This window comes from Hetaerina americana, unplaced genomic scaffold (genome assembly GCF_022747635.1).
Source record: "Hetaerina americana unplaced genomic scaffold, ioHetAmer1.1.p SCAF_1, whole genome shotgun sequence".
Lineage (NCBI taxonomy): Eukaryota > Metazoa > Arthropoda > Insecta > Odonata > Calopterygidae > Hetaerina > Hetaerina americana.
In genome coordinates, this window is record NW_027286069.1 from 63403807 (window position 1) to 63475895 (window position 72089).

Sequence of the window (72089 nt, forward strand, 5' to 3'; positions counted from 1 at the left end):
GCATTTTGTGTGACAGCAAATTATAAATATGCTGATAGCCAATTCACCTATTATAATTAGTATTTTCCACAGATAAAGAAATGTATATAGCACTTCATCGTACTAAGGCATCATCAGGTACCGAAATACCGTGCAACGCATTGCGTCATGCATTTCTAATTAAGAGAAAAATTACTTGTTACAAAAGAATTGACAAAAAGCTTCGAATACCTGCGTATTCAAAGCTTTCACAAATGTACGCTTCAAACAACATGTGATTTATATCGGGTCGTCAAAACTTTCTGAGGAGGAAATTCTAGTTTTATAAATGCATATCCTGATGGACGGGGGTTCTAATTTTGATAGCTTGAATAGGACGATTGACAACTCGTACAAAAGAACGATGTCGGCTTCTAGAATTGGGAGTCCCCATGTGGTTCACTGGAAATCAGCCATTACCAAAATCTAGTCATGGGAGTACCCGGGAAATAAAAAGGTAATCCATCCTTCTTCGTAGGATGAGAGGTTAGCTATCATAGGAGGACTGATGCTGTGGGCTGCATTGAAACCTATTCAGTTTTGAAGCCATGACACAATAAACCTCATCCCTATCTCGCGTGGACTTTCAATCCTCCCGGTGTCACTGTCAACCACTTGATTTTGCGATTTTTTTCCTTTCAGGTATGACTGCGAGGAGTTCATTGATCATTTTGTACAGAAATGAATGAAAGGTACTAATTAATCAATTTAACATGGCCTGTCATCTATTACTTTGAAAATTATTCAAAATTTGTTTTATATTCATGAGAAAGTCTATATTTATTTACTATAATATTTGCTCTCTCGTAGTTATTTTTGTTCCTTTAATTCTTCTATATTTTTCTTTAGCTTGCGTATAAGCTGCTCAAAGAGCGCAATGACTTAAACTGTAACCGCGTCATTTGTCTGAAATGGGGTTTGATTTAATCCATTTTGAATGTAACTTATGAAGTGCAACACTGCTTTTTTTAACGATAGGAAAGCCATTTGGTGCCTTTTTTTTAATCGCGATACAGCAGGGGTTTATGTAAACAATTTCACTCACTTGTTTGTTCTTTTACCATATTTTAACTTTGAGGTGATATATTACATCACATTACACAATAAATAAATTACTCTTCCCTTTGCATGGCTGCTTTTTTATATACTTAGCATATTTCATCCAGATGACTTGATTAAACGCTGTACATATTGGCATGCATTATCAACAACTAACTTCATACTTAAGACTGGCCTTGAGTAATATTGGCCGATATTTTTTTGCGATGCCACAGTTCAATATAATGTTATTCCTTAATGGCAGACTAGTGATCAAACATTTGGCAGCTTCTTTGGATGATTTTCGTACTTACGACCAAAAATGGCATTCCTTTCATAAACATTTACTACAAAAATATCAATAATCAATCCCTCTTTACGTTAAAATGTGAGTCCCGTTTTGAAATGATTCGCATATGCTGTGTTTTTGAATTATGTTTTTGTTATTCCGTTCAAGAAATCAGTCACGGCCAATTCTGATTTTTTTATTTCCTACAAACATCAACTAATCATATTAATACCAGAGTTTTTTTAAGGTAACATTATATAATATTCAATGCAAAATATGAGTAATACGTGGAAGATTGTATTCAAACCACGCGGCTGTAATACCACCTCAATATTATCTTTCAAACAAGGTCGGAACTACGACGAATTTCCAATGCAAAACAACGCCCTCTTCGAGCGGGGTTCCCAAAGAAAACACAGTTAAGGTCTTAAACACGAGAGTGAATATATTTCATGGTTACAGCCGAATTTTGATCACAAAAATCTCTAGTGAGGTAAGACCTGGTTCTCAGCATACACGATAGATGGCAGAAGTGTACAACAGCACGAATGATTTTTCTAGACTTTTGTTATTGTTTGTACTGCTGGTCAGTTAAGCGATCTTCTTGTTTGAGCTATTGCCTGATGTTTTACTTACGGTTATCCTCCATTTCCGGTACTACGTTAAGCAAATAGATATTTGGACTACTTTTTTCGAATTAAATGTTCAGCATATTACTATAATGTATGCAGTTAAATTTCTTAGTTCTCAATAAATAGGTCTCATAAATATATGGTTCTTCAAGATCACTAGCGAAAAAATCATATAAAAACTATTACCATACATGGGTAGTAGTTTCAAAGACGTGAATACGTGGTTTTTGAAAGAACCGCTTCCATACAATACGGGCCTCTCGCGGACAAAAGATATACTGCTTGGAAAAATAAGTGGTACAGATAAGAGATGGCGGAAGTTTCAACAGCCATTCTTTTCAATAGCCATCAGCTCATCTAAAAGATGTATAAATGACACCGTAGTTAAATTGACTAGAATTATTTATTGATTCTGTTACAAAATATGCAATTTGTTGTAGATAAAAACATTTGTAACACATATAGTCACGGGGTAGAATTAATGAATCAATGTCCACAAAGCAGCCTAAAAAAATCCTTCCTTTTCCTTACTAAGTGAAAAAGAACTGAATAAATGGAGGGAAAACAAAAAAATCATGAGAAACTTCTCAACGCTCAGAATGTCTGCTCGCATAGAACAAGGCTGTATTCTTTGCTGGGTAGCCTAATTGGTCTACTTCGAGATCTATCTGAAAATATACAAATAACGATCAATGTGAAGTGCCCGCGTGCTTACGGTATGTTTCATACTTCATAAAAATATCTAATAATCCTGCATTAAATATTTCCTTAAAATAAAACAGACCGACTTGTTAGCTGAATCCTTGCTTTTGCAGATGTGCAAAGTTCCAACCATAAAGCTCCCACTGGAAACTTAATTATAAAACTTCAAAAATGTTACGTGAATTGTAACAAAAGCAAAGATTTCCCATTTATTATTTGAATTTTATTCCTCCGTCTGGTAATGCATGAAAACTTAAAACGAGAATGTGTATGTAGGTAATTTCGGCTACGAAAATAATTGTGGCAAATATATTTTTACAATGCTCAATGAATCTGAAATCTAAAAGAAAATACTCGAAATAAAATGAAATTCGTAGAACAGGTTAGATAAGGGGATGTGAAGGTCATTATTCTTGATTATCAAGGTTTTTTTCTGGTATAAGCCAATCAGATTTAGGATTCGATAATAATTTATCATTTATTTACCCTTAGTCCGAAAACAACACCTTTTTGCCCCTACATCAGACTATCAACCGTGACAACAATGGAGACGATTACAAACACCCAACCTATAGATGAAGGAAAACCCACCCAGGTGGGAATCGAACCCGCGACAGGCGAATATGAAATATTTGTTAAAACTGATTCTTAATTCCATTCCTGAGCCACATAATACTTTTCTCAACAGTGAATTAAGGTAAAGAAATTGGTTATTCTTTCGATTCGGCAATTCCACCAAACATGTAATTCTCGTAGTCCATGATTATAACATTCAGGTAGTCTAAATATCTATCTTCCTAGTCTGTTAGTAAAAGTAGAGTTTCAAAACTTAGAACAAAAATTATTGTTGTTAATGCATGCATGCGTGTATATATTTATTGAAGAAAATTAACGCAAAAATTAGAGAAAAATTCAAAATGTTTCTGAAAATACGTTTCAAGAAGGTATAATTCCCAAAAATTTTATTAAAATTTTTGTACTCCGATTGGTCTTTGATTTACCTGAATAGAGCAGCAGTAGTTTTGGGGGAGACGACCGACGGCATAGGTCATTTGCCCTCCTGAATCGAATTTTGAAGAAATGACACGAAATATATTGATAAACGAAAAACCATAATATAAGACGGAGAATTTTTTTGTCACTTAAATAACATATTCTGACCTATAGTCGCTTTCATGGATGCATTTGTCAATGAAATAAAATACAATTCGAATTTTTATCATTTCAGTCCAATTTAAAAATATACGTATGCATTGTAAATAGAAAAAGCTTCGTAATGTTTATACATATACATATATATTATGTTTATACAAATATATATATAAATATATTTACATACATATATATATATATATAATGTATATGAATTTAGCACTCATGGACAAAGGCAAAAACACAGTAACACATAAAATAGAAAAGAAACCAACTAGATTTTAAATTGTCGGTGGTCCAAGCCACTTTTTTCAAGGAAGAGAAGGAAAGAACTTGACTTTGTGTGATTCTGTGTTTTTGTCTTACATATTATTACCATATATAATATATTATACATTACATAATATATTATATACTTTACAGGACTACAGGACAATAAGTTTGATATCCCGCGCCGCTTAAGTTGTTCTCAGGATAAACAACAAAAGGATAGAGAGTAGGGCAAATGATTACTTAGGGGATGATCAATTTGGGTATAGGAAGGGGAGAGGTAGGCGTGATGCTATTACAGTAATGAGATTATTCATCGAGAGGAATATAGAATACAATCAGGACGTATTGGCCTGTTTCGTAGATTTCGAAAAAGCGTTTGATACAGTAAATTGGGAAAAACTAATGAGTATATTGCAGAAAATAGGAATAGATTGGAGGGAAAGGAGGCTAATCCGCAACCTGTACATGTCTCAGACTGCTCAGGGGCGGGTGGGAAACGGGGAGTCCGGATGGGCAGTGTTAGGAAGGGGTGTAAGGCAAGGTTGCCCATTATCACCGCTGCTGTTCAACATGTATGCAGAGGAAATGATCGAAGAGGCATGGGAAGAACTGGAAGTAGGAATGAAAGCGTGCGGGGAATTCGTAAAATCAGTTAGGTTCGCTGATGACCAAGCTTTGGTTTGTCAGTCAGCCAAGGGGTTGAAAGCATTGCTGAGTGAATTGGAAACTCAGTGCGACAGGTATGGGATGAGAATCAATATTAATAAAACAAAGGTTACGCGATTTTCTAGAAAGAAAAAGGCTAAGCTTAACATTAGAATAGGAGGGCAAAAACTAGAGCATGTAGAACAGTTAACGTATCTCGGAGGTGTTTTGGACCAACACGGTCAAAGTAGCAGAGACGTAAGGAGAAAAGTTGTGCTGGGCAAAGAGCCCTTCACAAAGAGGAAGGAGTTGATGACAGGGACGTTGAGTGAGGATATTAAGAAAAGATTCGCAAAAACTTTGATATGGAGCGTAGCTATGCACGGCGCGGAAACGTGGTCATTGAAGCAGGAGGATAGACGTAGATTGGAGGCTTTTGAAATGTGGGTGTGGAGAAGAATGGAGAAGGTGAAACAGACCGAGAAGAAAACAAATGAGGAAGTACTTGGTATGGCGGGAGAAGAGAGGGGTTTGTTGGGAGAAATCCTATAGAGGCAGGAAAAATTTATGAAGGGCGTATTGATCGGTAGTGGGATGTTGAAGACTGTAATAGAGGGGAGAATGTTAGGCAAACGAGGAAGGATCAGGAACAGAATGGGGATGTTGGACGGGATGAAGGGATGAAGGAAGTACTCAGAGATGAAGAGGGACCTGATGTAAAGTAGGATGCGGGATTTTGTTTTTTGTTAGGAGTAATAAAATATTTATTTGGTAGTTGCGTCCATCCAAAAACCTACCTTAACTGTTAGATTACCAAAATAAAATAAATAATTACGTTATTTTTTTACATTTTGGTTTTAGAATAGCAGGACAACTATTATACAGATATAACTATCATATATATATATATATATATATATATATATATATATATATATATATATTTATATTTATATATATATAATAGTTTATATTAATAGTTTATACATAAACTATTATATATTTTATTATTTATTTTTATGTATTGCATAGTCCTCCTCCTTCCCATTCTACCACCAAAACCGTTCCATGAACCTGATTACTGGTTCAATGAAACTTATACTTTTTTCATGGTATTCCGCTACAAGCAATTTAAAAAACATCTAGTGGTATATTTCTTTGGATCTGGTTGCAAAAAATATTGAAACTAAGCGCATTTGCGGAGACTGAAGGAGACGTCATGGTCAAGAAGCAAACGCTGTTATCCATGTCCATTGAATCGAAAAGGTGATTGCCCTCTCAAAAGATAACTCCTTGGCTCTGAACTCATCGTAGGATACTCTTCCAAAATGTTCATGAAGACCGAAAGACATATATTAGATATTTTTAAATATAAAATACTTCAAATATATTTCATAATGGATACCAACAGCTTCCATTCTGTTTGAGGAATACTCTCCCGATTCTAAGTTTCTCCTTGAAGTAAACATAGATACAATTTTGTTCAAAGACTCGAATCTTCTGGTTAATGCTCATATAATAGTTGATTAAAAATATTAAAGTAAGTATATGTAGATTGACATACTATACGTTCTATCAATAATGATTTGATACATTATGGTCTAAAGGATTTAAATATATACTCTTCAATAAATTTACATAAAATGCTCACCAATTTCCTTTTAACATAGCTCCACGAAATCTTTCTTGAAGTTTACGTTTATGCTCGCCTTAAAGGAAAAAGTGTTACGAAAAGTCGTAAGTATTCAAAAATATCATTGAATGCAGAGTATTATTTCAATTCCACTTAATGATGAAAAAGTCGAGGGAACAAAAGTCGGAAAGGTGTAATATAGTAAAAAGGAAACTACTACTGGAGTGCAAACGAAAAGCAAATTTAATTAAAGGAATTGATTTGCAGACTAAGGGCAAACGGATAATTTGAGGGTGAAGGGCTGTGGATAACAAAACTATTGTATGCTGAGGCTTTTCGTGAGAGAAAGTGAAATATGTGTTTAACGATCTACTTAAGAGAAATATGTGGACCGCTAAATGTAAAATAACATTTAAAATGTATTAGGTTAATACGAGCACCACAGATATTCCATTAAACGAAGTACCCTTCAAATATCATCATCTCGGTCATCAGCTCGCGAAAACTTCGAACAGGGAAATATTTCAGAACCCCTGAGTGTTATAATGGTTTAAACGAAGATTTCATGACGAAATTACGTAATTTAATGTTTCCATTCCCCTTAAGAAAACATTTTAATTTCTAATATATTCTCATATTAGATCTTAAATTCATTGTCATACGGTAAAAAATTTAGAGAGGTCATAGACAAGTATTGTACCAAAAACCCCAATCCTATTCTGATTGATCTTAAATAGTCACGGCAAATCTTTCTTCGAGCGAAAACTGGGTTTTTTCCAACTAGCAATGAATCACGCAGAGAAATAAATGTTTACTTTTACAACAGGAAACTAGGAACAAATTAAACATAATTAGTAGTTGAAGAGCTAGTTTCTCTTAAAGAACGCTTAGAAACGACGTAAAAAATTTGACGTTTTCAAAACGGAAGTGGAGCTCAATGCTTCATCTTCCGGTACACAAGGAAGAATTTCCAAATTTTCCCATTAATTTGTATGACATTGTTTTTGAGATAGCGAACGAGTGGCAGCGGGAGGAAATTGGCGCGTGAGAGAAGCATTTCCTTTGTCTAAGAGAACACCAAGTAGTTAAGGTAAGGAGAAGATTTCAGGGCCACTAATTCTAATAGTTTTCACCTCGAAACGTCCGCCGAGAATAAATTGTGGCATTCAATCATTATTTAATTCACAAAATTAAGTATTACACTTAACAGATTAAATGAATGAATTGGCTGGCAAAATTGCCATCTTTGTAAAAAAATATGGAATTCTTTCTTTCTACCTTCCGTTATATTTTTATTGACATTGGGAGATATAAATCACATAAGCTTGAAAAAATTTGATGTTACTGTGGACCTATCAACTGAACCTACCAATGCGGAAAGTTCAGCGAATGCTGGCTAGTGTCTAATGCTGACTGAGATCTGGATTAATGAAATTTCACAACCTGCGGCGGAAGAAAATTTTGCGTGACAACCATCAAATTGAAATCTCTATCAGAGAAGAGTTAAATGGGGTCATTTCCATCAACCTAGTAGCCAAAAATTCTCATCTACTATATTTTGGAACAAAATGACCTAAAAGAAAAAAAATTGTGACTCACTGAACCTGATTCAGGAAAGCTCGATTGGTGTTAAAGTCGTATGCGGTTTACAATAGTATGCTCAAATTTGATGAGAAAAAATTATTATCCTAGCTGAAGAAATACTTTTTACTAGCGTAAAATATTAAACAGAAATATAATAACCAGATGAAAAAGTTTTATGATCTCAATATTAAGAAAAGTAATTCACTGAATTAACTGCGACAAACTAATTGCTCGTATATCCCAGACATGGTTTTGATTTCGTTTTTCAAACTCTAACACCTCCCTGGAAAATATACCAATGAAGTGTACCAACCCATGCTAAGCCAATATGAGCCAATTATGACTCGATTCCAAAATTTTAGATAGTTTAAACCTGCTGCTGCAGTATCCATCTACGTTAATACAGAAGAAAAAGATTATTATCCTTACAGCTTGCGCATCCGCATATTCCTTCAAAGAACTCGTATTTTTCAGCGTAAGTACTTAAATGTTTCGTGCGTACGAGGGTAGTTATAAAAGCTCTCGGAAACACCACCAGGTATCAGCGCTAGAGCAACGAGTTTCCCACGAGGTATTAGGTATTTTCTTATTGAGTAAACACGCGTCAGTGCTCTGGGAAGAGATGTGCGGTCCGGACGCCCCTCTGTTGTTCCCGTCTAGTGATTTGTGAAGATGGAAAATATTGAGATTTGAGCAGTGATTAAATACGTCGCAAAGAAAGGCATGATAGCACAAGAAATTGATGCCGACTTTCAGAACACTCTGGTAGAGTTGAATATACTTATAATAATATATCTTCTATGCAGTTAAAATGTAGTAATGCGCATGAGTTTTTTATGATTCTTCATTAGACGAAAACACGTCTTCTTCACTTTAACTATCCTTAACTTAAATCTCTACGTCCCCTTCGGTACACGGTGAAAAAATACGTATTACCGTGAAGCAACGGTTTCTTATTTTTGCTTGACTCAGTGGGACTGCTGAGAGCAGAGGTCAACAGACTTACATTTTTAGGAAAGTGGGAAAGCACAACATACAACTATATGTAATAGGTTTCGTATTCCATTTTTGGGAAAAAACAAATCGGACTCATCATGAATATTCCTATCATTTCCACAACACCCTTAATTTGGCTCATGTCAGGCCCATCACATAGTGGTGTTCCTGACTCGCTCGTATGGAAAATCCGCCAGCAGACTTTTACAAGAACAGTTACATGTGTTGAGCAATACAATTAATTTTTCACCCTTGACTCACAGTTTTATCTAAGAGACTAATATCAGATTTGACCCTTATCACGATATTTAATTAATTTAATGATTTCCTTACAAAACTGAAACCCTAACTGCTTTATTTGGTAAATTGCAGCATTATTCTATGATTAACGTCACGGTTTCCATACTTCATTCCCGTCAATTTCCGGAATATGACATGCCACACATTGAATTTCCTTCTATTTTTCCTCAATTTCAATGGGCTATTGGCTCACAATGGACGCTTTACCCTATCAATTAATCCGTTCTTCAAATAAAGACTATCCCATCGCCGACATAATACTATCAACATTCACTCAACATCAAAAGGTATTTGGTTGTTGTCTCCCTTACTTACGCGCATGTTCATAAGATATGGGTTGACATGACACCGTGAAATTTTTCATTTTCCATTATAAATTTCACGCATATTTTCAGAAGCAGCTGATACTTAAATATTATTGGATGGGTGTTGCTTTTCCTATTATTTGACATTGAAATTCACGCCTCCAAATAAAGGAATGATATTTGCTAAAAAAAACATATGTATCTACTTTTGGACTCCAGCAAAGGAAAAGAAGCTGTTAAATGAGTTCCAAAAATACCCATGACGAAGGTATACCTAGAAAACGCCAGATACGAGGCCGTTTATAAAGACATTACAAATATGTTTACGCGCATATATTAAATAAATTTAGAATATAAAACCAGCTAATTTAATCAATTAACCGATATAATGCAAATACTGATTACAGGTTTTTCATGACGTCCGTACAATGGAATCCGTGAAAATTTAAAGTTGAATGAACAGGAGGTGAAAAGCTAAGAAGTCATGATCTCGCGCAACAGTTTAACTTTTTCTCGTGCCTTATTTTTTGAACGTAGTACTTTGAGTTTCAACCAAAAATTTTATTTATGATTTTAATAAACCGAAATGCAGCCATTTCTGAATTGAAGACTGAATCCGTTTCTGATCTTACCCTCACAACACCAACCACTTATGAAGATAAAAAAGTCCCGAAATTATTAAAATCTCAAGAAAATTATACCAAGTGATACTAAAAGGAATTTCCAAGAAAAATATCATCGCTTTCCCCAGAATTTCTTAAATGCGCTGTGGTATCATGGATTTCAAGTCAAAGTCAGGAATCTTCCACAGTTACGATTCGCCAGCGGAAACAAGAAATTGTCCCATTATGTGCCGCTTGCCTACGACCGTTTTTGTCTACCCTTTCTCCAAAAGTGATCTCAAGCGATTTTTTTGGAGAATCCAGTACCGTTCTCCAGATATTTGACTTCCATTGAGCGAAATACTTGGGTGATTTCAACGATTGTCCCACACCCCTATAAGCAGCCATGAACAACGTCCATCCTCCACCCCGAGTCGTCCTCTCCTGTCCTACGTCATACGTAGACTCGCTCAATATTCTTCCCTGCCGTCACGTTACGACGATATAAGCCGGTGGGAGAGCCTATAGTACGAGCTCCTCACCCCACACTTCAACACACCTTTCCCCGGTTCGAGAGCCTCAGCCGAGAAATCTCCACCTCTGCCGCAGCAACCTCGTCATACCCCCTCTGCCCTTCCCCTTCCTACACTCCTTTCCAACCCACTCCGCTCCTTACCTTAATGGTTGCGCGGCGGTGAAAGGGAAAGGTTCGGCCATCGTTCTCTTTCCTGCCGCAGACGTACCTCAGTCACCTCACGAGAGTCGTTCCATTAACACGGGAGTGAGCGGGGGCCTTCACCTGACTTCGCATCTCTCTCCCCCCCTCCTCCCGAGCGAGTGCCAACACCGACTTGAAGACACGAGAGTAGAAACCTAGTCCAAGGCTCGCCGAATGAAGAGACCAATCTTCTGCATCACCTGTGATATCGCGCTATAATTTCGAGGAAATAAGCAAACTTGGTGACCAAGCAAGAGTTGGAAGACTAAGGTAAACGCGTTAAATAGTCGACTGGTGCAAGGAATAAACGATCGTCACGTAGTACACAGCGAGGGATATTTCAGTTATGTTCATTTAAGTTGGTGAATATATAGAAGTGCACGACGGTTGTTTGCAACTGACTTGCGTATATTTTGTGCATTCAGCTCTCATCGAGAACGAATCTGGAGGATATGGCTCGGAAACTTCTCAAGTTTCTCATCCTCTTTGACAACACGAACTTGCTTTACTTTCCTGGACAATTCTTAAGCGGGAGGGTCCTCGTGGAGCTTGAGGAGGATACACCTGCATTAGGTGAGTGAATCGCCACCAAAGGTTAGCCGCGTATCATTGTTAGTAATGACATAATACTTTCTGAAGGTTGTTATTATCATTGACCTTTCACTGACTTGGGTGATCTCAAGCCGTAGGTGGAACATATTCACCCTGAATTTCACGTCATGCCAACTTGGAATAATAATGTCTGTTTGCCCGGAACGCTGAACCAATAACACGCAACGAGTCCAAAAAATATGGTACAGTGCATCCCAATTTCTTAATAAGGTCACATATTTGAAGCACATTTAACAATTACCTGAATTTGGATAAACTTATTTTTTCAATCAAGCCTACACATAATAAATAGGAGTTAGTATTGGTGAAATCGCTCACCAAATTTAAATAATGGGATATTTTGTAACGCATTGTACGCGGCTTGGTTATGGATTGTGCTCACGAAAATAATCGTTCTTCATCTCAGCCTTTCCGCCTGAATTACTACAACCTTGACTACTATTGACTATATATATATATATATATATATATATATATATATATATATATATATATATATATACATACATATACACACATGTATGCATGTAATTAAAAAATTACAGACTTCATTAGAGAGTTTAAAACATATGATCATTAATAAAAAAGGATTGTAAACGGAGAAAATTTTTAGAGAGGACAACATTAAAGAGTTAGTCGGTGCGAACGTGGAATTCGTATAAACGTTCTATTGACGGTATAAATTTATAGGTTTGTATTCCCAAAAATGAAGAAGCAAATGCAGATTCTAGCGATTGGACTTCATTTCAGAAAGGGTTATTCAAGGTTTCAATGTTAGCTTTATAAATGCGGACTATGATTATGGCTGTGCGGCGAGACAAATGAGGTGATAAAAAAATTGTGCTCGATGTCAGTGGACCATGAAATGAGGATTTCCATACCATGAAACTCAAATAACGGTGACCATCGTTGCATCTTGTATGCTATGTTAGACTAATAATTACTTTTTTTCAATTCCGCGAAACTCGGGTGAATAGAAATCACGGGTCTAGCTCTTGTAATACATTAACTTTCTAATATGAAGGGCAGTATTCAGTAATGTCAATCCCCAATTAAGTAAAACTCTAAAAAGCCATGACAGAAAGAACTTAGGGGCATACTTTACTGTCAATAAGTTCACTGCCCATATAGCTAGAGTTACGAATGAGATTAGCCCCTCAACTTTCAGCATTAGATTTCGGTTTTAGGAGAGCCAATGAATAAGGATATATCGCTCCTGATAAATCATCTCTGACATGTTATATTGCGTAAATCATCATAGGTCAGACACCTTAACCACGCCCGCGATGCAAATCCACGACCTTTAAATTGCCAGGCTTTTACTATCCTGTGTCCCGTGGTTAATAATCTTCAGCATGAGAAGAGTGGTAATCCTAGTCAGAGTAAACCGATTGAAATTTTTTCCCTAACTCAGGTTAAATAAAATCATCAAAGTCCCCTGGTAGCAGAAATATGGCAATTAATATGCTAATTGCCGCGTTCAAACAGCCGTGTTAATGAATAGCCTACCCGGCTTTGACACGTTTAAGAGACTTCAGTGTCATGTGGCTCGAATAGAGAACAGTGACCGGAAAAAAGTTCTGTAATTTCATAGTAAAGGGATATTTATTTATATGCACCCGTTTTCTATGATAAATACACTGTATTACTATTATACTGAAGCATACTTTTTATATCCGGATATTTTTTGTATATCCGAATGATCATCAACAGATTTATCGTATATTTTTATAATCAGATTTTTAAAGAAATATGGTGCAATTAGCTACAATTCCATTAATATTACAGCATGCCAAACAGAAAAGAAAGAAAATCTCGAAAGCAGTCTCCGTTCACCATAACTTGGAAGCTATCACTTACTAATCATTCAACTTAATACCCTATCATGCCCTATTTGTTTTTCTTTACATAAAATCTATGAATTCAAAACGACATAAACGTACGGGTATTGTTTGCATTGGTATGCATAAAGTTTAATAGTTCAGTCTCCAGAAAGGCGTAAGTTGGCATACGTGGGGATGAAGAACAAAGTGGGTCATGCAACTTTTAACGAGCATGAAGTGAAACTGTTCCGATGTATATAATGTCATCTTTACCCCTTAGTCTCACACTCAAAAGGTCAGATATAATTTGAATAAATGTTGTGTAAGCACTACAGGTAAGTACGTCTCATTACAAATTTTCCTTGCCCCGTGTCTTTTAAAGCTCAGAAGAAAGTCATCCGTATTGATAATGTAAAAAATTCACCATGCAAAGGAATACCAAAATCTCGGCAACTGATTTCTCTTTCCAGATGCACCATTATTATCATATTTCATTCGCTGACACCCTTGCATTCTTCTTCCAAGAGGCATGGAGAGGTCAGCACGGAGAAAATTCCGAGATATTTGCTCCTAGGGAAAAATGAAACCTCCAGAGAGGTTCTCTAAAACTACAAAAAATAAGTGCTCTAGCGATTTGGAGTTATTAATCCTGAAAGCACATGTTCTCAGGATTACTTGTGAGCTTTACGGTAGGTTCAGAGTCCCGAAAATGATGAATGATGGTAAAATGCATTCATCGTCGCAAAAGCCGTCCATTGGAGAAGACACTATCCTGGAATTTCTCTCGCTGAACAGATTTTTAACGGGAGACAGGAATAGTATTCACACCATCATCCCTATGTTCCATTTCCCTGTTCTCGGTTAATTAGATCAAGGACGAAGAGTACGATGATACTGTTTCGTTTGATGCATCTTTCTCCCTTCTCCAAGGGATGGAGACGATCTACTAGTCGGGAGGCTAAGAGAGATGAAGAGACGCCCAAATACGGGTTCGCGACGCTCCCGCAGTAAACACCAGAGAGAGAAAGAGAGAGAGAGAGCGAGCAAGCGCAGAGCTCTCCTTCTCCGGTGGCTTGCGAAAGCTTTCCAAGACTAACTGGCTACACCTCCACAATTCCGCCGTCCGAACGGTGTGACATCACTGGAAATAAAGTAAATCCCAGGTGCCCACCAGGTGGCAAAAGAAATACTGTAGATGACACAGAAAAAAATATCAGCTTGAAGGTTTTATAAAGTAGTGTAACAAATAATTTGTAAGATGGAAATATTCGACAGCAGCACATGTGAAATTCTTATTTCCTGTATATATTTCTAACACGCATGAAGAGCTACTAACTATTTTGTCGTGTATTCCAAAATGTTGAACACCTAAAGCATGTATAGGAACAACTAATCTACTGGAATTGGCAGTTAGAATTCTCTAAGAATTGGATAACTCCTCAAATTCTTTTTCGTTTTGGCAATTTAAGTTCGGTTAGTGATTTTGTTGTAGAAAAATATATACTACGAGGCACAAATAAATTACAGCATTATGATAATTGAAAAGTTTCCAACCTATATTGTGAATAAATGTAACTCAAAAACTGAAATGAAAATAACAAGCCAATTCATATTAAAATATTTCTCGTGAGAAATAAAAGTGAGCACTTTCTGTTTTTGTTGTTATATTTCAAACTGGCGTTTAAAAAGTTTGAATTTGTGTAATGAATGATGGGAAAATACCATACATATAAACGAAAAAAACTTTTACGTAATTACGATGGACATCAACAATAACAAATCAGATTGAATGAAAAGGTATACGGTTAAAAATATATGACTGCAGTAGTGGGTTCTGGTTAATTCGTGATGGTCGCTTTCTTGAAACCCAGGATTTTTCATGTCCTCTCTCTATTATTCTACATGAGTTCTACGAAAACCAAAGCCTCTAATTAACCCCGTGTCTTACAATATTCCAGGGGTAAATATCATCAACAGCGAATGAAAATAAGTCACCTTTGCCACTCCTAATCAATTGGGAATACTGACATTAGTCTGATAAAATGACTCTTGTAACTTAACTCGTAAAATAATTGGAATTGCATAGTCGAATGTATTTTATCATAAAACAGTATTATTTTCATCGGAATTATTTCGTTACATTTTAACAGTTTCTTCTATATCTGGTTAAGAAATTTTAAAACGTTATAATTAACACCTTAGCTTATATTTGGTTGATATGCACCCTATCCTCAACTGGTATTTTTACTCTAGGACCGTCTTTTTTTCTCTTGTTAATTTTTTATCATTGTATGTCTTCTGAAAATGCTATTGGATCAATTTTCTCTACTATTTTTCCCACCAACAGAACAACTTATTCCTTCAGAGATAACCTCTTAAATCCCACCGTAAAGATTTGGCAAATCGGCTGCCTAATTAGTTCCAAAGTTATTTCGGTGAAGTCCTTTCACATGGGTGAAACACAGCTATCCACCACGCGCGACATTAGAATGCATCACCCTCAAGGGCAAAATCTGGCGAGATGACGCTCACCCAACCTACGGAACTTCTAACAAGGGAGCTGTGTGGCGCAATGATATCCACGCAATGCATAGCAAGCGTACTCTGTTCGGCGGAAGTTGGCTCAGATAATTTCCGTGTGACTGTCGGTTTGCAAAAATAAAATAAATATGGAAAACTAGTTTCAAAGAAATCGAGGATGGGTTCTAACATGCACTCACATAATGAATTGAGAACCAAAAGATTCTTCTTCTTGATCCACTATACACATGCGTGATTCAATGATCTGGGGATCGGATTGGTGCGATGACTTGAGTCCTGGCTCCCGGAACGAGGCCCCAGGTTCGAGTACAGTCCAGCAGCGGTAGAATAGTTCAGATGCATCCCGATTCCTACTTAGGTGCTACGAGGAAATAACTTCAAGTGGAGTACACCACCTGTCGGCTGGGACTGGAAGTTGTGGACAGCTTATCACTTTTCTAAAGACTGCTATTGCCGACGCCGAATTTCTATCAACCCTTCCGCTATGTCCTCAAAATCCAAATGACATCAAATTACTCTATCTCCCTTCTGCCGAAAATGACTTCAGCTGTCGGTCGCCTCCCATAATATCTACAGCTACCATCAATGGTCTTCAAGAGTTCACGCACTTGTGTTAGAAATGAATGCATCACCAGGACAAAAATAAAAAACGACCGTTTGCCCCACTCACAATCAGTATGTAATTAGACAAGTGTATTTGTATGTATATATATATATATATATATATATATATATATGTGTGTGTGTGTGTGTGTGTGTGTGTGCGTGTGTGTGTGTGTGTGTGTGTGTGTAGCAGGAAAGCCACATGCACCCACGAAATTCCTGGTCAACGTTTGCAATTCCCATGGCCGCCAACTGGGTCGCAATGACCAAGAGGAGTACGAGTATATCTAGTTGAAAGCTCATATTCGGAATAGTGGAACATGTTTTGTCGAAAAAAAGTTCTCAGCGCTTGGAATACAGTGCGCCTCTCGTTTGTGGAACCGCTAGCACTAATTTCTGTTCCCAATTTTCTACCGAAAAAAACGTGCATTCTCTTCGAGAGTTTTATTTTCACATACACGCAGCCATTCGCGGCGTATTTTTTTCTCAAAGCGTTTCCGACCCGCATGAGTACCTCCCACCCTCATCGTTTCCCTCATTCCCTCTAGCTCGAACTTCAAAGACTCCACCTTGTTCTGCCGAACCAACTTTCACTTCCTCGCCCCTTGTCGCCGCAGCCGCTGACACTGATGGTTAATACGCATCCCCGTGACCTCATCATCTTTCAAATGGGGGATAAAAAATATAAGTAAATGACAGAAATGCGACTGGATTGCTTCCAACTCATTTGCGCGTCGGTCAGAGATGGTATGAACAGTTTTCAAAATGCATCACCAATACTACTACTAATGCGCTATAAGAAGAAAGAACATCACATTTCATACTTCCATTCCCCACATTCATTTACATCCGAGTTGGCATTAATGCCATCTGAGTACAAGGTAATGGTACAAGGCATTCTGCAATCACGTAATGTTCAATACTACTATACAAATTTATTCGTATGATCACGAGCCAATTATTTTTGAGACTTGTGAGCGTAACACTGTTAGATAAGTCTATTTGGGAGAAGTTTCTTTGGTTAAGTTAATAATTATAACATTATTTTTACCTATCCCGAACAAATTTAAAATTACGACAGAAGATTGGAGGTCCCGTAGCAAGTACCGTGTGGCCGGTAGAAAGTTCACGAACGGATCTGGTGGTTAGTAGTATTCAGTTGATACGAATTAGGGTATTAATTAAAGAGTTAAAAAAAACCATAAACACAGTAATCAATCCGAAGGTCGGTTTGGTAGGTGATGGTAGAGTTCACCCAGTACTAGGCCCGACGGCGTGTGAAATTCATACATAAGGGGAGGGGGGCCAGTTCCCTTCTCTGTGCAGGTTATGGTTTCCCAGGAAGATCTGGTACCCGAAAAATAACATAGCTTGGGCGGAGCTGCAGGTGCCAAGAGACTTGCCCGAAAATCGAACCCGAGACCCTCTGGTCAGTAGTACAACGCTTTACCCCTGGACTACCGCGACCCACAATTAAATTAAATAATTTCAATGACCCTGAATTTAATAAGAACGAAGACGTTCACCTCGTTCGAAAGGAGACAAAATTTTACTCTCCTCACTACAGAGAGATTGAGATGGTAGAGGTAATTTCCATTGAAGTAGTACGACTTTCTAACAGTTTTATTTGCCTGAATGCGATGAAATCAGTATTGACTGTCAAAAGAAACACTTTTTCCAACTTACATTCTTACACAATTAAGATACATTAATTAACGCACAAATGTGGCCTAAAACTTCATATATTACATATTTATCCATTTACATGCCTACTAAAATTTTTATTTTTTGTCGTCCGGCGGCCTGTAAAATGTGCATACATAAATATTTTTGATGCAGGACTTTTAATTGAGCACCAAACGCTTTTCAAACCGTTATATGGAATCACCTCCTTTTGCATGGAGGCAATGGCGATTACCGGGAGAAGTGCTCAAAAATATTTGGAAATATCAAGAATAACTGTAAGCAGGGTGTTTTCAAAATAATCTAAAGAAGGAACTCATTTATTGTATGGATGTAGACTTCCGTTAGCTATTTATTTCAATCAGCTTCTGACTGGGTTTTCGTTAGACGGTGACGAAATACTAAGAGCAAGGTCAGTGCTTGTATGCCATTTGAAAATTACTAGGGGCAAGTTTAATAGACCTCATCACATTTCCATGGAAACTGTGCATGAAAATTCTCTTTATTTTAACAATAGTAACTTTGCATGCCTCATTTACACAACGTTTGGTTAGTAGATTATTAGCCTTGAATTACGTAATATACGTTCTTAATTCATATATGTCAGTAAAAGTCGATACAATTAAAAGTTTGCTATAGTATTAACAGAGAGAAAGTGTAACCAACAAATAATGTTGAGTAATCATAGGAACTAAGGAGTACTAAAATGCAAAAGAGCACGTGAGGGAAGAACCGTGAAACCATTAGAGTCACCACAAAAATATTTGAACTTACTTCAGATTAAACATTATCAAAGTGGCTACAAGTAAGGAATAATCCACTCCATAGCTAAAAATATAACATACTCAAGTTCCAATGCTTACGGACGGAATAAATTTTCCCTTCACAATATCACTTTATTTTCCTTCCTTAATGACTAGAGATGTTGAATAGATAAGTGACTGATCAGTTACGTTTGACTTGAAACGAATATTCAAAGTCCACGATGAGAACACGGAAGAATCTTGTGTATGCAAATAACTCCGCTCGTCCAAGTGGGGACGGGAATAATAACCGCGAGAGGGGCCTTGGGGGTGGAATTTTTCTCACAAGATAGAAGTCACGGATTTGAATATCCGTTAATGTATTTCGGGATGTACGCGTGAGAGGGAGAGACTAATGCGAGAAATTCAAGGTGATAAGCAACCGTTAGCAGCACGAACATGTAACCGTGCTGGTGCACCCATCCTAATTAACTGGTCGCATCGATCGGCCGGCATCAAAATCAGACGATCGTTCGTAGCAAAATTATTTTTCGAGTGGCTATGACGTGATTGTTCAATACCCGGAAGGAGCAGAAAGCATCTTGAATGGGGGATGATTTTTAACGATATTTTCCGCGAACATCATACTGATATACTCCTCTTCAATCACTTTTTTATACATCAATATTATGTTCAGGATTCTAGCAGTAAAATCGTAGAAAGGTGTCATGGCACGTTGAAAATTTTTCAAGAAATCAAAACCACCAGTGTAAGACTTCTGCAAGCGAGGTAATCCTATGCTGTCGAAGAGAATTAATCTTGGTGAGCCAGCGGACTTTTAAAACTATTTTTATTCATTCATCATCTACCCACACATACTCGCTACGGGGTAAATCACTGAAATGTTTGTTCATTTAAAATAAACTTAGCTGCGTCTGTTGTACTGCAACGCCGAATCGAGTAAAAATTATTGCATACAACCTTGAAAAACGAATTTTAATCATTATAAACCTCGAATTAGAAAAAATATCATTGCTGTTCATACTGAAGAAGATTATACTATACACTTTTTTAAATAATATGCTTTTCAAATTAATTACATACGTAATATTTTAGGATTTATAATTAATTCCACCAAGAACTCTGTCAAATGATAATTATACTACTATTACTAAAATACCTATATAAGAGGTATGCACGAATACATACCTTAAGTTTTGGACCAAAATTTTGATGATGAAAGATTACTTTAAGTAAAACTTAGAATGACTGTGCATTTTATTTTTAAAACCGCCCAGTTTTGTATATTTCACTTGCATCAAGTGAAACTTAGTAAAGAGAGAGAAAAAATGTATTATCATGAAATAGTCTCTAATAAAACCATTTGAGTTTCTAGTATGCACCTTATATTCATATTTGCATTGCATAAGTTATGCGTTGCGAATCAACTCTGGTATGAGACTTTCACACCATTATGGCAAATTCGGGAAATGTACTTAAAACATAAAAATAAAGAATGTGAAAACGACTACGCCATTTTACACCAATATTCATTCGCGATATTATTACATCTCGGTCCAATGACCCCAATAATCACAAATTAACATATTTAAACTATGTATATGATCACCGATGCCGAAAATTCTGGAATGCCACGAACCTTGGGTAATAATTTGATATACTTAAAATCAAATTTGAAATTATTTATTAAAGCTCCCATTATTTAGAATCCCAGAAGGGAAAATATAACTTTTTCTTCTTGAATGTTGTACTTGAGTAAGACAATACACGTAAATATATTCCAGTACATATTCTTTAAAAAACCAGCCGACAACATTGTCATCACCTCTTTGTGCTATATAGCTATGCCAATTATCTTGCGAAATGTATCTCAACTACAATCAAAGGATTCTTTTTCGATTGAGTCATTCATTACCATGGAGAAGACATAACGACGATTATATTAAGTGGGGCAGAAATAAACTACCAAATGCGAATCACACGAAACCCTTAATTTTTGATTTTGGGATGTAGTAATGGCAAAATTCAAATGGCGGAAATGAAATAAATAGTAAGGAGATAAGGGATGTGAATGATGGCAAACCACCCTGCTCCAAAATCATTTTCCTTCCAAAAAGCCCAGGACGTTCCAGTGGAAGGCAAGAAACAGTGTTGCAAATTGTAAACTCGATTCGTCCGGATCACACACGATGGACCATTACTTAAGAGTGGCCCGAAATTAACCCTTTTCGACTCGACTTGGCTTTAAAAAAGCCCCGCCATCGGCGAGGATACAGTAATTCTCGGCATGCATTTCCTAGAATGGTTTAAGAAAAAAGCGAATATGAGAATATGAAAGCGAACGGGTTTTGAGAGGGTGTCGGTGAAAAATGATGTACAGGTTAAGCCGGGATAAATAGTAGCTTCATAAGCTCCATCCATCCACAGGAATAAACCTGAAGGTTAGTTCTCGTATATTAGTTTACAGTTCACCCGTACATAGCCATAATGAAGCTCTGTGTTACTAAGTACGCTCAGCTGATTGCGCGACCATCTTACTTGGACAAACAGTACATTAATACTGTTCGCTTTGTTTATGATTTCACTCTATAATTATTATCCAGACATGTTGTTAATCAATTGAGATTACTTTATTATCTGCCGGGCTTAGTATAATTTCCCCATTTTACGATATTAATGATAAAATCCGTTGAGCTGACAATGGCGACGCAAACAACTTTGTCATTCATAAATCAAGTCAAATTGTGTTTATTTTTCCAAGTAGTTGCGAACTTGATATTCATAAATGTTAAGCCATCAAGCTGGTGAAATTCACGCATTAAGGGTAGCGGGGCTGGTTCTTTTCCCCGCAGTACCAGTCGCTATTCAACGAAATTCTAGTGACCGGAAAAACGCACCGCTAGGTAGATAGGTTTGTCCACAGACACCACTCGGGATCTGAAATGACGACGGTCATTAGTAGAACACAGCCCAATAGACTAAAGCGCCCCTTTGAAGTAAAGCTTCTGACAGAGTAGCAGGAATCAGGAGAATGTCCGTAAAGCCAACCACAATGAGCTGAAATGTGCAAGGTCAGTATTCCCTGTGATGAAATCGAGACCTTTCGTTTGTCAAGCAAGACTAGGGCCGATTGCATAACAGCAGTGAATTATATTCTACCCCAGAAGGATCGAATTGCAACAACTTCTTAAATGTATTTCGGACTCAGACACATGCAATATTTGGAGTTATTAGAAAGATTTGGGTTCGACTACAGGTTCGCAGTTATGCGTTCACTCTCTTCGAAAAGGTCTTATACCAAAATAAAAAAATGCCCATGGATCGCTTTACCAGAGATCGTGGCAAGCCTTAATTTGTCACCCAATTTTACCACTGTCCGAATGAGTGAAGTTCTACCGTCTACGTCCAAAGCGAAACTCGATGCAGCAACCTTCGAGCTAGCAGGCGGTCGCGTTGCATCGCCATAACTGACGTTGATTTAGTTTAACGTTTTATATCTTAAGCGTTGATGTTTTCACGTGGTCGTTTCAGGTATAGTTCCTCGTAAATAAATTATTGAGAACGTTGTGTTTTTGGAAATATGACAGGTTTAGGGCTTGAGGGTACCCTTCATTACACCAAAGAAGTGCACCACTTGGTCTTATACTCTAAAAAGGGTCTCTTTTCTTAATTATTTCGGTGCATACGCTGTAAAAAATATTTTGAATATTACCGCACAAGTCTAACCTACCAACATGGTCGGAGGAAAATCTTTTCCGGCGACCGCCTGCGGATTTTCTAATTCCTACGGGCAGTCGAAATGTCAGTCGGTCAGTCAGCTTTATGTGCGCGCAAGCAAAAAAAGGGACGCCCAGAGGTTCAGCCAGTTCGGAACCCACGACCATACGATCAATATCCAAGTGTCCAAAATTGTTGTCATAAGGTGGACATTGGTCACAAGGGCAGTGAAAGAACATTTTTAATTAATTTTCATGAGGCCAGTGCAGAAATAGACACTTGGCATTAGAAAATAAATAATGACCAACCTGACAATACGTTACTGAGCACAGAGTTTTGTATAGAAATATATCATATGCCAACTACGGGGATAATTCGTGTAGTTGATTATATTCTAATTTAAAGATAATTAGAACCGAGTAATGTTTCTTATCAGAGAGATTCTTGTACGATTCTGGTCGTATTAGCCCTTTAGATAGACATTTTCTGACCATTTTCAAAACATCTAAGAGCCAAAAGTGTTTAAATAAATAAAATTAGCCCTATATCCAATTTTACTCACATTTAACTCGATGGTGAACGTACCGAAAGAATCTCACTAGGTATTACGTATCATGCAGTATTTATGAAAAGCACCAGTATACCAGTATACAGTAAGCACCTGTATGATCCCTCCAAAATATAACTTAAAAAAGGGAAATCACGGAAATGCATTAAAGAGTTTCCTTGATACACGTGAATTATAGCCAATAATTAAAGCAAAAGCCCCCAATAGTTCAGAAAATATTCACTTTTGAACATGAATACTTTCAATACCAAACACTGACTTGAGAAACACGCGTAGAATTTTATTTTACAGTTATTTCCATCACACCTGTATTGGGAAATCAAAGAGTTTTGGCATTTTTGGTGAAAACGTATTCCTTATCTTTAACGCTCCCTTCTACGTATACGAGCTACTCTTATAAATGACTTTAAAAATTTTTATTGCCTATTATGACATTTATGAGTTATTTTCTAGACATATATTGGAAAAAAGTATATAAATATCGTGGTAAAATAGGCTTTGATCCAACTATGCCATAGTTAGACTTCTTAAGATTAAATTATTGAATGTGACATGATGATGCCAATTAAGGCCACTGAATTGCGCCTTATTTTTACTGAGAGTGGGCTCGTTGAACCACGGTTTGACTTATCCTCGGCAATTATATATGCTCGCCAATGAACTTGAGTCAAGATATTTCATTAAACATCGCCAGGATTTACCAATCGAACAGCCCAAGGGGAAGAAGTACGCTATTTGACCTCGCCCGCACACGCCAACGCCAGCGTCCGAGTTCAGTGAAGCGCGTGATTGGTCAGGATTACCATGAAGAAAATTAAACGCCCAAGTTTATTTTACTTGGCGGCTCGTACGAAGAAAACTCGGCCTTTCTTCCACAGTGTACTTGAAATTCCCATGGGTTAAACGGCGCATTCCGGTTGATTACGCTTGCTAATGAAATAAAAAATGAGAATCTAGGAAAAGAGATACGCGAAAGCATGTTTTCTTTTAGCTAATGGCAAGGAGAGCTGCAGGCGATACAAAAAATATCAACATATATTTTTGTAACTTTAAAAATATACATAAAAATTCATTGACTTTAGTGTAATACTTACAATGATGATAAAACGATATTTAAGACGCTGTTCAAGCAAACAACTTTGAACTTCTTTTTAAGAGAGAGAATAGCGTTAAATTATTGATAGCTACGAAATCTTCCCTTTTTCTACGTACGTGCTTTATAATGATGAAATATCATTTTAGGTATTTAAATGGCTTTTAATTTTCATGGAGAAAAAATCAGTTGATACAACCCTTAAGAATATCATTTACATTTATATAATGCTGCAAATTAAGCATGATATTACTAGCAGAAAGCTAGAGTTTTAATAGTATTTCATTTATCTACGCATCTTGCACCGCTAAAAATATCGGTATCGGTGATTCTTTTAGTTTTCACAGATTCGTCACATTCCATTTCATTGCCAACATGATCATTGATTTTGTACTCTTTCAAATATCAAACTGATTTAATGGATCTAAATTTCTTCGAGAATTGTCATCAAAGTACAGGTTAAGTATTCACTTTTCTTGCAAAAACATAATGTGATCATGGCATAACACCCTTTATATATGTATGTCGTTTTGGACTCAATTTATCTACGTTCGCTAATGCATGAGAAAATGAAGCCACAATCTGTAAAGCTTTCTATTACTCAATATATTGTTTACCGATTGAGAAAATGAATTTAAATTTTGATACAAAATTAATCAAATATTCCACCTTAAAAACAAGTGCGAGGAATTAAGTAAGCTCATGGCAGTAAGATATTAAAAATGTCTGCTTTCCTAGAAAGTCGAGTATAATTTCACACCGGTCGGTTTTCAATTTTTCGAGTACACCAATTTTTGATTGGAACTTAATTTCTCGCTTCGAATATACGTGAAAATTTAAAACCTATAACCTCTTAGTATATTTCCGTTGTGTCTTGCCGCTCTAAAGTTTCATCAAAGTTAAGAAGTAATCAATATTGTGCCTTTTAGTGTAATTTGGATTCCCTATACATTCTTGTAATCTATTAATGTTAGAACGGAGTTTTAACAGTGCGCATAACCTTGGCTGGAAGTGTTTTCGCCATCTTATATTAACAAAGGCAAGTTTTCATACCAGAAGCCCAAAGACTTCCAAATGTACCCAGAAAATTCAGAAACCGCCATGTATCCGATTGAATCAAGGCCATATCTGGCCTTGATTCAATCTGTCCCCAACCCGATTGGACTAACCTGATTTCTGGACCGTGAAATGTTGCGGAAATGAATTTTGAAGAATATTTCTCGCATGTTCGGTGGTTTGTGCTACATTCCTTAGGAAAAATTCCTAATTCATAAAACCGAAGAGCAGGAGCATAGTCATAATTCGGATGATGCGCTAAGAGCCATTGTTGGAGAGTATTGGAAACTAGTGTAGATATTTTAGATAAGGAGTGGGAGCAACGAGAAAAGAACTTGAGTTCGAGAAATGCGTTTGACTCGCTATCTCTCTCCTTCTCTGAAATTGCATCTGTGAATATATAAGACTTCCGGATCCACTCCCTTCTTCAATCTATCTATTTTTACACACAAAAGTATTTTAGCATTTGATGAGAAAACTATCAAAACACAAATAAAAAATAGAGCAATATATATCGATTCCCAGATGTACACCACTCATGCATTTGGACTGCCCAATCGTAAACGAAGGGCACTGAAAGTATTTCGTTTGAGACAGTATACCGCCCAGACTTCTTTCCATTCCTCCCCCCCTTTTCCTCCCATTAGTAGCAACCGACCTTTAACGGTATGGAAGTATGTCCGTTCCTGAACTGGTTTTTCAGGCGTCCTCTCTCTGTAAGGACTGTGGGAAAAATCAAAACAATTGCTTTTCATTTCGGGTTTGGTTGTTGAGGGCAGTGAAGCATAGATGAGCCTTGTTTTGAACTTTCTAGGTCAAACAAAGGGAGATGAGTGAATTCATAAAAATATTGATTGCTCGATGACATTTTTTGATTAACCTAAACTAATCTTATCGTTATTTTTACATGCAAAATATAATATGATGGTATTCGATGGCTTCCAGCTCAATGACGTGGAAGTTCGTGTTCATAAAATAAGGAGCATAATGTAATCGTCCACTTATTTCAACGTTTGTTACGTGCGAGTGGTTTTTAGTATAAATTAAATATGGCATGCATGACTCTGACTCGTAATTATATGATTCGTAAAATAGTTGAGAGTGTAAAAAAATGTGAAACAAAGAATTCGGTAGTATCTAATTGCTATTGTCACCGCTAGTAAATTATCAGCTTCACGCTAAATATCACTCCCCCTTCCCCTTCAAATTCACTTTCCTTCATATTTGTAGTTAGCCAGAAATTTGTAGTCCTGTTGTTAGATTTTCCCTAAGGATCTCTCCGAACCACTGGAGTTAATATAACATCCAAGTCCAAAGCGAGTCACGACCCCGCAAACTTCGGGTTAGCAGACGAGCTCGTTGCCCACCAGACTAACCTGACCGGAATTACATTAAATTTCCTTCGCCCTTAAAATTTCGTTACATTCTTCGCAAGAGTATTCTCGAGGATTACGGAGAGAATGAGATATAGCAGAAATACCGTAGCATTTTATATCGTCACAGAGGCGTAAAATCAATCGACTAATAATCACGTGGACATAATAATGATGTGGAGATTCTAAAACTGTCCTGCTCCGAAGAAATGCTTGGATCTTGACCAATTTAATTAATCTGGAAAGATAATTTAAAATGGACACTTTGCTCACCAGTAAGGGCTCACATTTGCATTATCTTTGGTGGAAATTTACCTTGAATTCCGTGAGCATTTTTCTATGTAAAATGACTTTTTCCACGCTCTTTTAGATAATTTAATGAAAATAGACTATCAAACCTTCCCTTGCCCTAGGCTGTTTTCTCCCACAAAGAGAAAGAGGTGAAGGGAGGAACTAGGGAAAGAGAAAAGAAGGAAAAAGACGGTGGAAGACGAGTAGAAAGAAGAGAGGATTGGTGAGAGTGTGGGTTGGGGATCTGGGGGGTGGGGAGGAGCAGGGAAGAGAGGGTTTTCAGAACCTGTTGGCCTCGACGGGGAACGGACTTGGGGTGGATGAAATTCCAGCGGCGGTCGCGCCGCCTCCTCCTTGTTGACGCCCCAGGCACGATGAAGGGAGGCGGTGAAGTTGGGTCGCGGGTGGAGGGAGAGAGGAGATAGCTTCTTTTTTGACGGAGGAGAAGGAAGAGTGCAAGATGCTGAAGGAGGAGCCCAAGGGATGAAAGGGTCATCTCTAGAAGAACCGCCTCTCGAAAAGGAATAAGACCGAAGGAAAAAACTGATCGTTCATCGGAGGAATCTTCCCCTCTGCGGTCTACCGGCAAGAAAACCGCGAGGTACATCGAACACTCTCAGATATCTCGATCAATCGCCTTGTAAGCGCTACAGGACGCGGATTCATTAAAATGTTTAAAGTTCCACGAATTCATTCATCCGTTTCCCCATAAGCAAAAAAATTAACGTACGATTCGGGTGATCCCGCTGAACTTTCCAGCAAAGCAATGCCCGACCTTTTCTTACTGGATATAAAAATTCCTGAGTACCAATTTACTATTTCGTTTTTATAGTTGACTCTTAGCAAAAACCGGTCTACATTATGCTCTGTTTCTTCGTAATTCCTTAAATGATGCGAGAAATCAATTAATAAAATAGCGCTTTAATATCAATGATGGACCATGTGGCAAATCCAACCTCAATCGTAAAACAATGAAGTCGTATTGTTATGTGACGCATTTCATTTTAAGCTATAGTCATTTCATATCCATAAACAGTGACAAACTTATAAGTTTTGCACCACTTCCGTTTGTCTTTATTTCTCTCTTTAGTTATATGCGTTTAGGTTCATCAAATAACGATGAAAATTTCCACTACAGTGAGCATATTACACATTTTAAGCACGTTTATTTTATCAATATTCAGATGACCTTTCATTTCTTTCCGTAGTAACTCATTCAAATTCCTGCCTCATGGCAATGTTTACTATAATTATAATAGATGCGAGAGCGTATGAAAATATCTAAAATGGTAAAAATACTTTGGAGTATAATTCCAGGACGATTTGCTTAATAATTCTTTTCATAAATGTCATCACTGCTGATTATCGAAACAGATATGAGCTCCAGTTTTTGGATTCCTAAGCATCGAAAATTGAGTTAATTTTTTCATTTTCCATTTTTTTTATTTCTAAGAACTCTTATTCAATAGGAAATTAGTGCAAAACTCATCACTTGCCGTGTAGCACGGGCCTTTCTTTACCAGTTGAATCTCTCTGGCATTCCATTTCTTGCAGTGGTTAGCAGGCTCACTGGCCGCCTCTGACTCAGGTTTCGCCTCGGGAAATGAAAGGGTGGTGTGATATCACAGCTTTCGTCAGAAAAAACCGCAAGGAGATCTAGATCTCACCCATCGGGACTTCCTAAACCCTTATACTACTATAAGCGAAGTTTTTTCACCGTCAACAAAAAAATTAATCCCATTTCAACGATTTAAGATGGAGCTTAATGACTAAAGTTACTTCTTGAGTATCATGTAGCAATTAGTCAAACGCAAAAATTTAATTCAAAAGATTTCTTGAATAAAACATTATTTTTCCATAACATCGCAAAATATCATAACACTACCAAATGTAAGTATAACTAGGGAATATTCTAATTCTCGCCTCTTAATTCTGCGAGATGCTACCTCTTCATGCCTTGATTGCATATGAGTTCATCTGCGAATGGTCGTCCCAAATACGGGGATTAAGAAAAAATTCATTTGACACATAAAAAAACCACTTTATGGGAAACGCCAATCTTAGAGAAAATTTCTATTTTTGGGATCCCGCTTCGTATCATGAACGAGGGAGTGGAATGAACTAGTCCTAGTCAACCACCAACACTAACTGTCGCTTTCAGTTCATTTTGAGTTTTGCCATTATTCTGTATTCTTTAAACGGCGACGAAAATTGAGAATCCCGCAGTGTGCGCAGTGTTCTATCCTCTTTCTGAATGCCGAAGAAATTCACTGTTAATGATGACAGTATACAATGGTAAGGCTGTAGTAAAATCATCCGGAAGGCGTTGGGTTCGGAAGTTTACTGTTGGAAGAATAAATGTGAGTGAAGAACAGCCCTTGGGTCGCTCAGTCCTTATCACGGAAGACTTCAAGGTGTGTGTCAGAGATTGCATCGGGCATGATCGTCCAATCTAACTAATGAACATTTCCCGGAAGATTTTCGATTTCTATTCTATCGAACGGTTACGGGACGGCTGAATTACAGGAAAATTCTCTCGAGATGGGTTCAATCACAAATGACGAAAAATGGAACCGCATGGGCACGTGCATTATCGTATTTAAGAAGTATGGTGAAAAAATCAATATATATTACTCGACTTCATCGTGAAAGAAGATAAAACGGAGATCCGTCTTTACGCACCTGTGAACAAATATCAGTCGGAAGAGAGATATCCCCATTTCCCGTCAAATCACGTTATTTAAATCAAGCACGGTGAAAAAGTTCATGCCAACGGAATTCTGGTACCAAAAATGGTATAATATGATTGAATAACTGAGAGAAAATGAAATAAATTTACTGAGAAAGCCAAATATTATATTAGATTCTCATGAAAGAGAATTAAAATATGTTGTGCATTCCGCATTCACTATTGCCATTCTTATGTAGATACACTAAATAGGTCCCTGATATTAGCAATTATTGACAAACGATCACTACTTCGAACAAAGTAATAAGTTAATGTTGTATTAATTAATACAAAAATACAATTAATTTAAGTATTTGTACGAAGTTGAACGTCCAATAGGATAATTTACGGTAGTGAAGAACAAAAAAAGTCGGCATAGTATACTTGAACATGTCATGCGTACCGATAGAGTAATCGCCAAATTACAGTGCCCGCTGTAATTTGGCATGCATTAGGTTCGAATTCGTGAATAAGGCTGTCGCCCAAGACCATGGTGTTTATCATGATTGCACATGCATTCCTACGCAAGCGGAGGACTAAGTAAAACCAAGGGATAAGCATTTTCAGCAGGTGACGAGAGCTTATGGCAAGGATAAGATTAGAGGCGCTTTATAGAGGGTGAGGAATTCTTCCCTACAGAGAGGGGGGTGCAAAAATTACCACCCAGGTTCTTGTCTACATGACGGGACAATATATTATTAGACAATTATCGTTCATATCAATGCATAAAACAAGCGAAGGACGATGCGATACCTGCTCGTGAGCGATGAAGCCTATCTACGATAAAACGAAGCCAAGGTGTTCCTTTTTCGGAAACAGTACAATTTAAAACAGGCGCATGTAAATGAAAGTATTCCCGACTAGAAACACTCCGCTTTTCCCGATTGGTGTACTACACCCAGGAAACCCATTGTGCAATAATAATAAAAACCATTGCCTTGGGCGACCCCTTTATACACGAATTTCAAACCTAAGGCATGCCAACCAATGTCAGGGGACTTTAGAGTTTGGCGATTATTCTATCGGTTCTCATGGCATGTTTAAGTGTACTATACCGACTTTGCTTGTCCGTCACTGTCATAAATGATGCATTTAAACCTTAAAATGTTTACTTTATCGTTAAAATTAGCTTAATATTCATAACAAAGCGAGGAAATACAAAACTGGAATCAATAATAATGATACGACTCTGTCTAAACAATATATTACGTGGTAAAATGTGATTTTTAAGACTTGCGTCAAGTCAACTTACAGATAAAGTAAAACGCACCTAGGTCGCAATAAAGCTTATTTTTCATGTGGAGTTACCAAGTTTTGTTTTAAAATTTTAATGTTTTTTCATTTTGGAATTACCGTGTTTCATTTTATCTGTACGATGGAACAATGCCACCAACGGCTAAAGCATTTTCATTTTTCACAGACTGTGTTCAAATAAAAGTACCAGAGCTTCACTTTTCCACGTAATTTGATCTCATACGGTTCCAAAGTCAATCAGCCCCAATTAAATCCCCCAATCACCACATGGTACCCAGAGAAGTGTTTATAGTCCAAAGTATCTGTATGCATTGCCTATTGGGAATAAACTCTGCCCTTCCTTTTTTATTCCAAATTCTTCCTTTTTCATTCTTAACTTTTATTTGCGCATTGATGGATTAATTTTTTACTGGTCAAGATATACTTAATTCATTCGAAATGAAAAACTATTTTTAATCAAATTAGTTAATAATTTCCAACAACTTGCTGATTTTTTCTCTCCTAGTCAGTTTAGCCATCAACGAGAAGTACATTGGCTCGGTAAATCCCATTGCGATCGTGAAAGCTACAACATTGGAACGAAACCCACTCGCAGCAATGAGGAGGATTTGCTGTCCGTCAGCCGAGGAACCAAGGGCGACCAAGTAATCCAGCGTGAAAGGATGACCTTCACAGGTGTTCCACGCGCCCACAGGCGAGCTTCCGCCCTTTTTATGATTGTTGCCGTTCGAAATGTTTCTAAGCGATTCTTCTATTTTGGCCGGCCCGCCGGAGGAAGTCGCCCTCGAAAGTCATAAAAAGAAACCTCCCGATGAATGAAAATAGTTTCACACTCCGGAGGAAGTAACAACAAAAACCTATCGTGTCGATCCACTGGAAACTGTCCTTCGTGCTGTCGGAGCCCAAGACAGGAAGGCTTCAACGACTACAAATGATTAATACTTCCTGTTACTGATTCGAGCTTTTTGGTTATGTAAGATTTCCTCCACAAGAAAAGAAGTGATAAATGTGGAAGAAAAGATTGTGAACAAAGAGGGTCCGGAGAGAATAAATTCTCCACAGACGCATAAGCATTGACGCTTGCTCATTGGAAGCGCATTTTAGAGTATGAATCATACACTTTCATAAGACTTTAATTTATTTTTAATGCTATTCTGGAATATACCCATTCATTTATGCTCTTATCAGAGATTATAAAGATGTTTGAGAAAAAGACATATATGAATATTTTTCCCGCATTCAAGAAACCTGGCAAAAACAATACGTCAATTATACAGATTTTTTCTTTCTGGGAATTCCGTCTCAATTTTAAAAGATTACATCAATTACTTTTCACCTTGCCTCACGCTGCTTACTTACGGATGGAAATTAAAAGGTCGTGAATGGCATACAATGATCAATATGATATCAATGACCGTATTCTCGAGCATGCAGATTCTTGTTTGCATCAGTTTCAACTACAACAATCCACTAATCTTTGAGTAAATCTCACGGAAAATATCAGCGAATTTGAACAGTTTCTATTATTTTAATAAAAAATAACAATTTCTCTTAGACCTGAAATGGTCCATGTATTACGATGTAATGTTCTCGTATTACTTAAAACACAAGTTACACGAGTGAAAATTGAGCGATACTGTAATTTAATCTGTAATGTATTTAGCAATATCTGTTTAGGGTCACGCTAATAAGAAATATAAAATCCGAGTTCCACTGACACTAAATAATATCTAATCGTAGTTAATTTTTGTACCACGAGAATTAGTGCATTCCAGCAGTACTCCAATTATTCCCAATTTTACATCAGTATATTGTGTTTTAAAAGCTTAACTGTAAATCACATCGTGTCATTATATCGGATATCAATTCAGTCACCACTGTTTACTTCTATGTAACTATGAAAAGCAGTTTTTTCCACAAAGAAGACAGAATTTTTTAAAACTAATGTATTATTTGATAGTTAATAGATAAATTTATTATAGGTAGATTTTGGAGAGACAGGATAAATCTTGCGATATTTCTTAGCCTCACTTAATAAGAAACAACCTGACACTTCACCAAAGTGTTGCTTGACGCCTTATTTGCTTATCCTTTCTTCCCCAATTTCACTTAACTTACCTTCCCCCATTTTACTCTCCCCTCGATCATAGGCGTCAACATTCAATTGCCAATAAAAATGCTCTGCATCCACCTTTCCTTTCTCCTTTGGATTCCTCCCAACTATTTTCTCTACTCATCTCCACTGCCTAATCCTTCTTCGTTTGTTTTCCTTTCCGTTCATTTTTCTTTTTTCCATCCTTCACATCCATATTCCAAAAGCCTTAAATCTACGCTTATCATATTGCTTCAACGACCATGTTTCCGCGCCGTACAAAACCACGCTTCATATCAACGTTTTTATTAAGTCTTTTCGAAACATTCTTACTAAACATACCCGTCATCAATTCCCATCTCCTTATAAAAGTTCTTTGCCTAAATTCTTCTTCTTAGACCCCTACTAGTTTGACCATCATGTTCGAAAACACTTGAAGAGCTCCTGCCCTTTCTGAACCCAAACTAATCATTCCCAAAGTAGTCATTTGTTTTATCATTCATTTACCCACTGAACAACGAAAAATATGAACTTTAAAAAAATAGATATATTACAAACAACTAGGACGTTGTGTACGCTGTATTCATTCAAGCATATAGTTCATACCTTTGCAAAGAATAGCAAGGCTGGAGAGAAATCCGACATATTAATTAAATACGTAGGTTCTCTTTTTCAGAAAATAGCCCCCGCAGTTGAAACTAAAATGAAAAAATTATGAATTTAGATTTCGTTGAATAAAGGGAATGACACTGCACAAGAGTATGCTTAAAAATACCAGCACCAACACCATCCTAGGAGTTTACTAAGGCAACGCCACAAGCAATACTTATCATTCAGTTGTTACGGCATTCAATGTGTTATTTCTCATCTTTAAAAGCTTTATAAGTAAATATTTTCACTTTAGCTTATTTTCTAACAGTTATTTTACTATTTAATAGGAACATTGGGAGTATCGGGTTTACAAGAGTGCCGATTATCCCCGATGAACCCTCGAAATTTCGATATTCTCAAGAAATCCTCACTAAGCTCCATTTAATATACCAAAATTCCCGGCCCGTAAATAGGAATGTAACATATAAACGTTCCAAAAGAAGCTTTGACCTCGTAAACATATTATTATTCCACATCTAAATCTTAATCATTTCTGAGCAGAGGGCTCGATTGCGGTAGACACCTCAGGGCAACCTCAGCTTCACTCAAAGCTGTGTGATTTTTCGTGCACCAGAACTTTCTGAGAAACCACAAAAGGTAAAGAGAAAGAAACTAGCCCCCAGCCCTGATGTGTGAATTTCACACGCCGCATAGGGCTCACAACGGGGTGGGCTTTATCCTCGTCTATCAAACCAACCCCTGGGTTGATTGCTGGATATCCTAAAAACATTCCATGCGAATAATGGAAAACTGCAAATACGTTAGCATTCCAAAAATACGAAAACATAACTAGATGCTGCTTTCTTTTACACCCCAAAAAGCGTCCATTTCTCCTGCAGCGTGAAATCATCAACCGATAGGGACGACTATTCTCGGCCACCTCTTCCGCAAAGCCTATTCCAGCAACAGCTTTCGCGAAGGATTCCAGACGTGCTCCTAATGGCATTCCTTCTAGAGATCAACGCCCCGACGTTGTCTTAGAATGAAAAGGTAACCTTTTGCGGCTTGAGGTGCCAAATTTTGGGCTCTCCTGCTACCGAATGGGACATGGACGTGACGATTGAGTCTTTGGCAAATCAAAATAATCTGGACGCCGGTGTTAATATTTTGCACGATGATTGTAATCATCAACTAATTGAGCTCCTTTCAGGTATAATGTTCAATAAACAATAGATATTACGATAATAGTGAATGGCGCCATCATCATCATTTTGGAAACAAGGACAATTATTTTTTATCTTAAAAAAATATGATTTCGTTGTTTTTCTGCTACCGCAAATGCGTAATGTGTGTTTGAACTTTCTTTGGGACCTTCTTCAATCATAATAATTGTAATAGTATACTATTGTCTTTAATGTTCATAGTATCTTGATACTCTACCTGCCTTCCAATTTTAAATATTCTTGTATTCAATTACATTTTAATGTTTCAAGGTTACCACCTTGAAACATTTAAAGACTGACCTTTTAGATACAATAAACCTCTGGATCTGAAAAATAATTAGACTAAAGAAGGAATGCAATAATTTACCATAGTCGAAGAGAGGAAAGAACTATTTGTGCCTAAACATTCCCAACTTGAGTTAAGCAATGGTTAATAGGTTAACTAATGACTTTAATCATCTCCTCGAAATGATTTGGTAAGCGCTTATAAGGAGAAGTTATAGGTAAAGTCGATAGATATGATCCAATAGTGTGAGAACTCTTCTCAATATTTTCAGTAGAATATTCATAAATATTCAGTTCCTTTATCTTAGATGGGTGCAGCAGTTAAAATGAAGAATTTTTTTGTCTGTAAACTGAAGTAGTTTAGAAAGCAGCTTCTTAAGACTAGGCGCAATCATGGTGTTCAATAAGAATACAGCCAAGAGACTTTACCGCAGTAGGAATGGGTAACTCCAAAATAAACTCAATATCTTTCTGACTCCATTAATATTCAACTGTATCAAAATAGCAGAGTGCGACAAATATATATTTTCAATCTAGAGATCCTTAAATGGATTGGGTCAATTCATTGACTGAATTGACTTAAAATCAACTAATCGAAAGAATATCAAAACTTTCTATAAAAAGTTCCCAAAGTATATTCCTCATTTTTATTCCGGATACTCTCAAGTTGAGCTATTAGCAGCCCAGTCCTCTCGGATTTATCTGAGTGGTAATAATAATAATGCACACTAAAATTCTACAGAGGAATGGCTCACCCTCAACCGATACTTATACTTCATACATATACTTCATTAGTCTATACTCTTGAATCCACCTTCCGGATAGCTCTGAGAATTTTATGCTTGATGAAGGCGATATTCCATATGAAATCGCTTTGAAGACTTCTATTCTCGATTTCATTGATTTATTTAGACTTGGATATATTAAGAGCTTAATCGTACCAGATAATGAGGTGCGTATCGGACGGAGTTGGCTCGTGGTGTTAATGTATTTTAAGGTTGATAATTAAAAAATCTCAAATAAATTAATCATTAATAGCAACATCATTATACACCAACATGAAAAGATAAAAAATAAAACAAAATTATTGGATCATTTTACTCGATTTGGGAAAAAAGTGACAAGCGGATGATACTTTTGAAAATCAAGTCATAGGAAGTAATGAATTTCTATTTGCCTTTGTTTTTATTCATTGGTTATAATACTTAATATGGCATAGGTAGAGGAAATGCCCCCCCTCTCTTGATATGTGAATTTCACATGTCTTTAGGCTTCGTTAGGTGAAATCTACCCCTTCCCATCAACCCAACCTTCGGGTTGATTACTGTGGTTTTGTTAGAGATTTTATAGGCGTAAAAAGGAAAGAAAGTGTAGCATTGTACTCCGAAACCTCTCATCATGCTATACTCCGGGATTAATGGACTCTACCAAGTGAGAATTTGAGGAAAGATCTCAGAAAATTCGGTCCACATAAAGAGGCTTCCGAGGCATTGTTTAATGACGAGAATCACCACACGTACATCGTATACCAAAATCAGGATTGCACAACAGTTGCGACTTGCGAGAGGAAAGAGAGAAAGGGGAGAGCAACGATTATTCAATTCTCAAACTTGATCCCAATATTTGATGTAATTAAATTTAATGAAAATGAAGTTCCACAAAGTTGAGCCTGGAACAATTGAATTTGATGTAATTTCCGATTTCGATGATCTCCCTCGCTCTCTTTGCTTTCCCTCTTAGCGGAAATATCCCACAATGCTCATACACTGAAACATCAATGCGCTTAGAATCTAATTATATGTTCAGCTAAAACTGGTGAAAATAATACTACCTTGATCAAAACGTTCCCGGAATAACCACCGTGTGGCGCTCCGATCGTTCCGATTTGAGTTCTGTTTTTTTTTGTTAAATTGGTACATCTGTTTTTGATATTCCCTTTAAATCTTAGTGTCATAACTTGACATTTGCAAAAGTTACGGTCGGTTTTCGGTATGTCCATCAGTGCTTCCTGCGATTTTTCCATTACTTCATCTCGGCTGCTAAAACGCGTTCCCCGTAATGGTTTTTTAACTCGATTGAACAGAAAGAAGTCACAGGGAGCCAAATCAGGTGAATTCGGTGGCTGTTGGATGGTATTTGTTGCATTTTTCGTCAAAAAATTACGAATAATGATAGCACTGTGCGACGGTGCGTTATCATGGTGCAAAATCCACGAGTTTTCTGCCCACATTTCTGGTCTCTTTCGGCGAATTGCTTCACGCAAACGTCTCATAACGCCCAAATAATACTCTTTGTTTACTGTCTGGCCTTCTGGCAAAAATTCATGATGCACTACACCGCTGTAATCCATGAAAACCGTCAGCATTGCCTTCTTTTTTGACTGAAAACGACGTGGTTTTTTTGGTCTCGGCTCATTTGGTGAACGCCATTCACTTGCCTGATGTCTGGATTGCGTGTCGTACTCATAAACCCACGTCTCGTCTCCAGTAATGATCCTTTTGATGAATGTGGGATCGGATTCAGCCTCGCAAATCATGTATTTTGCGACGTCAACACGGTCTCTTTTTTGCATGAAATTGAGGTCTTTTGGAACCAACTTTGCTGCTACACGACGGAAACCCAAATCATTAACCACAATGTCTTGGGCGGATCCATAGGCAATGTTCAAGTCCTCCGCTATTTCTCTGATGGTTAATTTGCGGTTATTGACCAACATTTCTTTTACTTTATCAATTTTTTCACCGACTTTCGATGTCGATGGTCTGCCACTGCGTTCATCATCTTCGATTGACTCACGACCACTTCTGAACCGCTCGTGCCACTGGTAAACGACCGTTTTTTTTAGAGAATCGTTGCCGAAACACTTTTCCAACATTTCCAACGTCCGTGCGCCACTAAATCCGTTTTTTACGCAAAATTTAATACAAGTTCGTTGTTGCAAATTTAAATCCATTTCTGAAATTGTAAAAAATCGCCAACACACACAGAGATAGATGTACTCTTGGCTACGTAACTTTTGCAAATGTCAAGTTATGACACTAAGATTTAAAGGGAATATCAACAACAGATGTACCAATTTAACAAAAAAACAGAACTCAAATCGGAACGATGGGAGCGCCACACGGTGGTTATTCCGGGAACTTTTTGATCAAGGTAGTATGTACCCTGCCGAGAGGTTTATCGTGTGGGCATTGAACGACAAAAAATACTTGTTGGTAAGAATACTTACTAAAAGTACTTTCCGCCCTCTACTTCCTATAGGCCCGTTACACTAGGCCCAACTTTTAAGAGGCAGCACTCACGCGGTTGACAAAATGTTTCCCCAAAATTAGTAATGAAAGAAAGTTCAAATCATGGCACAGTGGCCCAGTGCCATGATTTGAACTTTCTACCATCACTTATCTTGTTTGAAATGTACTATACACACAGTGCGTGCCCAAATTCCACCATTTAACCATCAGACAACCCCTAAAAAATATTCGACCCAATCTCATCACACGTAAAATCTTTTTACTTTTATAATTTTTTTTATTTTGACTGAATTAAACACTATGCTAAAATAAATGCAAATTTTATTTTTCCTAATAACCTTAACCGATGATTGGCTTTTACAGAGTTAAATAATGTTTCAAAGTCAATTTGAATCAAATAAACACACAAGCAGTATTATCGCATCAGCTCTATACATTAATAGCAATAGAGAATATTCCTGTTTCACTTATGCAAAATGTAATAAAGTATAAATATTATCGTTCACCCCCTTCACTTAAACAAATACGAGAATTTTCTTAACTAGTTTCTCTTTTAATTAAAACCTCTGGTGTATTTTTCTTAGATCCTACCACAACTTTAATGGCGCAGTTATGGTCTTCCCATTTGGGCCCCCTGGTCTACACACATACATTCCATATTCCAATTTACTCCGTGTTTTCACGTTAACCATCATAAAAAAATAATTCTATCTCTGATTTACCGGATGTTTCAGTCAACAACAGACCTCTAATTAGCCAGAAACATTTTCATATAAATAAAAAGGTATTTCAACCAGTTCAATAATGAGTTCCTGTGTAAAACGTGATTTCGGTTGAATCACTCCCCAAAACGGCTGGGAACATATTCGAAAATGTTATAAGTTGGTAACTGTTGGTGAGAAACCATTAGCAATATTATATTTGGGGTAACATCTTAGATATTTGTCCTGACTGATAAGGCAAGCCATTTAAGATGAGACAAAATTTGTTGAATTGAGAAAGCGGTTAATTCTAGCTCATTTTTAGAAGAGAATTTAAGAAACAAATGACCCTATAATAGGTGCATTGGGATAACATTAATTCTCCGATTCTATGCGCAATAATTCCAGTGATCTGGGGCACGACTATGGATCTCTTTCTTCCCTGTTATTTCCTATAAAACGATTTTCCAGTTGGTTAACTATCATGAACCTTGAGACCCAGCTCATATGTTTCGTGGTAGTGAGACTCCGCCAGAAATCGCGTTACCTTGGATTTCTTCGGGGAAATCAAAAGAACTGTGACAGTCTTTGCATTATCCATTTCGTTAATTACAATATACCGCGTATTACGAAGATTTGTGTAAGATCTGATCTGTGATCGCGCCCCTCAATGAGTAGATTCAATGAAATTTTCATTACGACCGATACGCTTATTTGTACATATTTACCATTAGTAGGAAACCAAACGGAAAGAGAAACCAAATAATGAATCCAGAGTTATGAAATGAATCAATTATAATATCATAAATCTTTTTGTTACTGAATACCAGAAACGCGTGCCTTCACTTTCTAGTTTCTTAAGAATAAATATCTCGTAACTTGCATTAGTTGAAGGGCAACTGCGAGAGAAGTTCGATGACATGCGATCAAGTGATCCACATCAAGTATGCACCAAAAAAACCTGACAGCCTCGAGAAAAACCTACGCGCCAACTCGCTCCTTAGTGGCGATAAAGGCCAGTGCGGGCAAGATTCGTATCAGTGACTTAAAACAACGTATTTTCTCAACAGACTTCATTGAACCGATTTTTTTCTATTTTGTTTCCAGTTTTCTTTCTGTTTTACTGTCTCTTCGTAATCGGCACCGAGATGCCTTGTCACTCATTCCAAATAGGGGCAGAAAAACAAACGCTTCCCCATAACATTTGTGTATTACGCAATCACCCGATCACCCAGAATTATTCTGCCTTAGATTTGATTACCTACTAATTAGCAGATGCGAGTGAAAACTATAATTCAAAGGAAAGTATCGTATCATGGCCAAGTATTCTTTCTTGAATGTGAGCGTGATAACGAAATATACTCTGAATTCTAACGATTATCATAATTAAAGTTATCACATTGCTACTTCAATACTCAGAAATTAATGCTCGAGCCATAATCACCAACGAGAAAACATAGGCTTTACAATAGTATTATATTCCTCTTAATGCGTAATAAATAACAGTTATTTTGTAGGAAAATCTACTATAAATGGCGAACTTAGCTTATACGAGGGCGATACGAAAAGTTAGGTCTCCTATTTTTTTCATGAAAAATCAAAGTTATTCTCAACTTTGTGTACATCGTAGGAAAGGCTGAGCATTTGGCTATTTTTCTACATAGTCGCCTTGACGATCAATCACTTTTTGCATTCTTGTAAGCAGATTTTTAATACCTGCGTCGTACCTTTCTCCCGCCGCGTCACGAAGCCAACTGACGACTTACTGAAGTAAAGTAGTATTTACGTGTAAATCTTGTCGCTGATTCAAATCCCGACATTGGAATAGATGCTTTTAAATGGATTACTGGATATTTTGTTGGATTGTGTCAACGCTTCGGAGTGGTCTTGACCGCTAGAGCGCATAAAAACTCTAATACTCTTCCTATCTACATCAACTGATTCATTTTATCAGCATTCAGTTCCTACAAATTTCAGTTAAACGTCACCCAAACTTCTGATCTCATGACAGCACTCTCATAAACTTGGGTATTGGCAACTCCCATTATCAAGCAATCAATTGTCTATTAATTCACCCAATCCTGATCAATTTACGATCCCGTAAACCGCATGTCAGTCGGCTTCACTTGATTTTCCCTTGGTACATTGCAGTACCAGCAGCTGATAAAAAATTTCCCCCAAATTATCAACAAATATGACCAACCGACATAACATATCTGCACATCTCACTTCGAAGTGATGGAAAGGGGGAAAAAAGAAGCACGCCGGAGAGAGATGCGGGTTTCCTTTTCCAATGCCTCTGGCATACGAGCCGTCGATTAGGATGTTGACAAAAATTCCTCCCCACCCACGAGAAAGAATATTAACTCCCGCCCCTCCTCTCCGGGGCCATCCATACCCAGGCACGAGCCAAAAACGTAGCGAGCCAATTCTCCGAGCCCATTCGCCGGCCTGCATACTTCAACCGATTGAAGAGGAGACATAACTTTCTCTTTCTTTTACGGTTGCGTCACGCTGGCAACAGTCCACCGCTTTTTTCCGAGGCAAGCTGAAAGAAGGAAGCCGTGGGCGATGCCGCCCTGCCCATATCTGTGCTGTGCCCGTCCCACTCCTCTCTCTAACTCATTCCCCGCAGGTGGATAAGGTGGCCACCGTCCTTGCCTTAAAAAGAGCACGCCCACCTCCCTTGGCCTTTTTTTACGAATGGCAAAGACGCTCCCTAAGGCATGGGAAGAAAACTTGTGAGCATCCAGAGCAGTTTTTTTACTACATCCGTTTTTTCTTCCGTAGAACGGATTTTTCTTGCCCTTCGAGATGAGGACGGCATCGTTGTTTATGGAAGAAATTTTTAATTAAGGAAGAGCACGAGACTGAGTGAATCAGCGCAAAAGTAAACTTGCGGAAAACGATGAAAATATTTCCTCTTGGCTGCTTCCTGGTCAGTAGGTCGTCGAAGTAAGTTTATCTAGTCTAGTTTTTATTTTATTTTGGCTCAGAGGTCAGTAACCTTTCAATGGTGGTAGTCGGCAACTTAGTAAAAGTTTTTGTTAGTCCCGAAGAGAATTACGACCGATGAAGCATATTTAAGAGAATTTAATTAGGGCTAAACAATGCCAGCAGTGGTGCGAATGGAGCATAACCTTCGGCTGTGAACCTCAGTTCGTGTAAAAGCAGATATACCTGCTCCTCCTGTGTCCTCATATAAATAAACATAAAATGAAATTAACATTGCTGACAAAAAAATAAATTGCAATGAGTAGAAGCTGAAAGTAAGACTCCATGTCTGAAACCCAACTAAAATCGCTTTTTCGTTTACCATCGAAAACTCGAGGATGAGAGAATAAAAATTATAAGAAATCACAGGCAGCATCACAGATATGCTATAAAATTCAGACACACAAAATAACAGTATTTCTGTTATGTTTGGTGGCACATTCACCTCCTTCAGCCAGGGTGAGGAGAGTGAAAAGGTTGAGCATTCTCACCCTTTCACTGAAAGCGGTAAATGACCGTTCTCCAAGGGAATTAGAAGGGACTTCTAATTAACTTAATGATGAACTCAATATTATTTAGGAAACCAATGCTGCTGATCAGTACTTGTCTCCTCTATATTTTTTCAAAGCATAATTTTTCAATCTCATAGAGAGAAAGGGCAAATGAAGTTTATAACAGAATAGATTTTTAATTGCGCTAAAATACGTATCACTCTTTTGTATATACATAGGTAGTTGTACAAGGATGCCAGTTATTAAAAAAAGAAATAATCAAATCCAAAGCAAATTAGCCAATTTAGAAAATTATGGAACTTAGTTCAACCAGAAAAAAAATGCTGTTATTGCGAATACACAAAAATGCGATATTATTTCCTAATTCTTCAATTACCAATTTTCAACTTAAATTCCTGTTTTAAATACACCAGTCTCAGAGTGTAAAAAATTATTCACCTTGACCGGATCCCTCGATGTCCCGTCGAGTGCTTTAGTCAGTGTGGCTACCTCTTACACTCGGAAATGATTGTCGCTTAACTGGCCTGCCGAACATCGAGGGATCCGGATTCGAATCCCGGTCAAGGCGAATGATTGCTTGAACTCTAATATTTTTGCATTTTAATGAACATTTAGCGGATGACTCCGTTCAAAGGTACTGTCGCGGCATCTCCCACAGTTCCTTGGAATTCAATTTCCTTTTATTTCAATGCATAGGTGTGCAAATCATTTCCACAAATTTGGGTTACAGAATAAAAATCAAAGTATGCTAATTCATATGTTTTTTTGGAATGCATTTTCATATTTTTCATATTAATTTTCATAACCACTTGAAAAACAATCGTCTCCTTATCATTACAGGATTGCATTTCCATGTGGTTGGAGAAGGAGTGGTAAAGTTACGAAGCAATAGGCAGGAAAGAGTTTACGACAGAGAAAATTACATTGACTTTCGAATGAGGTTGCTTGGGGAACCAGGTAAGTCGCGGAGCTGATTATTAACATACTTACATCAAATTAACTGAATTACTAAGTAATTTAGCTGTTCCTTGTATTTCTAATAATATTATTCCTGTCAAAATGAACCACATTTTACAAAAAATTGACAACTCTAGGATAGATGCCTAATATACATGTGTGTATCACTTGTAGGACAACCTCCATCTCTCCTTTCACCTGGAATCCACAGCTTCCCTTTCAAATTGGGATTGCCATTAGGGTTGCCATCAACTTTCCTTGGAAAACATGGATGGGTTCAGTATTATTGCAAAGCCGCACTACGAGAACCAAATGGACTCACTCACAAAAACCAGCAAGTGTTTATTGTAATGAACCCAATTGACCTCAACCTGGAACCACCCATTCTGGCTGTGAGTATGAAGTATGACATTTTATACCCATCATTTAGATTATATGGGTTGTTGGGGAAGTTAAGTATTTGAGAGGGTATGGAGGCGAGCACATAGTTTGTTTCGCATGCTTTACGTCCTCTCTTGGTGAAATTCGAAAGGTAATTAATTTGATCCCTGATTCAATGGACTACTAAAAAGTGATAATGACAAGAACTAGCATTCTCGCGAGTCTTAGATCAGTCTTCCTCATCGAATTTCCCATTTACGAGTCTTGTATCAGTACTGCACAAGATTCGATACTCATCGCGATTTCCCTAAACAAATGCTTCAATGTCAATATATCTGTCATGACCCAGGCTGGTAGGTCATTTAATCCTACATTCTAATGTTTCCGGTTTAATAATCAATATATTATTCATTAATTAAGCTTGATTAAAGGGCATATAGGCACTTATTTAGCAAAGGTTTCCTCTCATTATGTTATGAGGAAAATCATTAGTCACATGGGAGACTACTTATTAGTCTCTTTTTGGTTTTTTATTTACTCTTCATTTGCATTATTCCTCCAAAATAGAGGAACATTTTTCATTCTAAAAATGTAGGAATATTTGAAAATAGATATATTACACATCAAGCTCTATTTCCTATGTGAAAATTCTTCTAGTATCATATCAAAACGAGTACACAAATTTTTGTCGGACACCTATTTCACTGAATACATCATTGCCGCTTTGCTGGAACTGGGTCAGACAAAATGGCAAACAATGGCCACCAAAATGCCCTTATCAGTATCATGAAAGTTTTAAGCAGAATAATCCAAGCATTCCACAAAATTTGACAACAGTGACTTTTTGCTGAATGCTGGCTGAAGAATTACAAATATTCCACGTCAAATAGAGCTTTGACCTCCACCTCATGTGCAGTTACAAAAGTGTTGTGCAACTAATTCAGGCTTTCTGCACTCACTCAATTTCTATGTGCAGTTTTCTGTGCCTCGTTGCAACCCTGAAAGGTATTTCAAGTAACGAGGACCTCATTACTCCTACAGTTTATCAAATGTAAACGGAATTGTCAAAAGTATCATCAGTTTTCTGCTGAAATTGCTGCTATTCTGGAAGTGATATTAAAGGAAAAATCAACTTCACTCGCTCTCCATATTTCCTAAATGTGTATTTTTACTGAACTATTATTCACTTGACTTCAAGAGTCCCACCTTGAATTTCGATATCATTCTCGTCTCAAGACTAAATGACAACCATTGGAGATCAGCATGCTTGGACATGGCTCTGCATATATCAAGCAAGGCTGGATGAGAAAACCCTGAGCACTCTATAACCTTCCTCAATCAATGTCCCCTCACCAACAACCACACCAGATCCAGTACAATATGCTTGTATAGGAGTCAGGAGGACTAGAAATATTTTAATTTCCCTCACCTTCACCAGTTTCTTTTCTATTTTCAACTGCAATAATATGATAAACACAGCGATGCTTTCTCACTAGGCATGACTGCCATACTGTTGTGCCCTTCAAAAACCTCTCCAAGACACCTCACAGAAAAACGTCAATGCCTCATATTCGATATTACAATAGTCCTTTTAAGCTTCAAAAGTTGGTTATTATTACCTTTATGATCTTGTGCAACAATAATTTTTAAATGTTCATACCTTATCTTTTACAGCAACCATTTAGGTGTGAGATTGAGCATAAGCTTGGAATGAGCTGTGTTTCCTCAGGGCCAGTAGTTTGCCGAGTATCACTTGACCGAGGTGGTTATGTTCCTGGAGAAACAGTTGGAATTTCTGCAACGGTTCAAAATAAGAGCAGAGTTACAATTAAGTCCACAAAAGCATCTCTAACTGAAGTGAGTAGCTTTATTATATGAGTTATTATTTACGTCATGATTTTACTACAACAATTAAATGGTGCTGTAGGTAAAAAGTAATCATGTTTATTTTCAAGTTCTTTTTTGGTGGTCAATGATACAATGAAACTGATATTTACTTTCTGGATATTCCCCTGAAGTCTACAACCAGTATTTATCTAAAATTAATTAAAAGACCCTGCCCATCCTATATGCATAAACTTCCACTAGTGAACTTGATAGTTTACTGACTACTGGTTTTCATTGAAATGAACTCAAAGGAACCAATTTATGCAGTAATATTCCATTTGCAAATATTTTATACAAAAATTATCCATTGCAAAGAAGAACATAGATTTTAGGTGAATTCAAAAAAGCACAAAAGAAAAAAGAGAAAGTTTGAAATTTGGCCACATTTCTCTTACCTATACTGACATTCAATCCATAATAAAAATGCATTAACAGCTTAGTTTATAACTGGCTACATGTCTCAATGGTGATGATCATTTTTATGTAGAATTAAGTGATTGAATAAACAGTGTGCCAATGATGACACTTTAAAGTTGGGGAGAAATACATTTTGCTGATTTTGGAGTAATATATAATGTATATTATAAGCATAAAGAAGTTCAGTCACCCAGAAGTTTAAAAGTATGATTTCTTCAGTTCTACCTCTATTATATTATATTTAAAGGTTTGAAAAATGAGATATATAGGTAAACAGAAGTTTTATTTTCCTTTTTTCTGTAATGAGGGAAGAAAATTGTTTGTGGGTTCAAACTGAGGCCAATGACTTTCTCAGGCCAGGACTTTCAGACTCTTTGGTTGTTTCCAGCATAATTTGAACACGATATGAAGTTTTCAGCTTGAGCTCATATCTAGAAGAACTCCTAATATTTGTGAGCCTGTCATACTTTGTGCTAAGCATACTACTGGTAGTACAAAAAAGCCAGAACAAAAAAGTGAATGAAATTCATTTTACACCTCAAATAATTCATATTGATCAAAAATTAAATTCCAAGAAACTGTGGGAGATGCTTCAGCAGTAACTTCTGATGGAGTCATCTGCCGATACACATTACAATGCAACAATTTCCGAGTGTAAAAATCATTCATCTTGAACGGGACTCGAACCAGGATCCCTTGATGTCTGGCCGAGTGCTTTAGCCAGTTAAGCTATCAAGGTGTCCTCTTACACTTTGAAACATTGGGGGCTTGAAAGGAACAAGATGTTGTATTTTTGAATGATCAGTTAGGTCCAGAAAGAGGCATGCATGATGACATAGCAGTAATGGTTACTAATAGAAAGGAGCATAGAATACAAGCAGAATGTAGGGTCTGTGTTGTGAATTTCAGTAAGGCATTTGAGAGAGTGAATTGGGTAGAATTAATGAATGTATCGCTGAAAATAGGAGTAGACTATTGGGATAGGAGACTCATCCTCAACCTGTACATGTCACAGACTGCGCAGGTGCGATTGGCGGATGGAGAGTCTGGATGAACAGTGTCCGGAAGAGGAGTAAGACTCAGGTGTCCATTACCACCTGTACTTTTCAATATATATGCAGAGGAAAGAGGTAAACAAGGAAGGAGAAGGAATAGGAGAGCCATGTTGAAGGGAGGAAATAAGCATGTGGAATTGAAGAGGGGCTTACAGTAGTGCCGGATTTCAGGTTTTGCTTTTTGTTAGGAGAAGCAAGGACATATATTTTTGCACAATTGTTTAGGGTGTGTCCATTCAAGCCTATTATAACTGGTAGGAATGCCAACCATTATAATCTACCAACACTGAATATGTAGATTTCTTTGCAACAATGAAACCAACCCATCATCGTTTAGAATGTGAAAATAAAGTTATGAATAGCAATTTCTATGAATGATTCAGTAAACCCTATTTCCCACAGTAGGCATTAAATGAGGAATTTAAAACCTAACTTTTGTGAATTAGGTAGTGCCCAAACCCATAGTGCATAAACAGAAATATTCCTTAGGCTGAGAAAAGAGAGATTTGAAAAGAAGGAAGACCAGTCAGAATCTCATGCAGTTTGTGTTTGACAATCCGGTTCAAAAATAAGGTCCTGAATATGTATTTTTTTAACAATAAATGTAGAATTAGATCACTGGTACTAAAGAAAAGAGAAAGGGAGACTACAACTAAAATTAAGAGATTATTGTATAGTGAAACAATATTTCAGCAACAATAATCAAATTCAAAGGATCATAGTAGTCCAATGATTAGAGAGCTTGGTTCATGACCATAGGGCCTCGGTTCAATTTCTGGTCATGCCTCCAGACACCCCAAGCTTTGGTCAAGCTGTGAGATTTGTTGGGTACCAGGTATTTCTGGATAACCAAAGGTAGCACAGGGAAAGGAACTGGCCCCCTTACCCTGATGTGTGAATTCCACATACTGTTGGCTTAGTACTTGGTGAGCTCTATCCTCACCTATCCAACAAACCTTCAGGTTGAGTATTGTGGTTTGTCGTTTAATCAATTTCAAAACCTGTTATGGAGAGCATAAACACATTGTGCCAACCATATTAACCTCCCTAATACATACTGGAGGTGATAGACCACTGGCGGTGTATATGCACAAAATTACGAGCGGTAATAGGGGTATACAATATTTTGTACTTGGTCAAAAGGATAGTAGTAACCAAAATCAACTCTTGCTATTACAGAGGAAGACTGTACAGGGAAATTTCATTTGATTGCAAAGAAAGTAAGGCATTATTATTATTATTTATTTTTTATCTTACACACAAAAGATTATCCAAGGAATATTTGATTATCCAAGGAAGAATTAATTGGAGTGTATAGTAACCAGGATTGTTATGACATCAGTTTCATGTTTAAATCATACTAAGTCATCTAATTCACCACAATTTATCAGGAATTCAACACAAAGGAGGAGTCAAATTCTTTGCTTTCTATTCTCAAATGGCATTAGTTGGGTTAAATTTCAACTATATCTCAATAAACATATGGCTAATGTATGCTAACATCATTCTCGCGTTTGTATAATTTTTTTGGTCTTTCCTCCATTTATCTGGTGACTGGGGATTTTGATTATTTAGGGAATAAAGAAAATATATTTATTAAAATTATATAAAATATGTATTGACATCTGAAAATGCTTTATCATAATTTTTACCTTGAGTGATTTTAATATTGTTTCTTATGCTTCCAAATTTAAAAATCTTTTTTTTCATTTTGGAAATCTAGGAAAGGCAAAATAACTTACAACACATAAATAGCATGACTGATTATAAGGAAGTGGTCAGTAAAGTTAAGGTACACATTGAAAAAGTATCCTGAAAAAATTAAATCAAATCCTGAATCATTTTGCTAATTTGAGCCTCCCATAGTAATGCGTGTTTGTGTATTTGTATGTGTAGTATAGTAAATTTGTGGGCAACTGTTATGCATACAATTTATGTTTCCATAATTATAAAAAAATGTATATACTCTGATGCAATAACGTTTCTCTCTTCTTACAATGGATAGACCATTCAGTACATGGCAAGGAACAAGGTGATACAGGCTGAGACAAGAGAATTGGCTTCCCTCAGTCATGGGCGAATACAACCCGGAGAAAGTGATGAATGGAAAAATGAGCAACTATATGTGCCACCTCTGCCACCCACAAACCTCCGTGGTTGCCACTTGATTCGGATTCAGTATGATGTATATGTAAGTAATATTACTATTGCATATTAAAATTTTGCAGAGCCACAAGAATTTTAAAAAAATCCTTGATATGATTCCTAATATATAATGTGACATTGATGCAATTCAAACAAATGGTATCATTTGATATTTTTTCTCTAATTACCATTTATGCACACTGCATTTGCTTTGATCCAACTATAATCTAATAATGGATGATTTAAAACAAATTGCACACATTTCTATGAAGAAAATATGATATATGGTTGAAAATATTTCGAATTACCATAATAGAAGGTGCAAATCCAAAAAAGGAAGTATGAATTGGCCTTAAAACCAAGAAACCCCCTCCTCCCTAGAGCATCATAAGGTGTTCACATTTGTCCCCATTAGATGGAGAAACAGGTGAAGTACCCAGATATCCATGTTGAGAGATAGGTATTGAACCCAGGTGCCTAAATACCAGTGAATATCATGCATGCCACCCAGGTTTTCTAAAACCTGTCCTCATAGGTAGAGAAAATCTAACATTTCAGCAGCACTATGACAACACAAGCTTGTCCTAGTCACAAATGCTTTCTTTGAAAGAACGTTCTTGGGAGTGTTCACACCAATTCCAATATTTCTTTTGTGATTAGACAGCATCCCAGACGTTTCCTCCTAAAGCTTTGAAATGCCCCTGTGGAGCCAATATTTATCCACAAATATATTTTTTAGGCCAAAAATTATTTAAATACAAGGAAACTATCTCCAAGAGTGCTGTCATAATAGTGCAACCAGTGGTTCACTTGTCTTTTGTCTAACAGATTCCATCTCAGTCTATAATATTTACTTGGTCAACTCAGGACATTGCAGGAGAGATTTTCATGGGACAGGAGGAACAAATTTTGCATGTTCAATGTTACAAAAAACTTCAGACAAAACTTCTCAAATCACAGTTCTTGTGCTGTGCATCATTTGGTTGGGGTGAAGCTGATGCCTTCAAGTGGGATGATTATTTTGTTTCTAGGTTTAGCCATATTAAACAAAGTTTACTTCAAGTAATGGCCAAAAAATATGTTTGGGCATTAGTTCTTCAAATTCCAGGAAGACTTCCAGTAACTGTGACTCCCTCTTGTCAGACAGCAGTCTAGGTGCACACTTGGTATTAATCTGCTCCATGCCAAAAATGCCAAATAAAATGCAATGGCAAGTTCCATGGGTTTCCCCTATAAAACTATGAATGCCACAGACTTATACAATATTTAACTGTGGAAATACATACTGCGTCACTATATTTTCTGAAGCTCTGCTGCTGGAGAGCCGTATATCAGCTAAGCATGAACCTACGTATATCATTTGTTAGGAACCTATCCTTCATTTATCTATTTTCAAAATACAAGGGCAGTTTGATAATTTCTCAGAATGAAATAAAAATAAACGACTTACCTCTGTGAACTTTTTCATGTTTCAATGCAGTCTATCTTTGCACTAGTGCTCTTGGTTCAGCGATGTTCCAATTTCTTGATTCAATCTTGAAAATTAGATTCCTTCAGCCCTGCAAAATACCTGTCTACTTTGGCTGTTAGCTCCTTGTTTGGAGAGAATCTTCATCTACCGAGGAAAATTTTGAACTTGAGGAAGAGATGGAAATCTGATTGAACCAAAGGCAAATATGATGGGTGTGGCAATGATTCATATCTTAGTTCACCTATTTTTGTCCTGGCAAAGACACCTGTTTGTAGACATCCATTGTCTTGATGAAAGATGATTTTCTTCCTTGCCAAAACTGGCCTTTTTTTGTCTATCTTTTGCTGTAGTTGGTCCAGGAGGTTAGCATAGTTTTGTCCAGTAATTTTTCCTCAAGTGGGAAGATAATTTACCAGCAGAATCCCTTTTGCATCCTATAAAACTGAAGCCATCACCTTTCAAGCTGACCACATTGCCTTTGCTTTCTTTGGCGGCGGTGAATCAACATGTTTTCATTGCTATGACAGCTATTTTGTCACTGGGGTATAGTAGTGGACCCAAGTATCATCTGTGGTCACATTTGACACAGAAAATCTTGTTGATGGATCTTAAAACTGGTCAAATGTTGCTTGGAAATTTCCATTCTGATGCATTTATGATTGTGCATCAAGAGTCCACTCATCTAGCAGATAATTTTCTCATATTCAATTTCACTGTTAAAATGTGATGTGCCCGTTCAGATGATAACCCTAGAGCTTCAGCAATTTCCTCCACTTTCAATAATTTCTGGGGTAGTGGCACATTTTGGCCGACCACTACGCAGATCATCATCTAAGATGTCCCAACTAAACTTAAACTCGTTTGTCCACTTGGCAACAGTTGAATATGAAGGAGCAGAGTCTCCCAGAGCATTCTGAAAGTTAACATGAATTTCCTGTGCTTTTATACTTTTCTTTACAAAGTATTTAATCATTGCTCGAATCTTAATTTTTGCTATCTTCACCAATCACTAGACAGGAGCAACAACAGAGAGGCGTCCGGACCACATATCTCTTCCCAGAGTACTGACCCATTGTGTTTACTCATAAAGTATTGCCCATTACTACATAGGAAACTCTTTGCACTGGCAATAACGTCTGGTGGTTGTTCTGAGAACCTTTTAAATTACTCTGGTACATAGAATGACCATCATCACCAAATTTCTTTGTGTCCATACTTCCTGAGTTAAAATCTAAGCTTTTTCAAGTTTTACACCAAAATTGATTGGTGTGAACTCATTCTTCTTTAAAAGTCATAATTTTCATTTTAAAAAATCCTACCCAAAAAACGCTATAACATAAGGGCATGCAGAATTGAAAAGGAATGCAATGAGTACAGCATCTCTGGGTAGAATGGTGAACAAAGAATAAAAGTACATACCACTTTGTAGCCCTGCAAGTTGATGCAAGTTGAAAATTTATAACATATATTTAAATACTAGCAGGTACATATTTTGTACAAAATATTGAGATCATTCCTGATTAAAATTTAAATGTTTTCATTTTATAATTGTTGGTGTTTCTCCAGTTTATTATAGATCCAAAGAGCTTTGAGAAGGAGATAAAACTTCAGTTACCAATTATGATGGCTACATATCCTCTGAGGAGTCCTGATGGTACTTTAAGAAGAAAACAAGGAACGCACTATCCTTCTACACTACCTATTTTTCGACCTTGGCTGGAGGAGAAGACCTTTGAGTAGCATTCATCATCCAACAGGGTTTAACTCCTCCTTGTGTTCTATTTAATCAGTCCAGTCATTGTTTACAACTTAGTCATCTATTAATGAAGAAAGACAAAAACCTACTTCATGATGAGTACAATGCAATCACTTACTAGGTGCAATAAGAGTTGTTTACTCCTCAAAGACAGGTACTGGTAAATACTTTTAAAAAAATAATAACTGCACATTATCAAATTAGTAATGTATGCCTAATCCTATGTGAAAATTAGTTTAGTGGTCCACCACTATACTAAAATGTTTAACAATGTATATGGTGACTGTCAGTCAAATATCATGAAGGAAGTCTGCAGTTATTTAAAATGTGACACGGCTATGCTATTGTGATGGTGTATATATCTACCACAAGCAACAGTAGTAATATTAGTTGGCATCATTCATTTTCCTTGGTACCCAAGGGTCATATATATCTTAGATTTATCAATTCATCAATTGCATTTATGTTAATTACTAATACTGTGACATGTACACGTCTATGAAATCAATGTAAAAATTGATGTAATCATGTACAACTGACTTAGTTGTGTTCTAACCAGAGCTGGTGCAAGTTATTGTCTGGTATTTAAGTTATATCAAGGGAATGGCTTTTTTTACCACACAAATGTCAGTGTAACTGCAACCATAGTCTTTCTAACAATGAGCAAATTCTGATATAATAAATACAGTAATACACCCCAGAGTCAAATGAAATTAGTTCAAGCATAACGTTGGACGTTTTTTAGCAAAACAATAGAACAGGGGCGCATAAATAATCTATGAGCATAAATAAAAGGAATTATTTATAAAGGAGATTGAGCTTAATATAAAAAAATACAGATGTTCACTAATGAATGACACAAGGTGCCTTCCACTGTAGTCATTTAAAGCCCTTGAAATGATGTCGTCATACATCATGAATGTAAACATAGTGATTTGAAAAAAGAAATCTGATTATGTTTTTAGATTAATACATTCTTAAGTTGCTGCATTCAGTTAAAAGTTACCAAACTAAATGATGGTAACTCAATCATAGAGATCCTGTAATTTTTTTTATATTTACTGTTGAAATGAATATAAATTGCCTAATGTATAACAAGAATAAAAAACAATATTTGTTTAATTTCTATCTGTACAGCTTTGCAAACCTCTCAAAATACCACCAGAGTTATCAACCTGAAGGTTGGTTTGATATGTGAGGGTAGAACTACCCTAACACTAAGCCCAATGGCAAGTGAAATTCACACATCAGGGTAGGGGGTACAATAACCTTTCCTGTGCCACCTACCGTTTCCCAGGAATATCAAGTAGGAGGGGGAGAGGGGGGCACAGTGAGACAGCGGGTACACTGAGACAAAATTCATAATATCGTTTTGAAATACGTGCCGAAGAAGTAATTCTGACTGCCGATAGATGTCCTAAGGACCTACATCTTTGCGGGATTTTGAATCTCTGCGGCCATTGTAGGTGTCGTTGGATTTAGAAGTTTATTTTGGTTCAGTAAGATATAATTATTCGGTCAAATACTTTAAAGTATTTTGTTTTCTGCAATAGAAATATTACAAAAATCCTTTAGTTGTGACCAAATGGAAACATTCAGAAATAATTCAGGTATATATTTTCCGATTAGCATTCTTAGGTGTTTGGATATTACTGTCAATGAAATTTTTGGGCATTCGGGGCACAGTGAGACAAAAACTTAGGGGGTACAGTGAGACACTGTCTCAGTGTGCCCAATGTGAATTGCTTCATCACATCATGTAAGTATTCTAACATCCATGTGCTTTTACGTTTTTAGTGTTTCAGTATGGTACGTAATAGAAATAGAAATACAACATTTGGGTTGTTCACAGAAGAAGAAATGTCTGGTGCAGTAAATTTAGTAATAAATGAAGGGTATTCAATTCGTTCTGCAGCAAAAATTAAAGGAGTGAAATTCCAAACACTACAAAGGTTAATTTATACACTACAACACTACAAAGGTTATTTAAATCTTTCAAACACTTTTATTATTCTGCCATAGATTCTTATATGATGTCTCATCCAGGTAAAACATTAACAATTTATGGCATTGCAGAGTGTGTAGGAAAAGCGTTTGACAAATCTATGACCATTACCAATATCAAGAAAGGTTTCTCAAGTACTGGTATATACCCTTTTGATAGTAATCTTTTCACTGATGATGACTTTATGTCCTCATCAGTAACAGATCGACTGTTGAATCAGCAAGATAGATCCTCAAATGGAGTAATGTCCCCAGTTAGTAATCATATGCCCATTTTGGCTAATTTGGGAGGCATTACCGCAGCAAATGATACAGATATTGGCGGTGCTACAGATGGTGATAACTCAACATACATTAGCCCTAGAGAATTCAGAGGTTTTCCCAAAGCACCACCTAGGAAAACTGATAGTAGACAGAGACGGCTAGGTAAAACCTGCATTGCTACGGACACGCCCATTAAAAATGCAATTGCAGAGGAAGAAAGGGCCAGAGAAGAAAGAAAAAGGAAGAAGGATGCGAGGAAAAAGCTCATCATCGACTTCAACCTTAAATCTCAACCTGAAATCTCAATGGAATCAAGGAAAAGATTCAAAAATAGGGATCCTGTAAATTCATGTTTTGAAAAAAACTATATTGATCACAAGGAAGTATCAGATTCAGCCACTGATATTGATTGCCTCCCACAGGTTGGTCCTTGTTTTGAAGAGTTAGATCAGGAGCCAGTGGAAGGTGACTATGTTCTTATTGGGTTTAGACATAAAAACACTAAGGTATTCTATGTAGGGAAAATTTTGAAGAATAAGGATGAAGATGGTGACTATGAAGTTTGTTTCCTACGTAAAAGCAACAAAATTGCAAATGCATTTGTTTATCCTCTTTTAGAAGATGCAGCATCAGTGTCAGGAAGTTCAGTAAAAATGATATTGCCTCCACCTTTCAAGAGTGGTTTAACTAAACGACAACTTGGTCATATAAAATTTCACATTGACTTCAGCATGATTAACATCCGTTAACAAGATGTTAAAGTTACTAATATTGTATTTAATATTTTTTACTTTTCATATATATGTAAAAAAATAAATTCACCTTTAAAGAAATAATTCAATGTAATCATTTGAAGATTTATATATCTTGTCTCAGAGTACCCCATACTATGTCTCACTGTACCCCTCATTGGGGCACAGTGAGACATATATTTTAACTTTAGTCTTTGAAGAAAATTTATGCCAATTGCTGAATTTTGGCATTCGAAAAAATTCTATATTAATCCTTAATATGTGCTTCATTCATACGTAAAAAAAGATTTTTACATTCAGCGATAAGCTTGCTCATAAAAAATATAATAGCCAAAACTGTCTCACTGTGCCCCCCTCTCCCCTACCTGAATAAACACGCAGATGGTGTGGAGCTAAGTGTGCCCAGAGACATCACAGGAAATTGAACCAGGGGATCTACCCACTGGACTACCATATCCCTCCAAAACACATAAATGCATAAATAAAACAAAAATTATAAACTGCATGAGTGAATTTCATTGGTACCTATTTAGCCTCAATCCACTTTTTCAAATGATATTTATATTAGTTTAAGGCTCTTTAAAACGAAAATACACCCATGTTTGAAATTTTAAATAATTATCTTGTCAGATCTTTTCTGTTTTAAAAAGTCATAACAATATCTCTGAAAGCATAGAATTAAACACAGTATAAAATTGGTTTTCTCAATTAGGTTAACAAGAAACCATAGTTATCTTAAAAACTTATTTCTCCATTCTGAAAATAAATCCCTGCAAATGTCTTCAAATTACACCAAATAACATTTTAAACTTAATTTCTTGAAAGAACCACTTCATGGCAGCAAGTTCTCTCAAAACCCACCTTAAAATAATATGGAGAGTTTCCATTAATGCACCATTGAGAATAATTTAACAACATCAATTCTCCCAGCCCCTCTACTTTATATGGGTATATTCATTAGTAGTGCTATGAAACCTACTCCCCTGTTCATGTTCCCCTTGTGTGAGTACGTCATCCATCAGATGGGACGTTAAGCTGCAGACCCCTCAGCACCTTTTGTTAAGAGTAGGCTAATGCCGATACCGGGATTCTCTCCACACTTCATCCTTTCTCATCCTTCCCCTATGGAGTAAATGACCTCAGCTGTTGGTCACTTCCCCTAAATACTACTAATATCTCTATGTGTCCCCAACCTCTTAGAATCACAAGCATCCCCGTCAGTATTTATTTATTTATATACCCTGAAAGCCACTGCTAGGTGTGTGGCAGGGGGTGAACACTCATCAGACTAATTTTTACACCAACATGGCACTACCTTGGTCAGACAATGTTATTATGATCTTGTATCATCCGTGGAAAAAATGACATCTTAAATCTATCTGTTCTACACTTCATCTCTCTAATTCTACTAACATGATCTCTCCTCGCATAGTATGATGGGGGTAATAATACATTTTCAACATCACTGCTAAAGAGACCTTCCATTTTGTGCAAGAGCTTAAATCAGTAATTTAACCTTTGCTCCGTAAGTGATTCCCAGCCTAACTGCTCTAATATTTTGGATACGCTAAATAATTTTCATTACAACGTTTCACTAATCTAGCTCCTCTACTCTGCATGCTATCCTATTTGGCAATTAATCCACCTTCGTGAGGATCCCATATACTTGCAGCATATTCTAAATGAGGCCTAACCAATGACAGATAGCATTTCTCTTTGACCTTTTCATCACAGTTACCAAAGTCTCTTCTAATAAATCCCAATTTTTTGTTAGCTTGTCCACATATTCCCTGTATTTGTTTCACCGAGGAGAGATCGTGAGTTAGGGTAACACCTAGGTACTTAATTGAGTCTACACATTCCAGTTCAGTGTCCCCAATGCAGTAGGCGTTCGGGAGGGTATTGCTCTTTTTCCAAAAATTTATCACTACACACTTTTTTAAGTTTAATTCTAATTGCCAAGATTCACACCAGCATTATATAGCATTAAGGTCATCTGATAAAGCTGTTGCATCCCCAGGATCACGGATATCATGGTAAACCACTGCACCATCAGCAGATAAAGGTATCTTACTAGAGACTATGGAGTCAATGTCGTTATCGTAAAGTAGGAGTAAAAGAGGTCCGATAACACTTCCCAGGGGAGCACCTGAAGTAACTTCTATGGATGTGAGGGAAATAGGTCTGTAATTACTCCGTTCCTGCTTGCCTCCATTTTTAAATGTTGGTTTTACGTTAGTTGTTTTCCAATCCCTGGGAACGTTGTGATATACCAACAACTTCTTGAATATTATTTCTAGATATGGCACAATTTCCGAAGCTAGATCCTTAAATATATGAGTGGCTATTTCATCGGGTCTGGATGATTTATTAGGCTTAATATTTTTCAGCAAACCTTCTACTCTATTATATGAGATTTCAATTTTGAGCATTGGTTGACAGGCACGATTTTGTAAGCTATTGGAGGCATTCGGTGAGATATTGGTGAAGATGCTTTGAAAGAAGGAATTTAGATATTTAGTCTTTCTAAACTGCTGGTTATTCTTTCACCTTTATCATTTTTTGGTGAATTAACAGAAGACTTGTTTCCCTGAGCTTCTCCGACGTATGACCAAAATACTTTCGGATTCCTTTTCAAATTTTCCACTAACCTTCTCCTTTTGAATTCCCTTAACGCTTTCCAAAATGATTCCTGGCATTGGCCCTAGATACCTTATAGTCATAAGTGATCTCATTCTTTTTGTCACTAGAGATATCATCCCTAATATTTTTCATCTTGGCATGATGTAGCCTTTAACGTCATCATGCCTTTCTAACACCCCTGTAGTACCATCTAGGTTCTGTGTTATCTTTTATTAATTTACTGAGAATGAACTTGACTGCAGAGCAAGTGATCTCAAGGAAGTGATTCCACATATCCTTAGTATTTTGGTGATTACTATCTTGCTTAAAACTAGGAAATTACTTCTGTAGCACGCAATTTAGGCCATTGCAGTCCCCTTCTTTAAACAAGTAAATTTGCCTTTAAGGCTTCTTATTTCAAACCCCATGAAGCAAAAACTTAGCATTTACTACCTTAGCTTTCCTAATCACTAATTCACTTTACAGTTTCTATAGATAAGACTTTTCCGAGAATGTTCGTCGCTAAAAAATCAAGAATATCATAGCCCCTAGTTGGTGAAGTGACAAGTTGATTCAATGAGTTCAAAGTAAAAGAATTCAATAATGATCTGCAGATATCTTTGCCTTTATTGCCCATTTTAAAGCTATATGTGTTTCAGTCAATAGATGGGACATTGAAATCTACATCGCTTATAACGTCGCAATCATTGTGTTAGGATAAGAAACCTTTGATTTCCTGATCTAATTCTAGTATTGAATTGCCTCTGTCAACTGGTGGACTGTAAAATGCACATACATAAATTCTTAAGGATTGAGGACTTTTAATTGAGCACCTAACGCTTTCCAAACCATTACCGGGAATTACCTCAGCCCTGCTGGCGCTAGAATATTCAACTGCAATAAAGACACAACCCCCAATTCTATTTGTTCCGTAATTTCTGTAAATGGAAAAGGATTTTGGGAAAATTTCACTGTCAGCAATATCAGTGGTTAACTAGCTTTCTGCCCCAATAATTATATCTATGCCTGTGCTTTGAATAAGGTGAACTAATATTCTACAACTTTGTTATCTAAACTTTGGCAATTTTGTACCAACACAGATAATGTTTCCTTGAATTATGGTTTTTAGAATTTTTAAAGAGGATCATCTTCTTATTAACATTGAATCCCTTATTAAGTATTCTGTCTGATACTATCTGACTGGTGTTAAATGAACTATTCCTAGCACTGAACCTCACTTCATTTAAAGGTACATAATTTGGCAGAGAAGACTTTAGAGACCCACTAATTGACATATACGCTGACCTACACTTTAACCTACAAAAGCACTCGAATGTCCTACCTGCTACACACCTGGTGGCCTCAGACGTATAGTGAACACCAGAACGGTTCAGGGGGTTCCTACTTGATTGGATTGCCGGATGAAGGTCGACGAAGGATGGCCTGATATCCCTGCAGAAAGCATGAAACCCCTGATTGATGCCTTCCACTTGGCTCCAAAACCAGAGATCTTTGGGACAAGGCTGCATATCAAGAGCATCACATCAACCCCCTAAACAGCACCCACCCGCTTCACGTCCAAGTTTAATTCCCTGAAGGAATTCAGAATCTCTTCAGATCCATGGTCAACAGCATCATTGATGCCAACATGAGCCACGACCCACAGCTGCCGCTCCAACTGCCTCTGTCTCCTGAGGAATGCCACCACTAGGAAAGCAGGTGCTGGCTCACACCCTCATGGTCTGACCTCTCCTGCAATGGGGCCATCACACGTCTGACGTTACTGCTGCCTATCACTAGAATCCACTCCTTCCCATTCTGACGGTTCCTTCTGGGTGGTGCTCTCTGAGGGGTGGAGGTAGGGGCTGCAGATACCGATGGGCTATGCTCCAATAGCACCTGATACAGGGAGGGTCAGTGAGATTTTAATGTGCTGTTATTAATAAAATTCTGGGAACTTCCACTCTTTCAAGCACTGCAAAGTCCTTGAAATTTGTCATCTTTTTCTCCGCTCAATTTTCCAAAACTCTTCCTAATGTCTAGGTATCAGTTCTTCAAAATTTATCTTCTCTTTTTTTTCTTGTGTTCAACAAACTTAGATGATCCTGTACACCAGAGTAAGGTGTGTGACTTTAAAAAGAATCTTTGAACAACACATTTTTCTGGCTCATTTGAAGCTATGAATTTGTAACTTTATAAAGTATGCCCCTTCCCTTGGGCTATAACCTTGACATGGTAGAAGTGCCTCGGTGTTCTATGACCCATAGAGCTGTGCCGGCTGGATAAATGATAATTGCTCACAATAGGGTCTTCCATTCCAGATAGGTTGAAGGGTAAGAGTCTGGTGAATGTCAATCCTAACTGCATCTGTTCCTCAGTGAGGCAGCTGCAAATATAATCACAGTGCTGCAAATCTAACTATTTCAGTAATGGTTTAACATTAGAAACACTCATAAGGAATGGAAAACCACCTCAATACTTTATCCCAATCAAATTTTAGGACACCGAATAAGAAAATACTCCTTGGAAACTATGGGACTTGGCCCTTGGGTTTAAGGGTCATGGCTAGCAGCAGAGGAGGCATGGCTTCCATGGTCCTATATGTAATATTATACGTACATATAATGTAATCCTTGCACAGTCAAGTGGATGGCAGTAGAAAAGAAAAGACGGAAGAGGAATAGCACACTAAGAATAGAAACTTGCAAAATGATTGTGAATGTACGTGGAAGAAAACACTTTATAGTAATGGAGGATTGGGATGCTGTAGTAGGCAAAGGGTGAGATGTGAGTGAGATTGGAGAGTATGGTTTAGGAGAAAGGAATGACCATGAGGAAAAAAATAGTTTCGTGGGAGAAATAGCTTATAATCATGGCTAACACATGGTTTAACACCACAGTAGATGTAGTTATACTTGGAAAATACCAAGATAAACAGGGGGGTATCAGTTAGATTTTATAATGGTTGAGCATATACTTAGGAATAGCAACAACTTAGTTTCCTAGGAACAGAGATGGTTTCAGGCCACAATATTTTGCTCATTAAATGTAATGATAAATTAAAGAGAATGAGCATGGGAAGAAGTATTAGAAAATGGAATGTAGACGACTGGGGCAAATTGGAAGGAGTACCAGGATACAGCTGAACAAACACTGAGTAAGGATGACGGGATGGTACAGTAGAAGAAAGATGGCAATATCTCAAGCAAGAAATAAAGAAATTGGTGAACAAAAAAATAAAAATGGTAAACGGAGAAAGGTTTGGGAAGCCATGTATTACAGAATAAATCATTAGAAGGGTGGATGAAAGAAGGAAATTGATGAACGTAAACACAGAATTAGGGAGGAAAAAGTACATACAGATTACAAAGAGCTAAACAATAAACAAGTAAGAAACTAATGGGGCAAAGGAATCATGGAGGAAAGAGTGGTGCAAGGAGATTGAGAGTAAACAGAGACACAGCAAAATGGGCACCTTATTCAGCAAGGTAAAGGAACTGTCAGATGAAAGGAAATTTTGCTTCAACTATTAGAGATTCAATGGATAAAATATCAATCAAAGAGGAAGAAGATATGACCAGAATAGAAATAATATATACATAAATATAAAATAAAAATAATAGGTCAGAGAGTTTTGATATGGAAAGGGATTATGATGTTGAAAAGGATAAGTTAGAACCAGGAATACTAGACAGCAAGATAAAAATGGCATTAAATAAAATAAAATACTAAAGGCTGTGGGAATAATAGATGAAATCCCTGCAGAACTACTCAAGAACTGAGGAGATTGGGAATGAAAAGCTTTTACAGGCTCATTTGTAGTAATTATGAGGAATAAAATGTACCAGGAGACTAAATAGATCAATATTAACCTCAATCCCAAAAAAGGGAAAAACAGCAGTATATAGGGACTATAAGACTTTAAGTTTTATATCACATGTGGCAAAGGTATTAATTAGGATCATCAACAAAAGGATGGAGAAGAAAGGAAATGAGCACTTGGGAGAAAATCAGCTGGGATATAGAAAGAGGATGATGGGTACACATGATGTCATAGAAATAATGAGGTCAATAGTAGAAAGAAAAATTGAGCACAACCAGGATGTATTTGTGTGCTTCGTGGATTTTAAGGTGTTCAACCAAGTAAACTGAGCACAATTAATGAACACATTGCAGAAGATAGAAGTAGACTGAATATACAGACAACTTATCCAGAATATTTACATTTCTCAGACTGCACAGGCACAGATAGTATTATTATTATACTTTATTCATTTTGATAAATGGTAAAACCATATTAAATACCACCTATTTAGAGTCAGGGTGGGCAGCGCTAGGCTGGGGAGTGAGAAAGGTATGTCCATTGTCACTTTTTCCAAGTAAAACAGTTCAACTAGTAGGGAAGTGTTTTGCATATGAGCAGAGGTGTGATGACATCAAAAGAATAATTGTGTTAATGCTTGAAAATAGGCAAAATTGATGAGAGGCACCTTAAGTAAAATGTGAAAAAAAAGACTAGTGACATTTTTAATAAGAGGCAGAGTTTTTTTACGTTACAGCAACTTTGTTGTTGAGGTTCGGGGATACATACAGATTGGAGGCTTTTGAGATGTGGTTTTGGAGATTAAAGGAGAACACAAAATTTACAGGAATGAAATCCAAAGATGAACTTTTAGGCATGGCAGGGGAGGAGAGAAAAGAAGAGAAGAAATTAGAAGAATGGAAAAGCACACAAGATACTGACAGGCGGTGGGATACTGAAACATGTAATATGGGGTCTAAGAATATTTTGTGTCATGTTAGTAAAAGCTTAAGTACTGCAAGGTATAGTCCCATTGAAAATCAAAAACGCGACCAAACAACTACCAATTAAAAATAAAACATAAGCGGTTCATATAGTATTGGCTAATAAACTGGATAATCAAAATGTAATGTCACTAGAAGTGAAATTTCAATTCCTATAAGGGATTGATACCTAGGATAAATCCAAAATTTGATACTAGCAAAGATTTAGATATTTATTTTACAGGAATAGCAAACGGGTACAACTTACATAAAGATACATACTCGTTATGGAGAATTAAAATAAAATTCAGAATTTAGGAAGAATTTCAATTTGCGATGTATGAAAGCTATTCAAATGGTATTCAGGTATGCCTGCAAACCTAGTTTCATTATTTAATGCAGACAAAATATCAATATTAAATAATATTCCAAATTAAAAAATGGAAAAAGAATATAAGAAACATTGTATTTTTTACAGGCCAGATGATGGTATAAAATGATAAATGTTAGTAGCAATCATTAAATACACCATGTGACATTGATCAATAAAATTTACCCAATGGGCATTAGGAATAACTTATTGATATAACAGATATCTACACAGCAATAATTAGCATTCTAAAAGTATTCAGGTATATTTTATAACATTTTTGTAAGGGATCTTGGTGAGATGTAAAATAGGTCAATATAATCACAACTGTTGGCATCTCATAATCTGACTGATAGGCGAATATTTAGTGTAATTTTGTGCATGATATCTAATTTTTAAAAATGCTTCATACCTTGTATTATGTGAAGGTACTTTGAAAGATATTGCACTTAGGAGTTCTGGGGAATCAATCTGGTCATGCAGTAATTTATAAAGAAAAGTTATATTATTGATATGTCTTCATTGATGCAAGGATGGAAGATTTAGTATAAGTAACATTTCATGACAGCTATAAAGTTCGTTGTGAAAATTGAAGAGATGAGAAAACCAAATTCAACCAGGTCAACATTACTAAAAATAGAGAAAAATTAACTACTGTGATTGATAAAATTAATTTTGAACTACAGACGGATATTAATTCAAAGGTGATGATTCGGTTTACCCGGACAAGAGTCCATAATGCTCTAATTTCTGACCATACGCTAATAGCAAACGTTGATCTTTCCACGAACTTAAGCAATGCTCAGGTGGGATTCAATCAAAAGAAAAGCATGTTATGTTAAAAAGTATTCAGTCTCATTTATACCACGTATTCACGTACAAATTTTTGTAACATTATTTAAATCTATCAACTCACTAAATACTGCTTGTTAACTGGTCAGACAAATGTGCTGTGTTTTTATAATACAACCATAAAAATGTGTCAAGGCACAACATTATTTACATTCTTAAATATGTAATTCAATATTGGCAGCGAAATGTTCGCTTGAACTGTTAGGATTGGTCACATTTTAATACGTTCCACATGAATACATAGGAATAAAAAATGTAACATAGAAAGTTCTTCCAAAATGTTAACTCTAATCTTATCTTTTTTTCTATTTGACCCATTACTTCAATCTGCAATAATTCTGTTAAGAAGCTTCCCACTTCAGTTATGTATTCAGTGGCTCCAGAACTCGTCTGCCTGAACAACCATCTTTTATTTACTTAAAAACTTCAACGCCAATATTGTTGCCCCGTATTATGATAAAGAAGTCAAAGAAAGAATACAATGATAAAATAATCTTAAATGCAACCAATAACACAAAAATGGCATGGCATATTATTAAATAAAAATTCTAGATCCAATGTTGTGGAGTTACCAGATCAATCTAGGAATGATAAAAATAAATCAGTGGATCCAAAAAAACTGGCAAACGAATTCAATAGTTCCTTTTTAAAGCTACCAATGGTTAATGTACAAGAACCTCCTCATGATATCAATATCTCCTTTGCTATGTCTTACAAGTCTATTTTTCTTAAACCATGTAGCATTTCAGAGCTTTGCTCATACATTACCACGGTAGGAAAGAAAGCCTCAACTGATATAAATGGTATATCAGGAAAAATAATTCATAATTGTATAGATGAAATTTTAAGTCCCTTACTCTTACTTGTAAATCAGAGTCTGAGAGAAGGCACATATCCTGACGCATGAGACTACTGACATAAAAGTATCCAAGGTAATACCAGTTTATAAAAACAAAGGAAATAAAAATGTGGGAAATTATCGGCCCATATCTATTATCCCTCAGCTAGGAAAAATATTTGAGTATGTGTTTAATAAAAGGCTGACAGAATTCCTTGAAGGTAATAACCTGCTATCCCCAAAACAATTTGGTTTCAGAAAAGGGAAGTCAACAGAGCAGGCAATTTTCAATGCAGTTGACACGATCATACAACAAATTAACTCCAAGCAGAAAGTAATGGGTGTATTCTTTGACTTGTCCAGAGCATTTGATATGGTTGAGCATGATAAACTCTTGTTCAAATGTGACCAAATGGGTATTAGAGGCAAAGCACAGCAATGGTTGGGAACATACCTCAAAAATCAGCAACAAAGGGTAGCTGTCCAGAAGAATGGGAATACCTTCCTCTCTTCACCATTAGGTGTTGAAAAAGGTGTTCCTCAAGGGTCAGTGTTAGGTCCAACTTTATTTCTCATTTATATAAATGACCTACCCAAAAAATTACGTGTAAATCCTCTCGGTAACTGTGTCTTATTTGCAGATGATGTGAGCTTTGTGCTGTATCAGAAATCCTTTGAAGATTTGATGACTCTAGGTAAAGCCATTATTCAAGACATGGGCATGTGGTGCTATGGGAATAACCTTATTCTCAATGAAACAAAAACTCAGGCCATGATTTTCTCTGCAAAAACCTGTCATTCTAATAAAAGTACTTCTCAGCCTATGTCAAATAACTGTAAAATTATTGACGAGTATAAATTTTTGGGAATATATTTTGATAAATACCTGAAATGGGACCTGCACATCACAAATCTAAGTAAAAAATTAAATTCTGTGCTCTATCTTCTTTCAATTCTGAAACATACTGTTAGTATGGATGTTTTAAAAACGCTCTACTATGGTCTTTTTTATTCTCTTGTATCATACGGTATCATAATCTGGGGAAGTGGGTCATCAACTAAGTTAAATAAAATATTTATTATTCAAAAGAAATTGCTTAGGTCTATGTGCAATAAACCCTATAGAGCCCACTGCAGACCTCTCTTTCAAAGCCTTGGCATCTTAACTGTCCCTAGTGTTTTTATTTATAATTCGATAATTTTTGTAAAAAAGAACATGCATCTATTCCCATCAAATAATGGCACACACGCCTATGGGACTAGGACAAGAAATCATCTGTGTGTGGTAACTGCTAGCATAACAATGATGTCCAAGGGACCTCGTTCTCTGTGCATCCAAATATTCAACAGGCTTCCCATTAGTTTAAAAAATGAGAAATCACTCTCTATTTTTAAAAATAAGTTATATATGTACTTAAATGAAAAATGTTTTTACAGTGTGAACGACTACTTCAATTCTGGGTAATTTTAATTTTATATTGTGTAAATCCTTAACTATATGTGTAGGTGTAATTTTATTTTCTTTTCTCTGGCTAGTAATCCAGTTACTGTACTTCTTGACGTACCCTATACGATTACATAATTGTATGATATTCTGTACCATACTATGTACTTGTCAATTGGGGAAATAAAATTATTATTATATTATTATTATTATATTATTGTTTAACATCTTAAATTTAACTATTTATTTCCGGGGTTATGAGCACTAATTGTAACGATGGGAAAAGGGGGAGGTGATATAAGGTTTCGATTACACATGAGGTCATATTCCTAATACTATTTCCTACTACTTTTGTTCTTGCTGTATAAATTTAATGATAGTCAAAGATTTCAAGTATTTTGGGCGTAATTTGAAATGTCAATTAACGAGCGAAGCGCAATCCGTGTGGCTCATGTTATTATGAAAAATTCTGTAAACTGTCGATACTGAAGCCGTGTATTTTATCCTCTTTAAATTGATAAATAAATGTAACAGTTTTGTTTCCATAAAATCTTGTATCGAGCCTAGATACAATGAGAAGTTACTACCTAATTTTAAGATAGTGAATATTTTGGCAATGGTGATAAGTATTTAATGTTCACTACAAATATGTCACAAATATGCCAACAAGATTAACGCTGAAGTTTAAGCCACTGCTATGTAACTTGAGACTATACAACTCACGCACAATGCCCAAGAAGAAACCAGTATCGTCCACTAAAGAAAAGGAGGTAAGCCGAAATTTGCTAACCAAAAAATTATTCTAATATGTTTTGATGTGCCGCACATGTACTATATATTTCAACCCTAGACTAATAATTAAAACACTGCCATTGTTTATTCTCAGCATATAGCTATTGTAGGTAATCTCCCGGGCCATTTCCTGTAATTACTTATTCCATGTAACGTAACAGTAGAGGATGTGTTTTGCCTTAATATTAAGAAATTATGGTGATATTTGTTAGGTATTATTTTTATAAAAAAAATAAAGACTTCCCACCTGCAGAAAACTCATAAACTTGGCAAGATTTGAGGCAAGTTTAATACCATTCATTTTTAAGCGAAAAGGACGGTGAATCGCCACCATTGGGCATTGGGATAAAATGGTATCCTGTGGTAGTATGTAGTGCACATCTGAGTTATTTAGAGAAGGCTAGAAATGAACAGAAAAGTTTTCCTTGCCTTCATTGATTTGGAAAAAGCCTTCGACACTGCAGAATGGAAACTTATATTTGAAACCATGAGGAGAAAAGGTATAGATTACAAAAACAGGAAGCTTATATTTCACCTCTACCAGAATCAAAGCACTTTTATAGAAGTAAAGGGATGTAACAAAGAAGCAAAGACTAGAAAAGGAGTAAGAGAAGGATGTCCACTTTCGCCATATCTATTTAACCTATATCTCGAAGAGGCTATAAAGACATTGAAGGAGAAAACAAATGGCATAAAGATAAATGGAAGAAAGATACACAGCATTAGATTTGCAGATGACATTGTGACCCTGGCAGAATCAGCCAAAGATATGAATAGAATGCTCAAAACCCTTTCCACACCTTTGAAAAACTGAAAATGAAAGTGAAAAAAACCAAAGCTATGATAGTTTGTAGAAACAGGACAGAACCCCCTGTAAATTTAATGATATGGAAAAACTTTGTTATCCTTTTCTTATCGTTTGGAAAAAATTAACCATAATATTCTGTCATAATCGATAAGAAGAATGATTCCACTGTATCCTCTTAAAACTCAGCTAAATTGCGCGGTCTTTTTCTGAAGTCTAACGTAACTTCCTTTAAAAAATCGGCTGTATATATGAAGAACGAAAACTTGCAGTGCGTCCATTCAAAATGTCAATACTTAACGAATGTGGTTATCAGTGTAGGTAAGTTGTAATGTTAATTGTCCGCTTTATGATATAGTCAGTTGATTAATATTCGTTAAGTCTTAAGGTCTTTTTACAGAACAAGCTCCGTACTTAATAGAGATAATAAGTCATACGGTAAGAATCATTTATTTGACGGAAATGATGACACATGCTGGAATTCTGACCAGGTAAATAATTTACTTACAGCTTTAAAGCATTGATTACAGCGAGGATTATTGGTCATCATAGGCCAGTTGTTTTTTATCCGCAGGGATCACCGCAGTGGATTAATATTCAACTCTTAAATCGAGCGCATATAACAGCCTTCGAGATACAATTTCAAGGTGGTTTCGTCGGAATGAATTGTGCATTGGAACTGAGGGACGATGGTGAAGCACTTCCATCTGTAGAAAACTTTTACCCAGAAGATATTAACTCCCTACAGTCTTTTGTGCTGAAAACCCCACGAACTGCAAAAGAAATAAAATTTGTGTTTAGTAAAAGTACAGATTTCTACGGAAGAATTGTTGTGTACAAGGTTGACGTATTAGGGAATAAATTGTAAACGATAATGTGTGTTATAGGTCTCATACATACTATTATCTCACCCTTGTTTGCCTTCTCATCTGAGAGTGGGAGGAAACGACAATCGTGATAAATATTGTTACATGGAGCTATTTGTTCACCATGACTTTATTAAGACCTGCAATTTAACTTACATTTTGAGATGTTTCTTTAGAAACCTCGAAGTTCAACGCAAGTGTCTCGATCTGGGCGTGTAATATTTCACGCCTGCCTATAGCGTTAAAGTCATGAATTTTCGTAATTTCAAAATGAAAAAAGTTAAGCTTTCTCAGGAATGCTACCAGATATTTTTTACATTTTTTATGGCCGCCTAATATGGCAAGATTTTATATTTTATTACCCCAGATTAATGCAACTGCTGTAAAAATACATTTTGATAAAAAAATTACTTCAAAATTTGCATGTATGACTATGAAGATGTCTCCATGAAGTATTTATTCATGTTGAATCGGTCTGCCTTTTTATGAAACTGTCACAATCACCACTGCCATCAAATCACAACCGTGTGCATATTCTTGGTGTCGTTATGATAAGAAAAACAAGAAAGAAGCATTCTGCTAAGTAGTTACATCAGTTTACTAAATGCATGCAAAGCAAGAGACTTCTGACGTAAACGTGCGACAATTATTACATGTTCAACAAAAGTTAACGATTGCATGATCTTCCCTCAGGTTACGTGGAGAGGAAATTAACAATAGCTTTGAGTATATTGAAAATAACTTTATGTCTCCTGATTTTTTCAAATACTTTCATCAATAAATCTCTGGCATTATTGCATTACATACCTATAAAAACTAATGTGAATGGAGAATGTTCAGGAAAAAGTAGATACATGTACTATAACAAAGGTTGAGTTTTAATGTTTCTTCTACTACAAAAGAGTATTTGTTCTTATTCCACACTGAGTAGAAGAGTTGCAATACAATAAACTTGTTTTATAAATCTTACAGTCAAGTAGTCATATTTTCTCCATTACAGTGATTCCCCTTCCCTCTGACGATAAACTTCATATGGTGGAATATACTTTAATGTTCTCATGACAAGTTGAATTCAACCGTTTGGAGTTTTTATGAATTTTCACTATAGAGTCATTGATGCTTGATAGGTTGAATAGTAAGATTCACTCTGCAAGTCCTCACAGCATCTATCCTTAATGAGCGTTGCAGAAGTATCTGGCCATTTAAATGGTAGTGTCTATTAGAATTGTTTTGCCGGCCCCGGTGGCGGCGGGGTAACGTCCTCGTCTACCATTCCAAGGGTCGCGGGTTCGATTCCCGCCTGGGTGAGTTTCCCTCCATCTATGGCTTGGGTGTTTGTAAATGTGACATTGTTATCGTTGTTAATAGTTCGATGTAAAGGCCTAAATGTGCTGTTTTCGGACTTATACTGAATAAATAAATAAAATAAAAATATAAAATCACTCTTACCCACCCAAAGGTTGTTTTTATGGGCGAGGGTAGAGCTGTGAGCCAAATGACAGGTGAAATCCTGATGAGTAGTCACAGGGAGGAAAAACAACTATTTTTCCAAAGTGCATTTGTAATTATTTTGTGTAATTGATTTTATACAATGACTACTTTCTCCTCCCCAGGACTGCTTGTTGATATGTACACTTCAATTGCCGTTTTATTGATAGGGTGTTCTCTGATTCGTACTGGTAATATTTTGTCATTTACCTGCTTCACATTCACTACCCTTCTCCTCAGTTTTCTTTTCTTTACTACTGCTGGTAGAAGAGTGGTTAGGTTGGTGAACTGACCAAGGTTTAGGCCTGGGGTGGCACAGGAAAAGTCACTGGATACTCCCTGATGTGTAAATTAGGGACATCATTGGGCTCAATGCTTGGTGAGATATGTTCCTAACACATACATTCATTCATTGTTTATATATTTCATTTGGTACTTGGTTGTTAGTGATTTTTTTAAAAAAAGATGTATGTATTGAGACTAGATGGCCACTTAATACATAGAAAAACACGAGGAGCCAGTGATTTGCAGAAATCTGTCAACCTCTAGAAAAAGTTGACCTCAGGAAAGAGGATAAAAGAAACAGAAAAATGTTCATGATAAAAATTACAAATGTGAAGAGAAATTATATCCTAAGAAAAAGAACGTATAATAAAGTAAGTGGTGTAAGCACAGCGCATAGATGATGGAAACAGGCCGAGATAAAAAGTAATGGCTTACCGATGTGCTAGAATCATGGGATTTAATAACTGGATCATTTTTTGGCCTCAAGTGGCAGCCTGTACCAAAGCCATTTTTACAACATTGGCTAAAGGGCTCAATACAGTATGCTATTGTGGAAGTTTAAAGGTCACCTACAGCGATTTGGTTTTGTAGGTGCAGATAGTTTATATTCCTTGATATTAAACTCTAAGTAAAGCCAAAAATACTAGAAGGATAAATTATTATCTGGTCGATTCCTTCTGATGACCTTGCAAATTCTATCTACGGTAATATACTTTACAGCACTAACCTCAAAGATCAGCCCAATTCCATTTCCAAAACTCTTTGACGATTCGGGATGATATCAATTCCATGGGGAGCGAAAATTTGAAAATCTTCCGATGTATTGGCTCCTGAAAAGAGGTCTTATTTCATTACAATGCACACATTTTACAGAAGAAACATTTTTGTATTACACGGTAATAATTATAATATTTACAGGTAAAGGGCCTGGGTCACTTAGTTAATTGAAAATTTCATGATATATTTATTCAAAATATTTGGCCTAACATGTGATTTGTTTTTTGGTAGCACCACTGAGTAAATTATCTCGTTTGCAACATTGAGTAGTTGTGTACAATTTGAATTTAGCGCTCAAATATGTTTTCGTTAATAAGATTAAATTAACTGTACCTGAAAAACTAATATTATTTATAATCTCCAATAAACCTTTATGCCTTATTCTAGCAATTACCTGCGGCAATCAGCGCAAGTCTTCGCATTATAACTAGAAA

The 72089-nt window shown here is 36.6% G+C and overlaps 2 protein-coding genes across 2 annotated transcripts in view; both read left to right on the top strand.

Moving 5' to 3' along the window:
* The first annotated feature begins 10875 nt into the window (after window positions 1-10875).
* Vdup1 (arrestin family protein Vdup1) lies at window positions 10876-53793 on the top strand. The gene is made up of 7 exons (XM_071582960.1): window positions 10876-11157; window positions 11313-11460; window positions 43483-43599; window positions 43774-43991; window positions 45655-45837; window positions 49345-49530; window positions 52522-53793. Exons 2-7 carry the CDS (start codon window positions 11340-11342, stop codon window positions 52693-52695), a joined length of 999 nt encoding a protein of 332 aa, XP_071439061.1. The 5' UTR covers window positions 10876-11157; window positions 11313-11339; the 3' UTR covers window positions 52696-53793.
* An 18261-nt stretch (window positions 53794-72054) lies between these two features.
* LOC139692404 (alpha-ketoglutarate dehydrogenase component 4) overlaps window positions 72055-72089 on the top strand; it is a 1465-nt gene continuing 1430 nt past the window's right edge. Inside the window, exon 1 of the mRNA XM_071590578.1 lies at window positions 72055-72089. This exon is cut by the window's right edge and continues 52 nt beyond it. The gene's annotated coding sequence lies outside the window, so the exon portion shown is untranslated.

What these genes read in the sequence shown, in the direction of transcription:
- Vdup1 (XM_071582960.1), top strand. Translation starts at nt 11,340, where the DNA reads ATGGCTCGGAAACTTCTCAAGTTTCTCATCCTCTTTGACAACACGAAC. An exon ending in GAGGTTGCTTGGGGAACCAG is followed by an intron (nt 43,600 to 43,773) that starts GTAAGTCGCGGA and finishes TATCACTTGTAG; the next exon opens with GACAACCTCCATCTCTCCTT. An exon ending in CAAAAGCATCTCTAACTGAA is followed by an intron (nt 45,838 to 49,344) that starts GTGAGTAGCTTT and finishes TACAATGGATAG; the next exon opens with ACCATTCAGTACATGGCAAG.